Raw genomic sequence first — 55,270 nt, forward strand, 5'->3', positions numbered from 1 at the left:
TACTTAGTGATTGATGCCTAAACCAACTGTTTAGTTCACTATGCTCCTTCATGCTGCAGTGAAAAGTGCTGGTGACTGGAAAAGTAAAGTGGGGGAGCTGTGGGAGGAAGTGGGAGAAAAAAGTTGTGGTCTCGGTTCCCCCTCTAACTGCTCTGGGGAAGTCTTTCTAGCTTCTCTTTCCTCATCTGCAAAAACAAGGGAGCTAGATTAAGCGATCTTCATGGTTTCTGCTACTCAACATCACTGTCAGTTGGAAGTCAAAGGAGCTGGGGTGCTAATGGGAGAGAAGCCATAATTATGGTGTTTGACAGAGGAGAACCACCAACAGGTAACTCAGGGAATGAAGCAGTGAAACAGGTAAAGAGGGTGAGGTAAGCCTGGGGAGACCATGCAGGCACGAACAAGTCAGAGGGGGATCACTTGTTCAGCAATAAGAGAAGAGTGTTTGGAATGAAAGAAATTCTTGAAAACACATATTGATTGATTTCATATGTTCTGAAAGAACACTTTAATATCTAACATGAGAATCCTGAATGTTCTTAAAGGCAGAGTTACAGACAGAGAGAGGGGGAGACAGACGGAAGGAGGTCTTGCATCTACTGGTTCACTCCCCTAATGGCTGCAATGGCCAGCAAAGCAAAGAGCCAGGAGCTTTACTCAGGTCTCCCACATGGGGGCAGAACCCCAAGCACTTGAGTCATCTGCTGATTTCCCAGGGCATAAGCAGGCAACTGAATCAGAAGTGGAGCAGCCAGGACTTGAACTGGCACCCATATTGGGTACTGGCACTGTAGGTGGCAGCTTAACCCACTATGCCACAATGTCGACCTCATCAATAAATCTTTTTTTTTTTCCTAAAGATTTTATCTATCTATTTGAGGGTAGTGTTACAGAGAGGGAGAGACAAAGAGAAAGGTCTTCCATCCACAGGTTCACTGCCCAAATGGCTGCAATGGCTGGAGCTAGGCCAATCTGAAGCCAGGAGCCAGGAGCTTCCTCCAGGTCTCCCAAGAGGATGCAGGGGCCCAAGCACCTGGGCCATCTTCCACTGCTTTTCCAGGCCATAAGCAGAGAGCTGAATTGGAAGAGGAGCTAATTGGACATGAACTGGAATAGCTTTGCCCACTCCACCACAATGTTGGCCCCATAAATAAATCTTTTAAGGAAAAGATTGCCCACAGTCACACATGCTTGAGGACAAAATGGTGAATTCAGGATTGGAAATCACGTAGTTCCACTTCCAAGCCTGTGCTCTGAAACGCAGCCCTGAATTCATTAGCACATCTTCTACAAAGAGGCACAATGACTCCTCAGGTCTGCTGAGGCTGCTACACACTTGTGGGGCAAACTCTAGATTAATATCTTTAGGAAACCTGGTGAACATTAAATGATTTAGAGATGCTTTCTTTTTGAGAAATTTTATTTAACAATTTATGGATTTTCCTCTTTGAGAGCGTTCTGACACCACTCCCTATAACCCTACACTCCCAATGAGAAATATAGTGCCTGTACTTACTCTCTTGTTACTTCTAAGGGCAGGCTCTGTCAATACACTAATCTGAGGACTGAAGGTTAAACTTTTGAATTGCCCTGCCACCCTGTGGAGAAATGGTTGAAAGCCTTAGTAGGAGAGCAACAAATTTCTCTTGAGGAAAGGAAAAGGTTCTCTTTGCTGTTTGTTCAATATTATTTTACTAAAACAATTATAAAATATGTTGCTACTATTTCTCATTAGGGTTGGGATGTGGAACAGGTAGAATACAAATCTATTCATTTCCACAGCAAATCAATTTGGTTTCTTTGCCAAATTCCATCAGTACTTTCTATATTATACTATTGCTGCAGCACAACCAACAAAACCAACCTGCCAACTATTTTTCTGTGTCTGTCCCTCTCCGATACAATAAATACAAAATAAAAATCTGTTAAAAATAATGTATTAAAGCATAAAGTACCCATATTTGGCTTAAAATCACACAGACACTCATGAAATAAAAAGGATTTAATGGAAAATTGCTAAGGCTCTGAGAACCAGAACAATAATTTATAAGTAGAAAATGAAAATTTTAGTGGAAAAACTGTCAGCATTTGAAAGAATAATGCAACTCAGTGCAAATTGGTAATTAAGACAGCTTTCACCATATAAAATAGTGACAAGCAATGATTTAAAATAATCTGAATTTATATATCTCTTGTTTGATTTCCATTATTTCAAGATCAAGTATAAAACAATGCTTTTGAGTCCAGGGACAATTCTCAATGATCTATAACTAATCATGTAGTTTCTGATTTATCAAGGTTCTTGGTTTTGCTGATCATCTTTTTATTAACACCCTCCCAGAAGGTTCAAAACAGAGCAGAGGGGATGCAAAATTCCCATCTCTCAAATGTTGCCATCAGTGAAAGAGGATTTTCTAAGTATTAGTTGGTGCTGGGAGAGAAAAGGAGGAAAGGAAGATATTGAAATAAACACCTTGCTCTTCCTGGTGTTCTTTTCTTCTGCTTCCTCTTGTCCCATCACCTCTGCCTCCCCTACTTCTTTCCTATCTTTCACCCTGTACTGCCTTTCAACCCTACACAGAACAAACTTGGTACAGGTTTGAAGAGGGAAAAAAAAAAGGCTGAAGGGTTCCCTGCCTAGGAGGAGGCTGGAATCCCAGGGTTCCACAGTGGATGGGCCACCAGCCTGGGTTCTCTGCTGGTTACAGATGCTGCTGCTTGGTTTGGGGAACAACAGGGTCACAAACCAGTAATGTGGAGCTACCAGGAAAAAAAGAATGATTACATAGGGGAACGTAAATATTAAAAAGAACCCATCATTCTGCTATACTAAGAAGACTTCACTTGAGATTTTCTCCACACAGAGGAAAGCACAGACTGCATTCTAGAGGGATCAGGGGCCAGGAGTAACGCACCCCTACCTGACCCTCCAGCCATGCTGCCTGTACCATGCATCTCACCCGTGTAGGAAATCCTCCTGTCAGTCAGCAGGTAGTGGGAGAAGATGAAGTATCAAAGCCCCAAATCTTGACCCTAACCCGGAAGTAGAGAGCACTTTTCCTTGGGGCTCTTGTTTTCATGTGTTCCCAGCAATAGGTTCATTTCAGTTATTCTGTTCTTTTCCTTCCTCTTTCTTTCTACTGCTCTTTCCTCCTTAGAACATAATAATGCCTTTTGTTAAAGTCTATCTTCTGCTTTCTCCACTTTCCCCTCTTGGTTGTCATCCTTTCATTCACTTAGCTCAGTGAATGTCAAGTGCAGTCTTGGAGAAGAAATAGATGATCATTAACAAACACTTATTAAGTGCCTAACACATGGGCATCTCAACAATTTTCATGGAAAATTAAATTAAAAGGTAAGTTTATTTTGGTGCTAAAAAGTTTAAATCCATGCATACAATGGGTCTTCAAAAAATTCATGGAAAATGCATATTATGAAAAACCTATGCGTGGTCTTAAACTTTTTTGCACAAAAATATATTTAATTTTCATGCCACTTTCTGCCAAGTTTTTGAAATCTCCTCATGTTTCAGGCACTATTTCAGGGATTGGAAATATAGTGGTGGACAGCTCAGAGTTGAATTAGTTCACCTTTTATTATTTTCCTTTGGGGGGGGGCGGCGAGGGAAAGAGAGGGAGAGAAAGAATGAATCTCCCAACTGCTGGTTCACTCCTCAGATGCTTGCAACAGCTAGGGTTGGACCAGGCAGAAGCCAGGAGCTGAGAATTAAATCCAGGTCTCCCAGGTGTGTGGCAAGGACTCAACTACTTGGGCCATCACCTGCTGCCTCCCAGAGAGCATGCCAGCAGGAAGCTGGAGTCAGAGCGTGGCTGGAACTGAACCCCAGGAACTCTGATGTGGGATGTAGGTGTCCTCATTTTGCACAGGGGACTCTAAAAACAAACAATCAAATATGTACTACATCAAATAAAATGCTAAGAAGAAAAAGGAAAACAAAATAAGAGCTGCGGGGCATGCCTGGGGAGTAGGAAATTGGTCATTTATAAGAGTGTTCGGGAAGGGCTCTAGTTGAAATCTGAGAGATGAAAAGCGAGCCACATGGATATCTGAGAAAAAGACTGTTGTAGGCTGAGGAAACAGCAAGTTTCCTTCTCAGCGAAGGCAGTTGCTTGATATGTTTGAGAAACATTCAGGAGGCCACTGTGACAGGACCAGAGTGGATGGGGGGAAAATGGAGGACATGAGGTCAGAGGGGCAGAGGCAGCTAAGTCAAGGCCAGGTTTACGATGCATCTTAAGGATTTTGAGTTTAACTCTGGCTTCTGCTCTAACTGGAATACTCTGGCTACAGTGTTGAGAGTAAACTCTGGGGGACCTAGGGGGGACTTGTGGAAGCAAGGAGACCACCTAGGAGGCTGGAAATGAGGGAGGTTTAGAACAAGGTGGCAGCTGGGAGGTGCTAAAAAAAAAGCCTTTGAGGTCTGAGGATGAGAGTCCAGGATGGCTTCAGGAAGTTTGGATTAAGCATCTGCAAAGACGAAGGTTACATTAACTGAGCTGGGGAAGGCTGCGGAAAAGCAAGTTGGGGAGAAAGATCAGAGTGTGTTTTTATGTATATTAAGTTAGAGATACCAATAACATGCCAGTTTGGTATTTCCCAGTCAAAATGTCCAGAACAAATAGTTCCTGGGACCAGCTGACAAGAACATGTTGAGACATATTCCCCCGCACGGCTCCCCCAACAGTGTATCAAGTGCACAATGGCCTGATTTAACATTGTCTAAGAGCTTATCCTAAATCAACCTTCAGCCTAGGTAAGTGTTGTTCAATGTGAATTCTGCGCACCCATAGACTTTTCTCTGAAGTTTCCTTCCTTTCAGCTCCCACTTCTCCTTCCCCTCCTCCAACGATGCTCTCATGACACCTTTGTAGGAAAGCTTGGCATCATCTAGAACTTTCCAGTTCCTAAGATCACAGCCTCACAGCATCCTCTCATAACTCCCCAGTCTCAAAAGATGAGATTCCTCCATTTCTCTAAGCAATAGCCTTCATCTGTGTTTTTTTCTTTAATCTTGAGTATCTTCCCCTCCAGACTGAGTTTTTTGCCTGGAAAATTCTAGTAATTCCTTATAAATATTTAATAAAATGATGAATAAATGAGTGAACAAATGAAGTTACTGATATACTGATATTTTCCACTCGTCTGGAATTTGGGCCATACGGTTCTCTCTCTTGGATCTTCAGTTTCTCTGGGCTAAGGACACGCAGACCAGGCTGATATATTTTTTTTTTTCCTACAGGCAGAGTGGATAGTGAGAGAAAGACAGAGAGAAAGGTCTTCCTTTTTGCCATTGGTTCACCCTCCAATGGCCGCTGCTGCTGGCGCATCGTGCTGATCCGAAGCTAGGAGCCAGGTGCTTCCTCCTGGTCTCCCATGCGGGTGCAGGGCCCAAGCACTTGGGCCATCCTCCACTGCCTTCCCGGGCCATAGCAGAGAGGTGGCCTGGAAGAGGGGCAACCGGGATAGAATCCGGTGCCCCACCGGGACTAGAACCCAGTGTGCCGGCGCCGCAAGGCAGCGGATTAGCCTGTTAAGCCACGGCGCCGGCCAGGCTGATTTTTATAAGTGGCTTGTGGAGTAAGTTTTTCTACTATATATGTCCACCTACAATATTAGGCACCTACTTTTCAGACAAAAGCTAGATAGAGACATATATGATCTGCTGTTGGTAACTTCTCCAGTTCAACCACCTTCACTTCTACAGAAAAACAATAATAATTCCTTATTATTGAATACACTTTCAAACTATTTTATTACATATTACCTTATTTTGTCCTGCCAGAAATGAAAATAATAAAAACCATAATTAACCATAGGCATATCCAAATTGCTTTCTATCTCTTTAATTAATTTTTTGGGCTTTTCATCCCAAAGTAGCTTGAAGAAAAGAGCTTGCCCGTTAAGTTTTTCTGTGCTTCTTTGGGGAAGATAACTGAGAGGGGTAATATAGGTAATATAAATCAAAGTTTGCTCATGGTGTAACAGATCACAATAAGTGCTCCATGATCTTAGATTCTGCTTGCCCCACAGCAAAGTCGGCTTTTGATCACAGATTAGCCCTGTCCTCCCCAAGTCACTCTATTCCTCCCTGGGCTCTGTTGCTCTAGCTCCTGCTTCAGTAGATCTACATTGTTCTCTGGTGCACACAGGGGGAGGACAGAGTCCTAGGACCAGATTCAGTAGATGAGACAAGTGTCCCTCTTGGCCATCCCCTTTTCTGCCTGGAAAAAAAGCTTCCCTATCCTTGTTTTACTCTGGATTTGAGAAAATATTCCTGCAATGCTTTGGAACTTGGCTCTGGGCCCTCTAAGACTGTACTTCTCCAGTGCAATAAGAGAGGGAACCAAAGCACTGAACTCTAAAGTCCTCCCAGAGCTCTTGAGGCACCGTCGTCGTCTCCAGTCCATTGTGATTTCGAATTCAAACATCTGGAGATGATGGAATTCCCTGTTATGGCTGGCCCATGCTATCATTTCCAAAAGGGCCTGCAGGAAGAATCTCCTACACAGCATGCTGTCTTCCCCTATATGAAGAGCAGTAAACCCAGACAGAAAAAAAGAAAGTGATCCAGGCCCCTCAGATACCACCAGGTGATGGAACAGCTGGAAGGAATAGTTGGAGGTTGTGGCAAGGAACGTGATCATTTGTGGCATCTTCTTAGTTCACTAGGAAGGAGTAATGATAAGAAAATTCTATTTCATTTTAATGGGTTCTTTCATGGGCTCCTCTAATTCTATGTCCAAACATAGGATTAAAAAAATAAGCAGATTTTGCCAAGAACTCACAGTAAGCTAGGCACTTCATGTGCCTACACTTTTGGTATTTTATCTAATTATACCTAATATTTAACCCCATCTTAAAATTAGCCAAGGAAACTAGGGCCATCAGAGTTTCATTAATTGACTTAAGGTCACATCGACAGTAAGTGGTAGAGCTGGGAACTGAAGTCAAGTCTGACTAACTGAACTCAAGGCTTGGTCCTTAGACTTAAAGGGGAAAGTGCTACTCAAAGTTGTTGCTGATACTGAAGGCGATGTTGAACTGAAAAGACGGGGACATGTTTTGATAGTGTACTGCCTGCTTGAAGGTGTAGGAGAAGGGGGACAGAACAGACTCTTGAAAAAGATATTTACCTTAGGCCAGCACCATGGCTCACTAGGCTAATCCTCCGCTTGTGGCGCCGGCACCCTGGGTTCTAGGCCCGGTTGGGGCGCCGGATTCTGTCCCAGTTGATCCTCTTCCAGTCCAGCTCTCTGCTGTGGCCCGGGAAAGCAGCAGAGGATGGCCCAAGTGCATGGGAGACCAGGAGGAAGCACCTGGCTCCTGGCTTCAGATAGGCACAGCGCACTGGCCGCAGCAGCCATTTGGGGGGTGAACCAATGGAAAAAGGAAGACCTTTCTCTCTGTCTCTCTCTCTCACTGTCTAACTCTGCCTGTGAAAAAAAAAAAAAAGAAGAAGAAAAAGATATTTACCATGTCAGGAAAAATGGGTTCTGGTATAAGAATCCTCAAGCAGCCTAGATGGCCAAAGTTTACCATGACTACTGCAAGGAGAACTGCTCAGTACAGGAAAAAGAATGGGTTAGGGAGGGGCAGAAGATTCCTTCCATTCAGAGACTGCCAGTTCAAATGAATCTCTAATATTTTTTAGCCTGTTGCAGCCAGGTGAAAAAGAGAAGATCAAAAAAGAAAAACACTCCGGTCCCGGGGGGTGGGGAGTGGGGGGAGGGCGGGGGGGCGGCGAGAACTTGCTCCCCACTCTGTGAATGAAATAGAGGAAAAAAAAAAAAAAAAGAAAAGAAAAACAATAGGGGCGAGGGAATCTAAAGGAAAGCAGGAAACTACCAGATGAACTCCCAAGAAAATTTATAAAAGGCAAAATAGTAGCACCCATCTAAAATATAAAAAGTGTACTGTACATAGTAAAACAAAAAATAAAAACCATCTCAAAATATAATTTATACTTATGAAATAAAAAAGAAACATTTTAAATAATAATGCTTTATATGGGAATGTGAAAGAAAAGGCCACCACACAACACACAAAACATCAGAGCAAGGGAAAAGGATTATTGTTGGGTGGAGAAACCCGACAGTTTACCTCCCCATGCAAAGAGAGAATAACCTGTACTGAGAAAACAGTTCTAAATAGTTCTTATATAGTTTTGCAGAGGTAAGCAAGTGGGAACAGTAAATCCCATTAGGTTGGGGTTGGAGCTGACGCTTCTGATTGGGCCATTTGGTCACCTGACTTCTAGTAAGCCAGGCTGGACTTAGAATGAAGCTTATTGTACAAAATGGCGACAGGGCCAGAGCCTAAGATGGTGTTTTACTAACAGAATGGATATAATAAATCATGTACTTTTTAGTGCTAATTGTTACCAGAAAAGCAAAAGGGTCCTTGTCTTTATGCAAGAAAGAACTCAGGTGTGAGACAGAGAGCAGGGGCAAGCAACATAGCAAGGTTTATCGGGGTAGGGACATGCTTAAGAATGGATGGGCACCTCTCCAGCCAGAACCTGAGAGAGAGTGCCTAGTTCACATTTAGGCTGGGGCTTTTAAGGGGATGGGTCTTGCCTTTCTACCTTTTCCCTCCCCCTCTCCTTTTTCTCCTCCCAAATAAAAGACTTATTGGGTGTAAATACGAAAAATTCCTTTCTGAGTTTTCCCCCTTAAGTTATCAGACAGGGGAAGCCTGGCTGGTGTCATCTGCCTTAGAGGAAGGATGTTTATCAGGCTAGGTAGAAGGGACAGGACCCTGTGGAAGGTCATCAGGATCTGGGCAGGGCTTTGAAGTGCAGATACTGGGCTTCTGGAGCTTCTGCAGTGGGTGCTGGTCTTCAGGCCTTTCTTGTACACACATAGGCTCAATTTCTGACTTTCTACCTAACACTAATTAGAATATATATGTACACCACTGGTCTGCAGAGCAATTGTGTGATAATATTAACTTTTTCAACTTATTCCTGATTCCTTTCTAATGTATTGTTATTTATTGCTATTTAACAAATGGTTCTAGGGGCTGGCACTGTGGCACAGCGGGTTAATGCCCTGGCTTGAAGTGCCGGCATCCCATATGGGTGCTGGTTCTAGTCCTGGATGCTCCTCTTCCCATCCAGCTCTCTGCTGTGGCCTGGGATAGCAATAGAAGATGGCTCAAGTTCTTGGGCCCTGCACCAGCATGGGAGACCCAAGCTTCTGGCTCCAGGCTTCACATTGGCACAGCTCCAGCCGTTGCAGCCATCTGAGGAGTGAACTAACGGATGGAAGAACTCTCTGTCTCTACCTCTCTCTGTAACTCTGTCTTTCAAATAAATAAAATATTTTTAAAAAATGGTTCTAAAACTTAAAACAATGTTAATCATTTATTATCACAAAATTTCTGTGTGACTGAATTCAGAAGTGGCTTAACTGCCCTTTTTTTTTTTTTTCTCTTTTGCTTAGAGTTCTCATGAGTTTTCAGTCAAGCTTTTAGCCAGAGCTACAGTTATGAGAAGGGTTGGCTGGGTCCAGAAGACCCACTTCCAAGGTGGTTCATTGACATGACTGGTGGCAGGAACCCCTAGCTTTTAATCGTGTAGATACGCCTCTCTACTGGCATGCTTGCGGGTCTTTTGATATGACAACTAGTCAGCAAAATGGGAGCTGCAATGTCTTTTATGTTAGGAAGTCACATATTGTCATTTTCCGATTATCTTCTTGGTTACACGGGTCATCCTTTTTCAATGTGGATGGTGTAAATCCTAGGGGACAAGGATCTTTTCTAGACTGTTAGGAAAAGAGGTACAGAATAGAGAGGAGGCAGTGTATGAATTTACAGCCAGACTGAATTTATTCAGAGAAAAATTTGCTGAGGTGGGTGACCAACTGCCAGTGTGCACATCGATGGAACATATGGCGGAAGGTCACAACCCCCAGGGGCTGGGCCTTTTTATATTTTAGAGGGGCTTGGGATGGGGGTAGGGGTAGGGAGTTGCAGGCAGAGGTGAATTCTTGGAAATGGATGGAGCCTTGGGAACCTGGAAGAGAATACAGGGTAGGGAATGAAGGCAATAGGGTGTGAAATCCAATTGAGATTCAAGGGCAAGGAATACATTCCAATGTTTATCAGTGTTTTGGGCAGTAAGCAAGAATGGCTGAGGCTTATGTCTTTGTTCCATCAAAGACCATTCTGAATTGGCTGCCTCAGAGAAAAATAACTTTCATTCTGGAAGACTCTGAATCTTCAAAGCTTAACAATCAAAATACTGGCTAGCCCTGTTGTAAAAGGTATTCTAAGGCACATTTGCTTTGGATTATTCTTGGTATCACTTCTGTGTATGGCTCAATTCTATTATTTACTTCATTTATCTTGTTTGTTAACAAGTGATACAATGAAAAGACATACTATAAGAGAAGTTATAAATGCAGAAAGGGTGTGGGCACTGTGGCATAGTGAGTTAAGTGGCTAATTGCAAAGCCTGTATCTTATATGGGGGTGCTTGTTTGAGTCTTAGCTGTTCCGTTTCTGATCTAGCTTCCTACTAATGTCCCTACAAGACAGCAGAGGGTGGCCCAAATTTTTGAATTCCTGACACCCACGTGGGAGACCTGAATGGAGTGTCCTGTTGTGAGGAGTCAGATGGGTTAATAGGTAGTCAGGGTGGTCCCAAAGGAATTTGGGGTGTAAAATATTTGCTTCCTTCCCCATAAAGGTTATCTTTAGCAAGAACAAAACGTCTGCCCTCCTTTCTTAGGAATCTCCAATTTACCACGAGACTAGCAAGGGAGTGGTGATTTCATCTTCCTGAGCTCACAGTTTATTGTGAAAACAAGTTAGGTCTTTTGATGGGTTTTCTCCCCGTCTGGTAACTGAATGACAATCTGATTGTCAAGTTTTTTTTTCTTTGAAATTGTACTTAAAAACCCCAGTGCCGAGGGAGGGGGTCGTTAGCATTCTTTCCTCTCTAGGAATCTTCCCTCCATACCACTCTGGCTGGAGGTCTTTGACCCTAATAAATCTTTTTAAATCTCTCTGCTGTCAGCTTGGAAATTCTTTTTCTATGTGAGACAAAGAATCGAGGTAACAATAATTTCTCTGCTGTTTTCTCATAACACCATCTTTTGGTTTTGGCTTGGCCCAACCCAGGCTGCTGTGAGAATCTGGGGAGAGAACCAGCAGATGGAAGATCTCTGCCTCTCTCTTTCCCTCTCTCTGCCTTTCAAATAAACAAAGAAATAAAGCTTTATGGAGGAAATATTTTCAGAATAACTCCTCTTTCTAATATTCCAGAAAAAGGCTTACACTTAACCAAGATATAGATTACAACAGTTTTTTAAAAAAAAATGATTTAGAGAGATGTCTTCCATTTGTTGGTTCACTCCCCAATTCGCCATAATGGCCAGAGCTATGCTGATCTAAAGCCAGGAGCCATGAGCTTCCTCTGGGTCTCCCACGTGGGCGCAGGGGCCCAAGAACTTGGGCCATCTTCAACTGCCTTCCCAGACCATAGCAGAGAGCTGGATTGGAAGTGGAGCAGCCGGGACTCAAACCAGTGCCCACATGGGCTGCCGGTACTGCAGGTGGTGGCTTTATCTGCTACACCACAGCGCTGGCCTCCAGATATTTTTCACAAGGAAGACCTGGTTAATTAAAAAAAAATTTTTTTTATTTTTATTTCTTTGAAAGACAGTTACAGAGAGAGGTAGAGACGAAGAGAGGGAGGTCTTGTATCAACTGGTTCACTCCCCAAATGGCCACAACGGCTGAGGCTGAGCCGATCTCAAGCCAGGAGCCAGAGTCTTCTCGGTCTCCCATGCAGGTGCAGGGGCCCAAGGACTTGAGTCATCTTCCACAGCATTCCCAGGCCACAGCAGAGCTGGATCAGTAGAGGAGCAGCCAGGACTAGTACCGGTGCCCATAGGGGATTCCAGCCCTTCAGCCCGAGGCTTTAACCCACTGCGCCACAGCACCTGGTCGACTTCTAAAAGTTCAATATTTGCTCTCCTTGATTACAATGCACTGTATTTCTACAAGACAGACTGGAATGAAATGCTTTTTACTCACACCTTTTAAATGTGTGAGTTCCTTGGAGTTACCTGGGGATCCCTAACACCTACACTTCCTTTCGACTATTTTTACCTTTACAATTTGTATCATGTTTAATTCATTCTCCCACCTCCAATTTCCTCGAAATCAGAGCTCATTTCCATTGTCTCTCTTCCCTCTAGCCAGGTTCTAAGGCGGTAGGGTTCTGCCTCCCCTTCCCATCCTCTAGGCTCCCCGCTTTGCGCTTCTTTGATACCAGCAGTTAGATGTCTTTGCTACCTTAGAAGAGCCACAGGACCACAACAGTCGCAAGAGCCGGGGAGGCTTCACTGGATCGTGCACTCCCAAGGCCCAAGCCCTCAAGACATTTGGTGTGGACTCTGGGGTTAGTTTTACAGAGTTCCCAGGGGTGAGCGGAGTCGCTTCAACAAAGAAAAGGACGAGCTTTAGTTTCACGCACCTGTGCGAAAGCGGCTCAACATCGGGACTGGCACAGTCCGTGCTAAGGCTAACACCTCTCAGTCCTTCTCGCCCGGCCTGATTCAGCCAATCAACTCCAGACCTCCAAGCTTCTGGGCCCGCCCCCTCCCGCCCGTGGGATTGGCTCTTTCCTCCACTTCCGGCTCCCGGGAGCCCGGTGCACTAGGGTTTCCGGTGTCATGGCGGCTTGAGGTCCCGGGAGTCGGTGAGGCGGCTGCAGGCCCCTCCCTGCGGAGCCGCTGGTCCGGCGGGCGGGGATGTGACCGCGGGCCCAGCCAGCCTGCCTCGGGCGTCGCCACAGCTCCGGTGTCAGTGCCCTCAGCCCACACCGATGGCAGGGTCCGGCTGTGCGTGGGGCGCGGAGCCGCCGCGGTTTCTGGAGGCCTTCGGGCGGCTGTGGCAGGTCCAGAGCCGCCTGGGTAGCGGCTCCTCGGCCTCGGTGTATCGGGTGCGCTGCTGCGGCACCCCAGGCTCGCCGCCCGGAGCCCTCAAGCAGTTCTTGCCGCCTGGAACCACCGGGGCTGCGGCCTCGGCCGCCGAGTATGGGTTCCGCAAAGAGAGAGCAGCGCTGGAGCAGTTGCAGGGTCACAGGAACATCGGTAATTGCAGCTTTCTCCCTCCTCTTTGCCCTAGTCTCGGTCCAGGCGTACACCTCGTCTCCTCAGCCTGGTGTCCGGTCTGGCCGTGTCTTTGCGGTGGGGGAAGCGGGTCTGGCCCTGTCTTTCTCACCGGCTCCTGGCCCCTTTCACTTTATTACTGTCTGCGGCGCGGTGGAGTTGGTGGTCTGCTTTGCGAGGTGACAGTAGATGCTCAGGAAGTGTTTTGCCTCGAGTCGCATTGGCGAATGTCGCACTTACTGGGCTGGAAAAATTCCTCTCTAGTGGAAGGAGGCATGTGTTGTATGGAAATTTTTAAATCTCTGCATACCAGTGGAAAATAGGAAATATTGCTAGGGCTTGTAATTTAAATGCTAATAATACACAACTGCCACGTGACATGTTTAGTGTGATATATATGTGTTTAGTATCATTTGGAAGAAATTATTCAGTGCATACATAGGAGTCCATAACTTAAGGAATCCTGCGGGTGAAAGATTTAGGAACAGGGTAACTTTCCTCTAATACTATGCTTCATGACTCAGATATTCAGAATGTACCATAAGATACGTGATGATCACTGATGATAGCTTTATGAAAACAATCTCTCTATACACCAGCAGAGAATTTATAATTAGTTACAGCTTTTGCTAATAAAGAGCTATCTTACTTCTTGGCAAGTATAATCCGTATTTAATTTGAAGAATGACCTTTTCTATAATGCCATTTTGCAGAAATATTTCTTAACACTTGTGCCGCCCTTTTTTTTTTTTTTCCCCGTTTAGTAAAATGGCATGTCATTATAACCTTGGTATTGAAGAGGGAAGATTTTTGCAGGCTTAAGAACTTGTTGAATAATCTCTTGATATTTATGTTAAAGAATTTTTTTTTTTGCATCAAGAAGCAGTCATCATTTTGTTTTCTGCACATTGTAACATTTTCCTTTTAAAGTCCTAAATATTTGAATTTTTACTTTTAATAATTTTTGCTTGTCACCCAAAGTGTGTATTTATCCATTGCTGAATGCCTGGTGAAATGCAATCTGAATAATTGTGCCATATTTAATATCTTTGAATGGTAGTCAGCCATGGTAGGGTGTTCTATTTTGTTTTGTAAAATGATCTGCTTGCCCAGAGATCTTATTCATGGGAAATATAAATTACAGTGGAAACTTACTTGCTCATGAAAGTTACTATCCCATATTTGTGTTTCAGAGTTACCTACATTAGTAGGAACTTACTGTGAGTCTGATTTTTAAAGTATTATAATTCATTTCTTTTTCTAGTGACTTTATATGGAGTCTTTACAATCCACTTCTCTCCAAATGTGCCATCACGCTGTCTGTTGCTTGAACTCCTGGATGTCAGTGTTTCGGAATTGCTTTTATATTCCAGTCACCAGGGTTGTTCCATGTGGATGATACAGCATTGTGCCAGAGATGTTCTGGAAGCCCTTGCTTTCCTTCATCACGAGGGTTATGTCCACGCAGACCTCAAACCGCGGAACATACTGTGGAGTGCAGAGAACGAATGTTTTAAACTCATTGACTTTGGACTCAGCTTCAAAGAAGGCAATCAGGTAGGAACCTTTTAACAGTTTAGAATCTAAGGGGTCTAAGCCAAATGTTTTTAAATAAGAGTAGTTTAGTAGGGACTTCAGAGGCATTTCTGTCTAAAATATTGAGATTGCTTGGTGAGGAAGCAAATCAGAAGAATTTCAGTGTCATCAAAGGACATATGTCTAGGTCAGGTAAGAGGATCTAATGAAGCCCAAGAGATTTCTGGAATTATTAAAAGTACTTAACCTACATAGAAAGCTTTTTTTAGTTTGTGAGCATTTGGTTAATTGCTGAGTTACTGTTTTTGGTGTCTTCGGTATTGGGGCTCTGTTACATGGCGGAATGGATGTGACAATTCTGTCAAGTTCTCTGTTCTGCATGGTTTATCAGCTCTTTGCAGAGTGTTCTTATTTATCAGCCGTGCCTAATAGATGAGAGGCTATCTAAAGATGACTTACCTGTGAGCAGCTATATGGAAAGTGAACAGCTTGCTTGTAAGAACTGCCCAGTTAATGAACCACAGAGTTATGGTAGCTAAGAACTAAAAGTTTTTGGCATTCAATCTGGCACTTTCAGTGAAGTAAATACTTGGTGAAGAAAGTCAGCAGCTTTTTATTGGTTGTAAGATTAATTTATCTTCTTTAGGATGTAAAGTACATTCAGACAGACGGGTATCGTGCTCCAGAAGCAGAACTGCAAAATTGTTTGGCCCAGGCTGGCCTGCAGAGTGATACAGAATGTACCTCAGCTGTTGATCTGTGGAGCCTAGGAATCATTTTACTGGAAATGTTCTCAGGAATGAAACTGAAACATACAGTCCGATCTCAGGAATGGAAGGTAAGATGCACCAGTGCCTGGCTTTGGAGTTTTTAATCCCAATTTAGATACTCAGTCTGTGATGATTCTCATTGAGAACTCCAGTTGCTTCCTTTCCTCCACACTCTTTTTTTTTTTCTGTATTTGTGGTACCTTAAGTGGCACTACTTGTACACATGGCTACAGATGTGCTAGTAAGTGTTGCATTCCCCCTGTTCCTAGGTTTGGGCTTGATGAGTATTAATTGCTTGCTAAAATGAATGAATGCATTTTCCTAAAGAAACAAATGTGATTTCTTTTGTTTAATAATTTAGATATATTTGATTCTAAAATGTTATTAACACAAGTATAGGTAGTGAGTTAGATGGTGATCTTTATGTAATGCTGTACAGTTAAAAGCATTTTAATACACATTCTCACTGAATTCTTCTAACAGTTCTGTAAGAATAGAGTAGATATTTGTTATTTTTGTTTTATAAATGAAAATCTGAAGGCACTGATAAGAAAAGCAGCTTGATACAGAGCTGGTGTTCCAGACTTGGCCCCAAATTCTGTTCCTCCTACTCAAAATTTAGCATTCTTTCGACAGTTTCACTGTTGCAATTTATTTATGTTCCATATGTGAATATGGCATAGTGACCACTGCTTATTGTTTCTGTGGGATTGTAGACTCTAAGTCCTGGATCTCTGATATCCAAATGAACTATTTGTATGTTTATGAGATAGGAATTAACTACAATGTGTGGGGCTTTAGTCTTGTCATATCAGTATCCTTTAGGCCTTGAGATTTGATAGATAATATAATGCTTTGGAATTATTTCTGGTTTGGTATTAAATATTTATTATTAAATATTTTTCTATTAAGCAACAATTCTGAGCATAATACTGAGGAGAAATATTAGTCTGACATAATTTAGAGTATGAAGAATAATATGACAGATGCAGAGTTTTAAACCTCTCCCATTTTCTCTTTGATAGTTTTTTTCTTTTTAATATTTTATTTATTTGAGAGGCATAGAGAGAGAGGGAGAGACAGAAAGGTCTTCTGTCCACTGATTCCCTCCCCAAATGGCTGCAACGGCTGGATCTACGCCAATCTAAACCCAGAAGCTAGGAGCTGCTTCTGGGTCTTCCACGTGAGTGCAGGGGCCCAAGCACTTAGGCCATCTTCATTGCTTTCCCAGACCATAGCAGAGAGCTGAACCGGAAGAGGAGCAGCCGGGACATGAACCGGTGCTGCATGCAGGCAGATGCTTAGCCCACTATGTCACAGCCCGATAGTTATTTTTGTCTGAAAACCAACCGAAGATTCCTCACTGAGATACCCTGACTCACCTATCACACACTCATTGTCTCACTTTGAATTAAACTGTATTTTATGTGGTTGCTTTAGCTTTATGGATTCATCTCATAGATGTTCATAGAGTGCCATGTCTGTGTAAGGTGCTGAGAATGGAGAAAAAGGCTCATGAAATTAAAATTTTATTACGTTTATAGTCTACTCCGTTAAGATTACAAACTCTCAGAAAAGTATTTTCTGTTATTCACCAAACTGCTGTAGGCATTTTAATAAATACAGAGTGAATTAAGTAATCAAAGACTTTTCTTCCTCTTTTAGGCAAATAGTTCTGCTATTATTGATCACATATTTGCCAGTAAAGCAGTGGTGAATGCCGCAATTCCAGCCTATCACCTAAGAGACCTTATCAAAAGGTATGTGAAAGGTTCTTTGATATTATTATTTGTGGCTTGCTTGATTATGTAGTTTTACTTTGGCTTAACAGGCTAATCCTCCACCTTGCGGCGCCGGCACACCGGGTTCTAGGCCCGGTTGGGGTGCCGGATTCTAACCCGGTTGCCCCTCTTCCAGGCCAGCTCTCTACTATGGCCCGGGAAGGCAGTGGAGGATGGCCCAAATCCTTGGGCCCTGCACCTGCATGGGAGACCAGGAGAAGCACCTGGTTCCTGGCTTCGGATCAGCGAGATGCGCTGGCCGCAGCGGCCATTGGAGGGTGAACCAACGGCAAGAAGGAAGACCTTTCTCTCTGCCTCTCTCACTATCCACTCTGCCTGTCAAAAAAAAAAAAAAAAGAAATACGAGTTTTCAAAGTAGTTTTTCAGAATTTATTTATTTTTTAATGATTGATTTATTTATTTGAGAGAGTTACATAGAGAAAGAAGGAGAGGCAGAGAGAGAGGTTTTCCATCCTCTGGTTCACTTCCCAATTGACCGCAATGGCCAGAGCTATGTCTATCCGAAGCCAGGAGCCAGGAGGTTCTTCCCAGTCTTCCATGTGGGTGTAGGTGCCCAAGGACTTGGGCCATCTTCTACTGCTTTCCCTGGCCATAGCAGAGAGCTGGACTAGAAGTGAAGCAGCCCATATGAGATGCTGGCACTTCAGGCCAGGGTGTTAACTTGCTTCAAGAGAGTCTATATTAACTAAAGACTAAGTTTGCTTTTGGATTATCAAAAACCATTTGAATAAGGTAGTTTGTTTGTTGTTTTCTTTTTTTGATTCATTTATTTGAAAGGCAGAGTTATCATTCAGGTTAAGAAATGTAAATTTGCCAGCCTTCCCAGAAATTCTAAATGTGTCTCATGGCAATCTCAGGCCCCTTCACTTCCTTGTTTTCATTATAATTTTATTACCTAAATGTGCAACCTTAACACTGTGGTTTAGTTTTGCTCTCCTAGGAATCTTTTAGATCTCTGTTAAAGAATCCTTTTCCATCTCTTTTACCCTTTTTTCCCTGTGGTTGATCTGTTGAACAACCTGGGTTGTTGACTCAGTATAGGCTTCCGTAGTCTCAGTTTTACTGATTGTATCATCATGGTGTATTTTGCCTTTTTGTTTTGTGTGTTTTAACTTATTTTGTTCAGATGAAAGAGAGAGGCATCTCCCATCTGTTGTTTCATTCCCCAGTGTTTGCCACTGCTGGGGCTGGGCCAGACCAAAGCCAGGAGCTCTCTTATGGGTGATAGGGGACCCAAGTACTTGAGCCCTCACTTGCTAGCTCCCAGAGTATAAACTAGCATGAAGCTGGAATTGAGAGTGGAGCCAGGATTTGAACTAGGCACCCCAATGTGGAATAAGCGTCCCAAGTGGCATCTTAACTGCTGTGCTGAATTACTACCCCAGTATAACATTTTTTGTAAGTTAGCAGTAGTGTCTAGAGAATTCTTTTGAGTAAGGGCAAGACCATAGCTGGTATGGTATTCTTTTTGGGAAGGAAGATGTTAGTGTTTCATAAGAAGGACATGTATATAGTTATCTGTTTTTTCTGTGTTAGCAGTTGATACTCTGGGGGTTCTAGAGTGATGGTCTTAATGTTATTTGTTCTTCATTGGTCAAACAAAAACAAAATAACTGCTTGATTCTTTATTTACTGCTTTTTCAAGATAATGAGTTGGTTCATTGTCATCCTCCAAAATAATCCTTCCCTTTTTAAAAATTGCAAGTATTAGAGCAGGCATTTCTTTTTTAAAGGTTCATTTATTTGAAAGGCAGTGACAGAGAGAGAGAGAGAGAGAGAGAGAGAGAGAGAGAGAGAGAGATAATCTATATGCTGGTTCACCTTCTTCCAAATGGCTACAATGGCCTTGGGCCAGGCTGAAGCAAGAACCCCAGAATTCCATCCTGGTCTGTGGCTTGTGTGTTAGGGGCCCAGCTTCTTGGATCACGCTTTGTTGCTTTCGCAGGTGCATTAGTTTCTTGCTAATGCACACTATGGGGAGCAGCATGTGATGGCTCAAACACGGGTTCCTGACTTCAGCTTGGGCCTGACTCAGCCTAGGCTGTTGGTGGCATTTGGAAAATGAACAAGTGGAGAGGAGATATCTGAGTGTGTGTGTCTGTCTCTGTCTTTGCCTTTCAAATAAATTTTAAAAATTCAAGATATTATTATAAACCAACAGTTTTAAATATATTTGTATTTCAGTTCATTCAGTATTTAGCCTTGTTGAAGCTAAAATGGACCTATTTATGATGAATGAGAATCTCTGCATATTGGATTTGGCACATCTTGTTACCTTTGATAGCTTTCTTCCTGTGTGTTGTGAGAAGTTGTATCCAAATCATCTTATATATTTTCTGCCCTAGATGTAGAATTAGTCATTTCTCCAAGAATCCTGGTTTCTTTGGTAGGAAAACCACAGTCTGGGTTTTAGGAATACTCATTGTTATTGGGTTGATCATTGTTTCCAAGACTTTTAAGTGTACTGAGTTCATACTAATGTTTTTGGTTCAAATTCAGGACTGCTGAAGTTTACTCTTCTCCTTCCTTTTTTTTTAAAGAGTTATTTTATTTATTTGTAAGGCAGAGTGGCAGAGAGAAAGAGAGCCGTTGGTTTACTCCCCAGTAACATAAAAGAGCTGACCCCTACCTACTTTTCTTCTGTTTACCTCTGTATCTGCTTTCTTCCACGTCAGTAATTCTGGTTCTTAAACAGAAAGAAAATGCCAGATGAGTTTATTTCATAACTACTTATTTACTTGATTTTATTTATTTATATTTTACACATAAAATAGTCTCAGCCTGATAGTACTCTAAGACTACTTAAATTATTTCTGCATATACTCTTCCCGTTTTTCCATTTTAAAAGTAGTTGTGTCTGCATTGTCAGATTTTTTTTTTTTTTTTTTTTTTTTTTTGACAGAGTGGATAATGAGAGAGAGAGAGACAGAGAGAAAGGTCTTCCTTTTTGCCGTTGGTTCACCCTCCGGTGGCCACTGCAGCCGGCGCGTCATGCTGATCTGAAGCCAGGAGCCAGGTGCTTCTCCTGGTCTCCCATGTGGGTGCAGGGCGCAAGGACTTGGGCCATCCTCCACTGCACTCCCTGGCCACAGCAGAGAGCTGGCCTGGAAGAGGGGCAACCGGGATAGAATCCGGCGCCCCAACTGGGACTAGAACCCGGTGTGCCGGCGCCGCAAGGCGGAGGCCAATTGTCAGATTTTTTTAGCCATTTTATACTGTGTTTTAATACTCATCTAACCACCTAAATGTAACTGTAGTTACTGATGCTGTGGTGCAGTAAGTTAAACCGCTGCTTGTGACACCAGCATCCATACCAGAGTCTGGACTGCACCACTTCCAATCTAGCTTCTTTCTAATGCACCTGGGAAGGCAGCAGAAGATGACCCCAGTGCTTTGGGCCCCTGCCACACACTTGGGAGATCAGGGTGGAGTTTCTACCTCCTAGCTTTGACCTGGCCCAGGCCTGGCTAATGTGGTCGTTTGAGGAGTGAACCAGTGGATAGAAGATTGTTCTCTGTCACTCTGCCTTTCAAATAGATCAAAAGATATAAACATTAAAAATTTTTTTAAAGTTATTGCATTTTCTTCTGACATATAGTGTTCCTTTTGAAAAGTTTGATGCCTGTCTATTTTTTTTTGACAGGCAGAGTTAGACAGTGAGATAGAGAGACAGAGAAAGGTCTTCCTTTTTCCGTTGATTCACCCCCAAAGTGGCTGCTATGGCCAGCACATTGCGGCCAGCGAGCTGCGCCGATCCGAAGCCAGGAGCCAGGTGCTTCCTCCTGGTCCTCCCATGCAGGTGCAGGGCCCAAGGACCTGGGCCATCCTCCACTGCCCTCCTGGGCCACAGCAGAGAGCTGGACTGGAAGAGGAGCAACTGGGACAGAATCCAGTGCCCCAACCAGGGACTAGAACCCTGGGGTGCTGGCGCCGCAGGTGGAGGATTAGCCTAGTGAGCCACGGCACCAGCAGATGATTGTTAAAATTCATTTGGTCTTTTCCTCCAAATGCTCAAAAGATTTCATTATTTTTTTTTAAAAGATTTATTTATATATTTGAAAGAGTTACACTGAGAGAGAAGGAGAGGCAAGGAGAAAGAGAGAGAGGTCTTCCATCCATTGGTTCACTCTCCAGATGGCCACAATGGCTAGAGCTGCACCAATCTGAAGCCAGGAGCCAGAATCTTCTTCTGGGTCTCCCATGAGGGTGCAGGGGTCCAAGGACTTGGGCCATCCTTTCCTGCTTTCCCAGGCTGTAGCGGAGAGCTGGATCAGAAGTGGAGCAGCTGGGACTCGAACCTGCACCCATATGGGATGCTGGCACTGCAGGCGGCTTTACCCACTATGCCACAGCGTTGGCCCCTAATTTTTTTCTTTAAAATGTGGTAATTTTACCAGAATGTATCTTGATTTTGATTGATTTTCAGGAACATGGTTGGCTTTTCAGTATATAGTATTTTTAATTTGTTTTAAGAATGAAGTGTTATTGCTGGCGCCCCAGCTCAATAGGCTAATCCTTCACCTGCAGCGCCAGCACCCCAGGTTCTAGTCCCGGTCAGGGCGCCAGATTCTGTCCTGGTTGCTCCTCTTCCAGTCCAGCTCTCTGCTGTGGCCCGGGAGTGCAGTGGAGGATGGCCCAAGTCCTTGGGCCCTGCACCCGCATGGGAGACCAGGAGAAGCACCTGGCTCCTGGCTTCGGATTGGCTCAGTGCACTGGCTGCAGTGGCCATTGGAGGGTGAACCAACGGCAAGAAGGAAGACCTTTCTCTCTGTCTCTCTCTCTCTCTCACTGTCCACTCTGTCAAAAAAAAAGATTTTTTTTTTTTTGAAAGGCAGAGATAACAGAGAAAGAGACACACAGAGAGAATATCTCCCATCTACTCCTTTACTCCCCAGATGGCCACAATAGCCAGGGCCAGGCCAGGCCTAAGCCAGGAGGCTGGAACGCCATCTGGGTCTCCTCTGAGGGAGGCAGGGACCTAAACACTTGGGCCATCTTCTGATGCCTTCTCAGGCATATTAGCAGGGAGCTGGCTTGGAAGTAGAGGAACCAGAACTTGAACTGGCATTCATATAAGATGCCGTCATTGCAGACAGTGTGGCTTAACACACTGACTTTCATCGTCAGCCCCAGATTAATGCACTTAAGTTAGATTTTTTGGTGTTCTGTTCTATTGCTTTAGCTTTTTTTTTTTTAGGCACTCATAATATACGTGTGTGTGTGTGTGTGTATATATGGTTTTTTTGTGATCTGTGTTCATTATTATCACATTCTCTAGAATCCTTTTTATCTCTTATTATTTCTTTCTGCTTTCTGTTTCTAAGACATCTGTTATATTTATTCATTCTTGTATCTCTTCCAAAATAATCTTATTATATGAGATTATTTTAATTTTATGCTCTCTTGGGTACTATTTTATTTTTGAGATTTTCTCATTTTGATTATGTTGCTTTTTCATGTCTTACATCTTTTGTAGAAGTGTCTGGCTCATTTTGAAATGGTAGGTTAATGGTGCTCATCTGTGTTGTGGTCATGCCTTTCTGTCATGCATTCACTGTCTGAAAGGGTTTATTTTTCTCTTTTGTATAAATTTATAACCTTTTTGCTTTTGTTCATTTTTATGTGAAATTAATTTCTCAAAATTTATTTAATAAATCTCATACCTCTGCCAAAGATTGTTTTATATGGATGCCTAAGGGTCCTATGTAAGTGTAGGCATGGTCCAGATATTTTTCTTTCTCATAAATTATTTACTTATTTTATTTGAAAGGCAGAGAGAATCAGAGATCCACTGATTCAGTTCCCAGATGTTTACAGCAGCTGGGGCTGGGCCAGGCTAATGCTAGGAACTGGGAATTCAATCCAGAGATCCCACATGTGTGTCAGGGACCTAAGTATTTGAGCTATCAATTTTGGTGTCATTTTTGGCTCCAGAGTAAAGTCATCTTTTATTTCCATTTTTCTAACTTTTTTCAAACTTTTTGAAGTACTCACAGTCAGTGCTTCTTTTTCTGTTGTTTTGTGTAATGTTTTAAAGAAGGTCTTTTGGGGCTGGTGCCTTGGCACAGTGGGTTAATTCTTCGTTTAGGGTGCTAGCATCCCATATGGGCGCCGGTTTTAGTCCCAGCTGCTTCTCCTCCAATCCAGCTCTCTGCTAAGGCCTGGGAAGGCAGTAGAAGATGGCCCAAATGCTTGGGCTCCTGCACCCACATGCGAGACTGGGAGGAGGCTCCTGGCTCTTGACTTTGGATCGGCGCAGCTCCAGCCGTTGCGGCCGTTTGGGGAGTGAACCAACGGAAGGAAGACCTTTCTCTCTGTCTCTCCCTCTCACGGTCTATAACGCTACCTCTCAAATAAAAAAAATAATTATCATAAAGATGGTTCTTTTTTTTTTTTTTCTGAGATCTCTGGCTCTTGTCCCCCTGTCCCCATGTTCTTTTTCTGTTTACCCATCCACTCAATTTGGATTTTGTATCCAAGACTTCTCTTTGTGGGAGTCCTGCTGGAAGACAGATGACTGATTAGTTTTAAGAGGTCTCTGTGTCTAGATTACTTCAACCCTTTCAGATTTTACAGACTCCCATGTATTCATCTGGTATTAGAATATATAACTCCTTGCATAATTTCAGCTGTTTTCCTCAAATTGGCTTGCTGTGCTCTCCCAATGAGTACTTTTGGCCATTTTGGGTGATAGTCTCTGGTTCATCATATCTACTATTGCTTATCTCTGGAATTTTACACAAAGATCAGGTGCAGACCTTACTGCTACTCACGGTTTCTCCATATAGTTTGTAGCTGTCCATAGATTTTTGGCTTCGCTACCAAGTTGTTTTATTATTAGAGGAATTTGACAATTCAACAATAATCTTACCACTATCTTATCTTTTCTGTTTTTTTTTTTTTTTAGAGTTATCCTAAAATCTGCATCTAACTTTTTCTCTTTTTTTCATTCAGTGTTACAGAATATAGATCACTTTCCCATGTCATTTATTAATCAAAAGCATTATTTTAAATCACAATATTCTATTTGGTCATAGGTATATATCATGATTTATTGAACCATTTACTCTTAACTAACACTTATTTTCTCTATACATGAATGATCTAATAAATCATGCTAATATAATTAATTGTTTTTGTGTTTTAGCATGCTTCATGATGATCCAAGCAGAAGAATTCCTGCTGAAATGGCATTGTGCAGTCCATTCTTTAGCATTCCTTTTGGTAGGTTGTATATGTCTTTTTTTTTTTTTTTTTTCTGTTGGTCATTTGAAAACCAAATAAGACATCAGAAATAATTTATGTCCTCGGGCTCTTTTGTCTGTTATTGATCAATGTATTTAGGGGATTTAAAACCTTATGATTGCCTTAACAGCCCCTCATATTGAAGACCTGGTGATGCTTCCTACTCCAGTGCTAAGACTGCTGAATGTGCTAGATGATGATTATCTTGAGAATGAAGAGGAATATGAAGGTCGGTACTTCTAAATTGTATGTTAATGTGTCTTCCTTGGCTAAGCCTAGAATAGACGTATCTCTTCATAAGATTCCTCAGTTTTCCTAATTATATCATTAGGATATTGAACTAAATGATCTCTTATGACACCCACTGTCTTTGATTCATAAGAACCTTTGAACTCTTACATCTTATTTTTACCAAATTAATAGAGGTTAAAATTTTTCTAGCAACTCATGCCTAGTTTATTCCTTCTGTACTTTCATTTCTCCTTGTTAGCTCTTATTTATTTTTGATTAAAAGAATATTTACTGAGTACGTAGTATGTGACATTATAGAGTTGTTCCCTGTCTTTAATAGAGTAGGGCAGACCTATATAAACAATTATAGTTATGGATCATCTGAAGATGGATTGATATACAAGGATAGAGAAGAGGGGTATGTGTTTAAGAATTTGGATTTTGGGGGCTGATGCCGTGGCCCACTTGGTTAATCTTCCACCTGTGGCACCGACATCCCATGTGGGTGCTGGGTTCTAGTCCCGGCTGCTCATCTTCCGATCCAGCTCTCTGCTGTGGTCCGAGAGGGCAGTGGAGGATGGCCAGGTCCTTGGGCCCTGCACCCGCATGGGAGACCAGGAGGAAGCACCTGTCTCCTGGCTTTGGATCGGTGCAGCACCGGCCTTGGTGGCCATTTGGGGGGTGAACCAACGGAAGGAAGACCTTTCTCACTGTCTAACTCTACCTGTCAAAAAAAATAAAATAAAATAATAAAAAGAATTTGGATTTTGGGGTGTGTATCTGGTTGCAGCAGTTAAGATGCCACTTGAGACGCTTGCATCCTATATCAGAGTGCCTGGATTGGAGGCCCACCTTTACTTCTGATTCCAGCTTCCTGCTAATATGTACTCTTTGAGGCCCCAGATGAAGGCTTATGTAGTTGGGTTCCTGTCACCCTATGTGAGAGACCTGGATTGAGTCCTATTTGGATTTTTATCTCAAGAGATAATAACATTGGACTGTAACCAACATAGAAGACCTTTGCCTCAGACATAGGATAGTCACTAACTTATGGTAAATACTTAATAAATACTAGTTTTTATTGATTGTAATAAAGAGTCATTAAAATTTTAAATAGGACGGTGTAATAGCCAAGATTGTGTATTAGAATCATTCTGGAAGCACAGTGGTAGTGAATGGACTAATGCAAGACCAAACTTGGACCCTGGGTACCAGTTGTGAAACATTTGCATCAACCTGGTACTGATATGAAAGACTACTAAAGAGGCAATTTTTTGTGAAACTATTTGGAGTGTAGACACAGAGTGAGGTTACATTCTGCCTCCTACTATCTTCTTTGGCCTCTAGTTTCCTTATCTATAAAATGGGAAGAATAAATAGTACCTATTTCATAGGGTTGTGAAAATTAAGTAAGTTAATTCATAAAAATTTCTTAGAACAATGCCTGGCAAATGACAAGCAATAAGCAATTATTAACTATTGTTAGCAGCTAGAATGTTTATACATTCAGGACTAATATTTTATATTGCTGTTGTTTTGTTTGCTGCTGTATTCACATAGTAGGCACTCAATAAATATTAATTGACGGAAAAATGAAAGAAAAAAGGCACTATGAATCACTCCACCTAGTATAATGACTGGGTATAAGAACAAAGGGTGAGGCAGTTTGGGGTTTTGAGCAACTTGGTGCTTGTTAAAGAGATCAGGAATAGAGGAGAAAAATTAGGTCTTGGGGATTAGTTTTGGACAAGAGGAGGTGTATCTCATGTATTCACTTCACTGAGTAAACCCTGACTTAGTCATAAAGCTATTAAAAATTAAGAGTTGGATATTTATGTGTCTCTGAAGCACTTTAATATATATGTTTAAAAATATCAATTGCTTAGTATTAAATATGCTTAGAGAAATTAAGACATTTTACAGAAAAGAGAATTTTACCCTGTTAACCTGTTGTACCTATATCATTTCATGTTCATGAGCTTTAATTATCTACCAAATGAAACCAAGGTAGTTTTTTGTATCTGTGACAGTGTAAGAATCTCCAGCCTCTCTCATTTTCAAGGTATTTACTTATCTGAAAGAATAGTCTTGCCCCAGCATTGTTTTAAGCAGATCGTGAAGATTCCGTGTTTCTAGGCCGGCGCTGTGGCTTAATAGGCTAATCCTCCGCCTTGCGGTGTCGGCATGCTGGGTTCTAGTCCCAGTCGGGGCGCCAGATTCTATCCCGGTTGCCCCTCTTCCAGGCCAGCTCTCTGCTATGGCCCGGGAAGGCGGTGGAGGATGGCCCAAGTCCTTGGGCCCTGCACCCGCATGGGAGACCAGGAGAAGCACCTGGCTCCTGGCTTCGGATCAGCGAGATGCGCCGGCTGCGGCGGCCACTGGAGGGTGAACCAATGGCAAAAGGAAGACCTTTCTCTCTGTCTTTCGCTCTCTCTCACTATCCACTCTGCCTGTCAAAAAAAACAAAAAACAAAAAACAAAGATTCCGTGTTTCTAAATAATCTGGGTCAGCTGAAGATACTATTATGTCTCTTCAGCCTGTCTGTCTGCTGTCTTCATCACCTCATTCTGTCTACTCCTATTAAGTTTTTTGCTATAAAACTTAAGTTTGGGCTTTTCTAATAAACTTTACAAAGATAAAGTCTACTTTGCTATGTAATACTTGTTTTCTGCTTCTGATTCACTGAATAATAGATTTTAACTAATTTGTGCTCTATTTTTCTTAAAAATTGATTTAATTTATTTGAAAGACAGTGAACAGGCCGGCGCCGTGGCTTAACAGGCTAATCCTCCACCTTGCGGCGCCGACACACCGGGTTCTAGTCCCAGTTGGGGCGCCGGATTCTATCCCGGCTGCCCCACTTCCAGGCCAGCTCTCTGCTATGGCCCGGGAAGGCAGTGGAGGATGGCCCAAGTCCTTGGGCCCTGCACCCGTATGGGAGACCAGGAGAAGCACCTGGCTCCTGGCTTTGGATCAGCGAGATGCGCCGTCCGCAGCGGCCATTGGAGGGTGAACCAACGGCAAAAAGGAAGACCTTTCTCTCTGTCTCTCTCTCACTATCCACTCTGCCTGTCAAAAAAAAAAAAAAAAAAAAGACAGTGAACAGAGAGAGGGAGAGACAGAGAGAGAGGTCTTCCATCTGCTGGTTCTCTCCCAAATGGCTGCAACAGCCAGAGCTAGGCCAGTCTGAAGCCAGAAGCCAGGAGCTTCTTCCAAGTCCTCCCACATGGGTGCGGGGGGCCCAAGGACTTGGGCCATCTTCTACTGCTTTCCCAGGCTATAGCAGAGAGCTAGATTGCAAGTGGAGCAGCCAGGACTAGAACCGGCACCCATATGGAATGCTGGCACTGCAGGCAGTGGCTTTATTCACTATTGCACAGCATTGGCCCCTAACTTGTGCTCTTTAATCTTAATGTTTAAGAATTTTATATGAACTAAAGTATAACAAATAATCTAATATCATTAAATATCCTTATTAGTTCTGATTAGCAGGATCATTATCAAATAATACTTAGTAGTTTTCAGTAAGTTTTCTTAGCTAGAATTATTATATATATGTTTGGCTGCCTTACAATCTTCACGGGAGCAAAGAAGGATGTTAAGTTCAAATATTAAGCTGCACAACAAAGTAAATTCCAATAAGTAAAAATTAAAATAATTTTTAAAAAAGGGAATGATTGAAATAGAGGAAAGGAAGAAAAGAAAGGAATGGGAAAAGGAAGAAAAAAGGCAGGAAGGAAAGAATGAAATAATTTTAATGTAAAAAAATGGGAAAATTAAATAATAATCTTGGAGTGGGGAAGACCTTTCTGAGTAATACAAAATTCAGAAGCAGTGAAATGATTCAACAAATTCTACCTTGACAAAAACCACCCTAAGAAAAATTGAAAGTCAAAAGACAGTTTAAGAAAAAATAATTATAGCATTTATCACAAAGAGAAGGAAAGTACAAATTCATTTGACACTTTCAGTCTTATTGAAATGCTAATTAAAATCAAACTGTAATATCTTGATGGTGATAAAAACATTTGATAACCCACTTGTGGGTGAAGGTACTTGAAAGCAGACTCTTTGATACATCATAGAAGAGAATTTATGTTGGTGAGCCTTTATAAAAGGCAGATGGTAATTCTAACAAAATTACAAAAGGCACAGTCATTTTTGCTTATATTTATGGGAGGATATAGAGGAAACTGATAATATTTATTGCCCTTCAGAAGAGCAATGAAATGATAGATGAGAAAAAGAGGAAGACTTTTCTAAAATTTTGAATCATTGGAATATATCAGCATTTAAAATATTAAGTTTAAAATTTAATTGAATGTTAGATGTATTTATATTATTCTTAAGTGTAATTTTAGAAGAGACAGAAAATAACCTCATTGTTTAGATATATCTGGGGGAATTTGAAATCATGGAAAAATGGAATTAAAAGATAGGTCTATTATGGTACAAAAGAATTTTGAAGTCTGCATATGATGGATCTTTGGAGAGTTTGTGGAAAATGTGTGTTATGAAAAAAACCTTAAGTGGATTTCAAAATTGTTTGCATTAAATAAACTTACTTTTTACTTTAATTTTTCTGTGAATGTTTTGACTTAATCTCATATTCCTGATTTCTTTGATTGAAAATCTTAAAAGTAATATTTGTTGATTATATGAAAGTGGTTACTGTTTTGCTTTTAATAACCAGATATTGTGGAAGATGTAAAAGAGGAATGTCAGAAATATGGACCAGTGGTATCTCTGCTTGTTCCAAAGGAAAATCCTGGCAGAGGGCAAGTAAGTAAATGTTTCCATAATGTAGAATTACTAAAGTTATTAAAATACCACATTAAATATTTTGGTTCTATAGAAATATATACATAAAAATTTTACAAAGGATTGTGAGTTTTACATTATAGATGATTTTTATTTTCTTGTGCCTTTACTTTTTAAAAGAGTTCTTAGATATGCTTGCATTTTTTATCATTAAATTTTTTTTCTTAGTATTATGCTAATTCTGAGCCATTGTAAAATTCATTTGCAAATTTAGGTTAAGTTCAGCTGGAGAAATATTTTGGTCCAATTTTGTTCTAATTAAGTGCAGATAGAAAGCCAGTTAGGTGAGGTTTTTACTGTTATAGAAACTGTTAATGATAATTTAAAGAAGGAAGGGATGCTAGATTGAGAATCCTAGAATCCGAGTTCTAATGTCAGTGTCACTATGGAATGGATGGGCTAAGATAATGATCATAGCATTTTCTTTGGCTACTCAACAGTTTTAAATTAAATTAAATGACAAAAAAAAAAAAAAAGGGAAGCTCTATTTGTAATATTTTTCCCTCTCAGAAAAAGAATATTATTTTCATCTCAGAGTTTCTCAGTCTCAACACTGTTGACTTTTGAGCCTGAAAATTCTTTGTTGTAGGAGCTGTCCTGTGTGTTTTTGGGATGGTTGGTAGCATCTCTAGCCTCTACTCACTAGATGGCTCACCATACACCCAGTTGTGACAACCAAATGTGTCTTTACACACTGCCAAATATTCCCTGGGGAGTGAAATTCCCTCTGGCTATAGATTATTATTTTATTTTAATAGTTAAGAACTGTGAAAATTCTTGGCAGCTGAAAAAAACATGAGAAATTTAATTCTTGTCTTAGTGAAAAGTTATTGCCAATCTTGTACTGAAGCATTTCCTTCATCTGATACCAGAAGCATAGTAAATGTTTCTTTGCTATTTAGTCATTTAACTAATATTTATGAGCATCTATTATATTATAAGTAATATTCACATAACAGCAATCAAAATGGATAAATAATATATGATGATAAGTGCTAGAAATAGATTGAGGAAGAGGCTTACGGAATGCTGAGGTAGGGTGGGTTGTGCTTTTAAATAGGATGGTAAGGAAGGGCATACTTAGAAGGTTACTTTGGGGTCAAGATTTTTAGGAAGTAAGAATGAAAATTCTAAACAAAAGGAACAGTAGATTTCAAGGCCCTGAGTATGCCTGGCAGATTTGAGGTGGCAAGTGTGGCTGTAGCAGAGTGAGAAGGGGGAAGAAGGGTAGGAGATGAGCTCAAAGAGAGGTTAGGAGGTGGCAGGGAAGTCAAGTAGAGTGAGGGCCTTGTAGGGCATTGAGATAACGTTGACTTTGAATTTCAAGAGAAGTATATTAGAAGATTTTGAATCAAGGACTTGCCTGATCTGACTCATTGTTAACCTCAGTGGTCAAAATGAAATAGAGGGTAAAACACAGGAGAAACAATACTTTTGGAGAGAGAATTATCCAGCTATTAGTTGATGTGAAAAAAAGTCTATCAATGAGCAGAAATGTGCTGTTGAGAAACTTTCACCGACGTTTAAAGGAGACTGAAAGCAGCTTTTGACAAACTCTTAGAATTACAGATTTATTCAGCCCACTGAAAATGTACATTACTTAGTTGGCACACCGAGGCTTTAAATTTTTCAGTTCAAATAAACATGACTTTTTAGAGGAATATTTAAAACACCACAAAAAATAGTGAATGCATCTTATACAATTATAAAAAGTAATTAAACTTGAAGTGGAATAAATCCTTCTAGTCTAATTATTTACTTTCAGAATAAATGATAAAAATAAGATGTTCTCTTATGTAGTATGAAATGTGGTAATGTGTAAATTGCAGGTTATCTGTGAAGCATGGCATGTGATAGCATGGTATTCCTTCCATTAACTCATATCTGATTATTTATTGAGCTTTTGTGCATAGGTTTGGGAGTAGGTAAGCATGAGGTAAAAAAAATCAGAAATAGATACATTATTCTTATTGCACATCATATTCTTTTAAAAAGTTTTTTTTTTTTTTTTAAATTTATTTGAGAGGTAAAGTTACAGACAATGAGAGGGAGAGACAGAGAAAGGTCTTCCTTCCGCTGGTTCACCCTCCAAATGGCGTCAGTGGCCGGAGCTGCGCCAATTCGAAGCCAGGACCAGGAGCTTCCTCTGGGTCTCCCACATGGGTGCAGGGGCCCAATTACTTGGGCCATCTTTTACTGCTTTCCCAAGCCATAGCAGAGAGCTGGATTAGAAGAGGAGCAGCCAGGACCTGAACCGGCGTCCATATGGGATGTCAGCACTGCAGGTGGCGGCTTTACCCACTATGCCACAGCACCAGCCCCTGAACATCATATTCTAACTTCCTTTTGTATTTAATGAAAAAGTGTATATTACTGAGACAAATCCTGCAGCTGACGTACATTGTTATTTTTTATAAAAGGGGGGTATAAAATATTAATATTTCTACGATCAAATAAAATGAGCATTAACTGATTAGACTATGTATTTTATGATATCTATTTTGATAAAATAGATTTTAAATTCTTTTATGAGATCTCTCTATTCTGCAAGAAATCATATAATGGAACCAGTGTGTGGTGCATTGGATTAGGCCATCACTTGAAATTCTGGCATCCCATATCAAAGTGCTGGTTTGAGTCCTGGCTGCTCTGTTTCTGACCCAGCTTTCCACTGATTCACCTGGGAAGACAGCGAAAAAAAAGCCCAAGATTGGGAATAGCACTGTGGCTTAGCAGATAAAGCTGCTACCTGTAGTGCTGGCATCCCTTATGAGCACCAGTTTGAGTCCCAGCTGTTCCACTTCCAATCCAGCTCTCTGCTATGGCCTGGGAAAGCATCAGAAGATGGCTCAAGTGTCTGGACCTCTGCCCCCACGTGGAGACCTGAAAGAAGCTCCAGGCTCCTAGTTTCAGATCAGCACAGCTCCTGCCATTGGTGGCCATTTGGGGAGTGAACCAGCAGATGGAAGACCTCTCCCTCTCCCCCTCTCTCTCTCTCCCTCTTACTCTGTAACTCTGCTTTTCAAATAAATAAGTAAATCTTTAAATAAAAAAAAAGCCCAAGAACTTGGACACCTGCCAGTCATGTGGGACATCAGAGTAGAGTTCCTGGCTCCTGGCTTCAGCCTGGCCCAGATCTGGATGCTGTGTGGAGTGAACCAGTGGATGGAAGATCTCTGTCTTTCAAATAAATAAACATAAATATTTTTTAAGAAGAAAGAAATCAGATAAAATTTTATTGATAGCGTTTTCCCCATGCTATTATACTTAAACAGCCTGACTGATAATACTGCTTTAGGATTTAGAATGGCTTTTATTTCCAGCTAATGAAATATTTTAGAGATAGATTTTGAAAATAGCCAACAGATACCACTTACCTTTATAGAAAAAAGTAATTTTTTAGTATTGGATGATTTCAACTCTATCTTCAAGTGTAATGTGTGGTTTGAAAATAGTCTTCGGATGGAATGGGCAAAATCATTCCCATAGCTCCATTTTTCAGTATACAAAAAGTTCATGCAAACTGAGATTCAAAGGTAAGGTTATTTTGGTGCAAAACAGAAGTTTGAAATTCATGCATTAAAATGAATAAATGTATAAAATCTGAACAGATCTGAAAATTTCTGGAATCAAAATAAACATTTTTCTTTTAAATTAATTTTAGTTTTACCAGTCAGTATAATTCACAGATGCACTTTTTGTTCCAGTTTTAGTATATGTGTTGCTGAAGTGAGCATATAGATAGACTTTTAAGAATGATATTCCCTCCCTTTCCCTTTCTTTTTCAGTTCATGAGGTAATGAATTTAAATTTCAGTAAAAAGGCTTAATGTTTCACTAAATGTGAAATTTAACAAGTAAAAGGCAAAAAGACCCTATATAAGTGGGCTTATAAACAGTGCTTATAAACAAAAATTGAATGAAAAAATGACCACTTTTCACAAAGTTTTTGATATATCCTTATATGTTAATATAAAAAATCCCATCACAGGCCAGAATATCCTAGGTTAATATCTGTCATGTTTAACAGAAATATTTGCATAAGTCTAGACAGTGACCAGTCACAGGCAAGGCATGGAGCCTTGTTTATCAGTAAACGATTCCATAAAAAATAGTCTACTGTGTGAGGAACTGCCTGTTTTTGTGTCCTGAAAGTTTTTAGATCCTATAGAAATTACTTCATTTTGTCCACTGAGAGAAAGGCTACTCTGAGCAGGGAAATTGTAAAAGAGTAACCTTCCTGAACGTAGGGAGATCAGTTTTAGGAATAGGACCAAATGAGAGTTGGAAGATCTGGAAACTGATTTCCATAGAGTAATCTATTCCCTTTGAAGGCCTCTCAGTGTCCTAGGGTGCTCAAACACCTTTTTGATATAATGAATAAGACATACATCTGGGAATGCAGAGGCAGTTCTTGGTCTCATTCTCCAATCTTGAGCATAATTGAGGATAAGTCCTTTCAAATCATCTCACCTCCCTGTAACTTTGGTTAGCAAAAAGAACTTAGAAATTGTCATGTTATATCCTTTCTCTGCCTCAGGAATTCAGATGCTCTGGAAAAGGATAGTACCCAGTTTTAAACTTCTTCTTACTACAGTTAGGGTTCATATGTTCTATAAATCTTTTAATATAATGGTGGCTTTTTTAAAAAGATTTATGGATTTATTTGAAAGACAGAGTTACAGAGAGGCAGAGGTAGAGAGAGAGAGTTTGCATCTGCTGGTTCACTCTCCAGGTAGCCACAACAGCCAGACCTGGGCTGATCTGAAGCCTGGAGCAGCTTCTTCCCCAGGAGCTTCTTTCAAGTCTCCCACATGGGTGCAGGGACCGAAGAACTTGGCTCATCTTCTACTGCTTTCCCAGGCCATAGCCGAGAGCAGGATTGGAAGTGGAGCAGCTGGGACTTGAACTGGTGCCCATATGGGATGTGGGTATTGCAGGAGGTGGCTTTACACTCAACCTCTCCCTCCCTCCCATTACTCTTGACCAGTATTTTTTCCTTCTTCTGCTTTTAAAAGTGCATTTTATTTCTGAGACACTTTTGAAATACAGTTGTCCTCTGAACTCTTCAGCCCTACCAGTACTGTTGATCACTCCTATTTGAACAAAAGGTTATGTGTTTTCTACCCAACCTGCCTTTAAAAAATTTTTAATTTTATTTATCTTCCATCTGCTGGTTCACTTGCCAGATGCTGTAGCAGCTGGGCCAGGCCAGGCTGAAGTGAGTGGCAGGGACTCAAGCATCATCTGCTGCCTTGCAGGGTGTGCATTAGCAGGAAGCTAGAATCAGAAGTGGAGTTAGTATTCAAACCCAAGCACTCTGATATGGGACATGGGTGTCCCAAGTGACGTCATAAGCACTGAAGCACTGGGCTTAATGTTTGCCCCCCAACTTGTCTTGATGGGTTTTTCAGAATTGGACTGAGTTTTCAGTAAGTGTTCTAAACCATCCTGCTCTAAAGTCTGATGGTCTAGCAGCACTGACTGTTTGTTAGGGGCATACTTTAAAACATCTGCATTTAGGCCGGCGCCGTGGCTCAACAGGCTAATCCTCCGCCTTGCGGTGCCGGCACACCGGGTTCTAGTCCCGGTCGGGGCACCGATCCTGTCCCGGTTGCCCCTCTTCCAGGCCAGCTCTCTGCTGTGGCTAGGGAGTGCAGTGGAGGATGGCCCAAGTCCTTGGGTCCTGCACCCCATGGGAGACCAGGAGAAGCACCTGGCTCCTGCCATCGGAACAGCGCGGTGCGCCGGCCGCAGCGCGCTACCGCGGCGGCCATTGGAGGGTGAACCAACGGCAAAAAAGGAAGACCTTTCTCTCTGTCTCTCTCTCTCACTGTCCACTCTGCCTGTCAAAAAAAAAAAAAAAAAAAATCTGCATTTTAAGAAGATCCCCAAGTGGTCATATGTACACACAAGTTTGTGAATCATTGAACTAGCACAGTCTTGGTGGAAATGAAATTACTTTGTTTTCTCTTCCCCTTTCAGGTTTTTGTCGAGTATGCCAATGCTGGTGATTCCAAAGCTGCTCAGAAATTATTGACTGGAAGGATGTTTGATGGGAAGTTTGTCGTGGCTACATTCTACCCACTGAGTGCCTACAAGAGGGGATATCTGTATCAAACTTTGCTTTAATCCTAACCTGAGGACTATTTCCTGTTTCTCCTCTTCCATTTCCTGGGTTATTCTACTCCACAGCTGAATGCAGTAGTACCTCTTTACTGTTTTAAGGAGGAACTTTGTACATTTATTTAATCCTATGAATGTGCAGCCATTGTCCAAGCAGTGGCTGCATTGCAAACATTTGGCACTGAGTAGGACAAGACCTCTCAGCTATACATTGAGGGGTTTAGAGCATCCATGTGGGCAACTTTTCTTTTTCTTTTTTTTTTTTTTTTTTTTTTTGTGCAGTAGGGCAAGGTGCTGCTCTTCAGTATGTAACCTTAAAATTAATTATTTTTGTGATCATGAAACAAGGATGAATAATATGTTGTAGTGAATATTAACAAATTTGTTAGGGCTGGTGACATCATTTACAGACTATTACTTTTGTCGCCAGGTGGTTCTTATAGTTGATATCTGTAGCTGGCACTGGATGCTCTCAGTAACGTTAAGTAATTGTCAAGCAACAGTTACCTACTGTGTTCTTAACACTGAGTTGTGAATTTTTTTAAAGGAGTACTGTAGTACTGAATATTCCTTTAAAGAAACTGCAGTGAGCCTATCTACTTTTTTTTTTATTATTATTAAGGCTTTTAAAATAGAAAGCTGATGCTTGATCTTGCACAATTTTTATGTCCAGTATGTATGCTTGAGTGAGTGTGCAGGTGTGAAAGTTGGAGAAAATTTGAGTCAGTGTACTTTATAGTGTGAATCTGGTGTTAGTGTAGTCCATACCCATCTTTTCCCTACCTGTTTCACATCTGTAAAATTTAGGGTGTATGTTTTTTGAGAATTGGTCTGATAGAATATGTAGATGACAAAACAGTTCATTCCTGAGAGGCACAGAACAAGTTGGAGTCTATACTGGGGTTATATTGAAACTCTTAAAGGTGATTGGAGCAAAATTTTTGCTACATGTGAATCACCCCATTCTTCAACCTACTTTAGATTTTAGACTCTGGATTGGCTCATCTTTGTTGTCCTGAATCTCCTGTGACAATTAAAAGATTTCCCAAAATGTGTTTCAACTTACTATGATAGTTACTTAAGGTGGATTCAAAAGAAAAAAAAATTAGATGCACCGTGAAGAGAAAAAGAAAAAAATAAGGGGGATAATCAGGATTCTTTTTTTTTTTTTTTTTTTCTGTCTCTGGCTCTCATCCATTTCCACGCCTTTTCTTTCCCCTTTCTCATCCCCTTTCTCATTTTCTGCCTCTATCCTAAGCTGAAGAGAAGCTAAGGGAACTATATCCCAGGTGGTCTGGCTTTTGACTACAAAGAAATTAAGACAAGTATTGATAGAATAAAGTGGAAGTAGAAAGGAAGAAAAACTAAAAGAATTTTTAAAAGGATTCATAGCTATCTAATGAGTCATGAGTTCATGGACACAGATTGATTACATGATTTTAAGAATTATAATTATGGATCCCTGTTACTTTATGATAGATTGTCTTTAAAGATATAAAAATTAGGAAAACTTTATAAAGCACTGATTATACAAGAAAAAGACAAGTTGTATACAGGTTATGAATTTTTTCCTGTTTCATTGCCTGAATGATATTTCTATTTATTATTAATTTTTTTTCCTAAGGAAAAAGTCCTTTATATCTTTCTCTGCTGAAAGCCTCCTCATATAATCTTGTATGTGTCATGCAAGTTACCAAGAGCTCAATCAGAATTTACATCTTAGAGAAGGAAGATTTTACTCTAATCAAACAGTCACTATTTATCCTTTTAGTTATTTATAGTTATCCAATTATTCAGGACTCTCCCTTAATATTTATTATAAAGCCGAATTTGGAATAATGAGGCTGATTTATGAATTACCAAAGGGTCTTGTAGCATGGTCTTCAATATGTGCCCTTAGAAGGAAGAACTGTTATTCTTTATTTTGGAGCTTTCTGAGTTCGATTTCAAACTTCCTGATTCGTTTTCAAGTCAAAATTCAAGAATGTAGAACCAGTAATGTGAAGACCTAGGCTTTCCTAAAAGATAAATGTTCATATGGGTAACAGCTTCTGTGGTGATTAAAAACACCAGGTCCTTACTTGCATACTGATGAACACAGAATACAAATGAATTCTTTTTAAGGGCAAGTATTCTAAGTTAGCGTATTTACCTTTCCCCCCATTTCTTATTCCCTCTCCTCCCAAAAGAGAAATCATTGCAGAAAAACTGCAGTCAGGCCAGGCTTCAGAGCTCAGTTGTGTAGTATGCTGCTAGCATTGATGCTGAACTCAGCAGCATTCTTTTATCATCTTATTGCTGATGTATTTATATGTATGTGTAGTGTTTATCAAATTTTATTACAGAAGATGCTAACTAGAGTTTTAGGGAACTAAGGGAATAGCTGATGTGCCCAAGTAATCATGCATTGAATTCAATATTTTATATTAAACCCTCAGTGTTGAAAAAAGATGCCTCCTGTCACTTAAATTGTCCTTTTATAGCTCTTATCCCACTTTACCAAAGATGACACTTATAGGTTTTCTTTCCTTCTCTGATATTTTCAGAAGTTTAATCTTAATGTCTTTCTTAAACTTGAACTAAATGTTACCAGAAGATTCAGTGATTCTTTGGGGATGAAATATATTTGTGGGGATTTTGATTCCCTTAAGTTACTGAAAATTTAGAAATTTTGTAATTGAGAAACGTGATAAAGATGTGAGAATTCATATCACTTAAGCCCTTCTCTTTTAGGAACATTTTATCTCAGGTAGTTTTTCTTTCCTCAAATTGATACATGTACTTCCTTCTCTCTCCTTCCCACTTTATTCTTCATTGTTTCATGGTGTTGCTGCAGCATATTTTGCCCCCAGAAAAATCAGGTAAATTGATTATTCTACAGAAAATCTTTGATCCTTTAAAAACACATTTGGGAAAGGTGGCTAGCTAGCCATTATCAAAACTAGAGGAGAGCAGCAAGTAGAGTTAGATGCCTCAGTTAGAGATAGCACTAGCTAAGAGTAAGTCCTGGCTGGATTTTAGAGGAATTAAAAATAATTTATCCTCTTGCAATAAGAGATCTGCCTTTAATACCACTGGATGTCTTCCTTATTTTGTGACCATCATTATAGCAACTCTCTTTAGAGAAATTCCTTCTCTGCTATACCTTGAGCCAAAATTGTGGTTGCTTTTAGAACAAAAACAGTTTTTCTGATCTTTCTCTTTGCTATGATCCAGAGAAGTGTTGCCTTCATTTTGGTAATCTAGCTGCTAGAGAGTGCTGAGATATGTTAAATTAACCCGCCAGAAATATGGCTGCCATGTAGGTAGGGAAAGTTGTAGGAACTATGGGTGTAAGGCTTGTGTTTTATTTTATTATACTGGACTTTCAGTCTGGTAATGGCATCAGTTACTTTTCTGGAATAAATTGAAGGCTGAGCTAGAATACTCATCAGATGCTGTTTTATGGCTCTTTTAAGTTCATTTATCAAAAGCAAGTGACTATCATTTTGGCATCACTTTCTTAGGTTTTATTTTCCAACTTTATTACATTAGGCCTATCTTACATAATTATCAGTTATACTTGGCAGCATGGCATTTTATTTTTTTATAATTTAGTGAAAATCAGCACCATAGAAATTGATAGTGAATAGAATAGTTAATGGGTGAGAAAGTGAGAGAGACACCCAGTAACCACATGTTTTACCTGGACTCTTATGCAAGGGTATATGCTAGATGGCTTCATTCAGATTATGATACAGATGGAATCACATCTTGACTTTTGGTCTGGATTAAAGTGGATAATGGAGGTAGTTAGAGATTTAAGCAAGTGCCTTGTGTTTCCTGGAAACTATTGAAACTCGTTTGGATGAAAGATTCTCAAATGGTGATAATTAATTACACCCTCTACCTTTTTCTTGGGATAATTTGGAGTCATATAGTAAAGTCCCAAATGTCCTTGATTTGCTATTTTTGTTTGCATGAAACTATTCACATTTGATTTTGTTCCCACATTATATATGATGGAGAAGCCAGAATTACCTGGCAGAATTTAATTCTTCCTTGGATCTAGTTCCCATTTTTAATGTTGGGTTCCTTTTTCAAATCTGATTACTCTAGCTGTAGCTCTCTAGAATAACTTAAAACATTCTTACCAAGTCCTTGGTCACAAAAGATCAAAAGAATTCTCATTTCTTAAGGTGCTCAACAAATCACCTTTGTTTTGAGATGGTAGTCTTTCAAGTTACTGCTACTTACAACCCTTCTCAGTGATGGGGCACTCATCTGAACCTCTTGTGGTATATTTCAATAAGTTACATTCTTAGTCTTAGAGAACATGGACATTTTAGTGTTTGGAATACCCCAAATTTTAAAAGGTTTTGCTTTGTTTTAGGTTAGCTTCTTCTCTTCCTGATGCTATAAAATATAACATGTTAGATATCCTAGCCACCTCCCCCAAATGGTTTTCACTGTTTTTTAAATTGTATAATGACCAGTAGATTCATCCAGTGGCATGCAATTGATAAGTACTATGGATATTTAAGATGATGGTAAATAATTTTAACTATTTTTGCTATAATTTTATAGGAGAAATGGGCTGTAAAAGAAATCTATAAACCACAGAGAGCATTTAGGAAACTTTATATTTTATAGAGGGTCATTAATGTGTCCTTAATTCAAGATATAAGGTATATAGTTTACACAATCTTTGTTCTCCTCATACAAAGTTTTTATTCATTTTCCTATAGGTCAGCACTTTTCATTGTTCCTTGTACTGCTTATGCAGACTTCTTTTCAGTTTGCTTTATTTGTGCTTTTCAGAGAGTTGTCATACTCATGGTAATTGTGTTTGTGGCACCATAAATGCCAAAATTCATGGGAAACTTAATGAGTGATTGCCTAAGTATTATTTCCCTTCAAATTGGGATGGTGCCACAATAATCAGAGAAAATGGATGGCTTTTTTGAAGGCCATGTAGGTTCCATGACATCTGGTCATAGTGTATTGCTTTAAGGGCACAGAAAAACATTCTATCTTAACTTGCCTTATATGACCATAAGTCCTTGTTGTGCAAAGTGAAGCTTATTTTATTATACTACTTTGTATAATGAAAATAAGTCACATTCTAGAGGGGGAGACCTGGAATTTTTCTTTTCTTTTGTTTCTTTTTAAGAAACTCCTATATAGAAATCAGAGCTACTCACTACCTTGTGCTCTTGATTGTCCACGAGGATTACTTGTAGTCCCTTTTTTATCCCACGTTGGAATTGCCCTCCTCTTCTAGATTGCCTCCCCTTCGTGATAATCATGATATCAGGACAGCGAATGTATAGTGTGTAACATCAAATGTGGTGAGGTATTCTGAAATCCTGCAGCATGGACACAGAATCTCTGTAGTTAATGAATTAGCTATGGCTGAATTGTTAGCATGGATTGTCAGAAGACTGCCAGGTCTTAGTAAGGAGGAGAAAGATAGAGATGAGGGGAAGGAAACCGCTCCCTTACTGATATTAGTAATCTTCCATGTAGTTAATGGTCTAAAAATTGTATTTACTTCTTAAAATCCAGGATTGGAACTGGTAACATAAAAATATTGACTTTTCTGTACATTCCTCATCATTGGTTCCCCAGAAAATAGTTATTAAGAGTTTATGAAACCAGATTAAATATCCATATTCACTTCAGCCTTATTTTTTCAAATAAAAATTTGAAATTTCAGCTTTTGTGTATTTGGTGTTCATCACTGTTCATGAAATCAAGGATCAGAAAGGAAGTGGAGATGAGACATCTCTGTATTTCCCTTTGCACTTTGGGTACAGTGAGTGGCATTAGTGTGCACTAGCTGCGAATTTACAGCACCTTATGGAACTAAGTAGTGTTTATTTATTATAATAGAAAAGTTAAGCTGCACTTCTGTAGATAATTGACTTTGCAGAGTGTAAAGCTATCATATCTTCCAACAGGATTTACTCTTTCATTCTTAATTGTTTTTGAAAAATCTTAAATAGTGTAACATTCCTTTATATCCTTTTTAATAGTTTTGAATCTGGAGTAGAAGGGATTGTTTTTTCCCAAAAGGGCTTCATCATTGCTATCTTTTAATCATGCTTAGGGATCCAGTTATAATCAATAAACTTTAACAGTTTGTGGCCTCCTATGTCAGCAGTGCAGTAATTGGTTGTGAATATTAAATTGATTACTATTTTCCCTCTGTAGCATGTAATTGCTATGTTTTTGCAAAGAAGGTGTGACTAGAAACAAATGTGAAAGATCACTTAAACCAAAGCCAGTTTAAAGGAGTATTCTCTCCTGTTGGTTTACCTTCACCTCAGAATTACAATAATATTACAATGCATAGTGAATAATTGTTTATAACATTTCTACCAGTTTCAATTGCATATTGGTCTTGGCATTTCTTGGCACTATGGTTCTCTGTGATGTCTTACTGTTTGTGAGGGTTTTTTTTTTTTATTTTTAATAACTAAGTGGGACTATAAATGTAGATATGTGTCAGTACTGAGTACTTTTCTCAAATCCCCAAATTTCTGGTTTTCATTCAAGTCTTTTATTCTATTTTTTTTTCTTGCTGAGTAGCAAAAGACTTTTATTTTCCACTTTTCCTATATACCTACAAAGTATGAACACTGCGTTTCAATTGATTGTATTGCATACTTTTTTGCTGAAAACCTTTTCTGTAAACACAATTGCCTTGTTCAGTTTTGTTGTAAACTGACTTATCATAAGATGCACTGTTGATATGCTTTCTGATGTGTTTGATAAGAGTGATAAAATAAAGCTTAAAAAATAAAGCAATTTCTTTTTTCCCTGTTTATACTTAGTCTAGGCAAGTTCAGATAACAAATACATTTATTTTGTTATTTAATTCCATTAAAAGCTTCCTTTTAAAAAAATTTTCATGTAGCTTCAAGTATCCATTTCTAAAGACTGTTTTTTTTGTTTTCAGAAGTAGTACATTAAATTAATAACACTGGAATGTGTTTTTTCTTTCTTCCTTCCTTTCTTTTTTTTTTTTAGATCTTGATATAGCAGTATCTTGGAACAATGAAAATAACCAGGGTTCAGAGTGGGGAGATCTGTGTTCTAATCTTGGCTCCTATATCAAGTTGGATAGCTTTAATCAAATGACTTAATTTGGTAGTAGTTGTATTTTTACATTATGCTAACCAAATGGGATAGTAGATATAATAACCATCAAGTATGAGTCATCAGCTAGATGATGGATATTCTTGTCGACAGTTTTTGTCATGTTTAATGTTCCCTTTTTACATTTGGGAACTGAGGTCTGACATTTCACAAAACTTAGAATGTTATTCATATACTGGTCTGTCTGTGACTGGCATTGGCGTGTTATTTAAGAAAGTCAGTGATAAATTCAAGGGAGGAAACCATTAGGAAGGACATCCTAAGAGGATTTTAAGAGTTCAGACTAGAGATTATAAGTGTGTAACTATTCTCACACTATAGAACATGACAGAATTATAGGAGCACTTGTTAAAAATAAAGATTGTTGGGCCTACCCCAGAGTTTCTGACTGTAGCCCTTTGAGGGGACTGAAAATTTGTATTTCTTTTCTTTCTTTTTTTTTTTTTCTTTTTTTGACAGGCAGAGTGGACAGTGAGAGAGACAGAGAGAAAGGTCTTCCTTTTGCCATTTGTATTTCTAAGTTCCTAGATGCTGCTGCCACTAGTTTGAGGACCATACTCTGAGAACTTCTTGCCTAAACTAAGGGCAGCCAGTCTCTCCTTAATTAGTTAACTATGATTTCACACGAGGCATTGTGCTAAATGTTTCTTGAGCATTATCAGTTAGCTCCCTCAAAGTAAACCTATGAGGAATGCTACAGTTCACTGCATTTTATGGTTACTGTTTAGATTATCTTACTTCCTAGGTTTGAACAGTGGGAGAATGTCTAGCTCCAAGTTGTGTACTTAACACTACTATACTAGACTGCTTTCTAGGCCACCCATTCCTCTCAAATGTGTGTTTCCTTTATCATTTTCTCTGAAACTATGTTAAGTCCTTCTGTATCTCTTCAAGAGCTGCTTATAAGGGCCCCATCTGTAGTCTTTGTACCCTCTATTCGCCCATTCACACTTCTGACAGTTGTCATTCATTAAAAACTAAGGCTGATAATGCCACTCTGCTTTTATTTTTTAAAAACTTTTTAATTGACACATAGTATTTCTACATATCTATGTTGTACAGCGAGACTTTTCAATACCTATATACAGTGTATATTGATCAACTCAGGGTATTGGCCTGTCACCTCAGACATCTGTCATTTCTTTGTATACTCAATTTCTTTTTTTTTTTTTTTGTATACTCAATTTTTATTTCCTGCGCCTTATGCCTATTTGCCTTTTAAATAGTACTAATCTCCTTAAAAGACTTAACAGTCTGGCTCCACTTATTGATCATGCCTTGTCTCCTGTTTCCCGATTTCTGCATAGCACTTCAATTGTACTAAACTACACACATTTACTACAAATCCCATGCTTTTCCTGTATTTAAACACTCAGTAGTCAACATTTCCAGTTACTTTCCTTATTCAACTCCCCTAGATTGGGTTAAAAAAATTACTAGTACCTCTGCACCAACTCTATGCATTTCCTTTATGGTTAGATTTCTCATTTTGTTTTATCCACGTAAGATCTGTATTCACCATGCCTGAGCTATATTAATTGTTAATGTTTGTAAATGTGAAAATTAACATAGAATCTGGCATATTTCAAAGAATAGCTTAGTTTCTGCTTCAATAACTAAAGCAAGAAACAGAAAAATGTAACCTATTAGTGCATGAAAAATAATATTAGCAATTAATTGAGTAACTTACTGTTAAGATTTGAATGGGATTTGGCTTCCCAAACCTATGCAGACTTCTTAGTTAATTAATTAGAAAGAGTGATGGAGGGGGAGATACAGAGAGATCTTCCATCTGTTGGTTTTACTACCCAAATGTCTACAACATCCAGGTCTGGTCCAGGCTGAAGCCAGGAAGGGGGAACTCCATTCTGGTCTCCCATGCGAGTAGCAGGGGCCCAAGTCCTTGAACCTTCTTCCACTGCTTTCCCTGGCCTGTTAGCATGGAGCTGGATTGGAAGCAGAGCAGCTCCGAATTGAACCAGCCCTCCCATATGGGATGCTGGTGCTGCCATTGGTGGCTTAACCTTCTGTGTACATGCTGGCCCTCTTCATACAAATGATTAAGCCTCAAAGCCTTCATGTTAATGATTAATGGATTAAGACTGGTGACTTGATCTAATTATGGTATCGGGGAAGTGTGTTGTTCCTCCACATGTGTTTTGCCATTGTCCGCCTCCACCAGATGGAACACTAATGAGGCCGCCCCATCTTGGCCTCTGTACCCCAAAACTATAAGCTGAATTAAATAAATATAAAACTATAAGGCTAAACTATAAGCTAAATTGCTCCTCTCAAGCATTTTTTTTTTTTTTTAAATTTTTGACAGGCAGAGTGGACAGTGAGAGAGAGACAGAGAGAAAGGTCTTCCTTTTTGCCGTTGGTTCACCCTCCAATGGCCGCCGCGGTAGGTGCGCTGCAGCCGGCGCACCGCGCTGATCCGATGGCAGGAGCCAGGTGCTTCTCCTGGTCTCCCATGGGGTGCAGGGCCCAAGGACTTGGGCCATCCTCCACTGCACTCCCTGGCCACAGCAGAGAGCTGGCCTGGAAGAGGGGCAACCGGGATAGAATCCGGCGCCTCGACCGGGACTAGAACCCGGTGTGCCGGCGCCGCAAGGCGGAGGATTAGCCTAGTGAGCCGCGGCGCCGGCCTATTTTTTTTTTTTTTTTTTTTTATTGAGACAGAGAAAGGTCTTCCTTCCACTGGTTCCCCAAATGGCCACCACAGCCGGTGCTGTGCCGATCCAAAGCCGGGAACCCGATGCTTCCTCCTGGTCTCCCATACAGATGCAGGGGCCCAAAGACTTGGGCCATCTCCAGTGCCTTCGCGGGCCACAGCAGAGAGCTGGACTGGAAGAAAAGCAACCGGGACTAGAACCCGGTGCCCATATGGGATGCCGGCGCTACAGGTGGAGGATTAGCCAAGTGAGCCACAGCGCCTGCCCTTCTCTCAGGCATTTTAAAAAACTGACTTAACACATATACAAAGGAATTTGGAAAGGTAGACTTTCTGCAGATTTTTAAAATATGGCAAATTTTATGAAAGTTTTTGTAGTTTTAAAATTAAGGAATTGGAGGAACCAGCGTCTTGGCGTAGTGGGTTAAACCACCTTCTGCGATGTTGGCGGCTGCGATTCCCATCCAGCTCCCTGCTATTGTGCCTGGGAAAGCGGTAGATGATGCTCCAAGTGCTTGGGCCCCTGCTAGCCATGTGAGAAACTCAGATGAAGCTCCTGGCTTTGACTTGGCCCAGCTCTGGCCATTGTGGCCGTTTGGGGAGTGAACCAGTAGATGGAAGATCTCTCCCTCTGCCTCTCTCTAACTCTGACTTGCAAATAAATAAATAACATTTCTTAAAACATAAAATTAAGGAATTGAGATTTTTTAATTTTCTTTGTAAAATTATGTAGCTGTACAACCAAAATCCTTAGTCCTCTCTTAGAATGAATATATTGAACTTGCTAAGCATATTTAAAGTTTATTTTTTAAATTTTTTAAGATTTATTTATTTGAAAGTCAGAGTTACACAGAGAGAGGAGAGGCAGAGAGATAAAGAGAGAGGTCTTCCATCCGATGGTTCACTCCCCAGATGGCTGAAACGCCTGGAGCTGCGCCGATCCGAAGCCAGGAGCCAGGAGCTTCTTCTGGGTCTGCCAGGTGGGTGCAGAGGCCCAAGGACTTGGGCCATCTTCTACTGCTTTCCCAGGCCATAGCAGAAAGCTGGATCAGAAGTGGAGCAGCCAGGACTGGAACTGGCGCCCACATGGGATGCCGGTGCTTCAGGCTAGGGCGTTAACCAGCTGTGCCACAGTGCCAGCCCCCTAAAGTTTTAAAGTTTAAAAGCTTTAGGTTTTTATTATTATTATTATTATTGTGGTTTGTTCTCTCTACTGTTCTGTGACTTTTTACAGCAATTCTTGACTTAGAGATAGGCATTTAGTCTGGCAGTTAAGACATCCACAACCCACATCAGAGTAATTTTCTGCCTGAATAGTAGTTCTTGGCTTCCAACTTCCACTAGGCCCAGTCCCAGCCACAGCCCCGGCTATAGCAGGCATTTGAGGAGTGAGCAAGTAAATGCTCTCTTGCTCTCCTTTCTGTCTCTAAAATAGATAAGTCAAAATTTTTTAATAAAGTATTAAATTACAGGTTGGAAATCAGAGTTGCAGCACAATTACATTTGCAAAAAGACATTTTTAATGCAATGTACCATATCATCTGTATTTGTTCTATATATTATCTATACATATATTTCAACATTTTCATTTACTTAGGAAATAAAAATGCTCAGGTAAATTCAAGGGAAAATAATTGAAAAGTGATTGGCAGCTGCATATTTTAAAATTGTTTTTTAAATGTATTTGAGAGGCAGAGAGAGATAAGAGAGAGCTCCCATCTACTGGTTTGCTCCCGAAATTCCTGGAAGGGATGAGACTAGGCTGGATGGAACCCAGGAGCACCTGAACCATCACTGCTGCCTCCCAAGGTGCACCTTAGCAGGAAGTTGGAGTCAGGAGCCAGAGCCAGGTATAGCACCCAGGTACTGGTGGGCTCCTCTCAGGCGGGAGAGGCTGCAAACCTGGAACCTCACTGGGCCTGGCTCCTTTGAGGCTTGTGTGAGTCCCTGTGTGACTGGAAGGAAACCCTGATCCTATGGCCAAGGTCCTGCCGCTTTTGTCGCCCGGAGCCTCCCTCCTTCGGGATTCCATGCTTTGGAAATGGTCGCTGAGGCCCAGGGCGTCAGGCACCCACGTGCCCTTTACAGGTGTGCAAGCCCCAGCACAGCAGATGGGCAGTACCAACATGTCTGTCTGCTGATGGTGCTGACGCATCTCAGATCCCAGTGTCGGAACAAGAGAGCCTGGTTAGACCAAAACCGTTGCTTTTGAAGTTGTTGAAGCCTGTTGGTGCACAAAAAGACACACCACAAAAGAGGTCATATTATGTTGGCCAGTGCATTATGACGAAACGATTGTGTGATAAGAAGCAACAACATACTGTATATTATTCAAATGATTTTGGAGGTTTGTTTGGAGTGCCAAACTTCTCTGTGAAAGAGCATAGGAAAATGTATACAGTGAGCTACAGAAACTTGGTAGTAGTCAATCAGCAGGAACCATCAGATTCAGGGCCATCTGTGAGTGAGAACAGGTGTCACCTGGAAGGTGGCAGTGATCAGAAAGACCCTGTTCAGGAGCTGCAGGAAGAAGCATCTCTTCTTCAAGTTTGGTTTCTAGACCGTCTACCTCATCTGGAAGGAGCACAGTTAGTGAGACAGGAGAAAATTCAGGTGAACTATCTGGTGAGCGACAAAGAAAGCATCACAAATCTGATAGTGTTTCCCCTTCGTTGGATGAAAGCCTGGCTCCGTGGGTAATAAGGGAGATAGGTTGTGAAAGAAGCAGTGGAGTGAATCGACAGACACCAAGCAATCTGGGTCATGATGATGGTGTAGGTGAACATGCAGGTGAGTGGCTCAGGATTCACTCTCAGGTCAGTCTTGTGTAGCATTTGAAGTTGAATCTCTAGATTCAGAACATTATATTCGGGGCCAGCGCTGTGGCACAGCAGGTTAAAACCCCAGCCTGCAGCACGGGCATCCCATATGGGCGCCGGTTTGAGTCCCGTCTGCTCCTCTTCCAATCCAGCTCTCTGCTATGGCCTGGGAGAGCAGTGGAAGATGGCCCAAGTCCTTGGGCCCCTGCACCTGTGTGGGAGACCTGGAAGAAGCTCCTTGCTTCTGGCTTTGGATCAGTTCAGCTCTGGCTGTCGCAATCATTTGGGGAGTGAACTAGTGGAATGGAAGACTTCTCTGGCTCTACCTCTATCTGTAACTCTTTCAAATAAATAAAATAAATCTTATAAAAAAATAACATTATAGGCTTAGTGAAGAAGAACAAGAACTCTCAGAAGCAGATGATGAGCTATATTGAGTTACTGCGTATCAGGCAGGGGAGAGATACACATTCATTCGAAGAAGATCCTGACATTTCCTTAGCTGACTATTGGAAGTGTACTGTATGCAATGAAATGAATCCTCCCCTGCCACCACATTGCCACAGATGTTGGCCTTTCGTGAGACTTGACTTCCTGAAGATGAGGGGAAAGGTAAAGTGGGAATCCCTGAGAAAAGCAAACTAGAGAACTCAACACACGTAGAAGGTGGCTTTGACGTGCTTGGTTGTAAAAAACTGCAGCAGATGAATCCAGAGAGGCGTGTGTTGAGGAAAATGATAAAAGCATACAAGCCTCTCAATCACAAAACAGTGAGGGACTTTTCTTAGCCATTCAGCTTCCTTTTTTTTTAATTCAGCCATCAGCTTCTAATAGCATTATTTATAGCAGCCAAGAAGATGGCAAAGAGTTTGAGAGGGAAGAAACACAAGACAAAGAAGAAAGTGTGGAATCTAATTTTCCCCTGAATGTCATCGAGCCATGTGCGATTTGCCAAGGTCGACCTAAAAGTGTTCATTGGTCTTGGCAAAACAGGACACCTGGTGCCATGCTTCACATGTGCCAAAAAACTAAAGAAAAGGAATAGCACTGCCCAGTATGTAGACAACCAATTCAAATGATTGTGCTAATTTATCTCAACTGGTTCACCTGTCCATAGAAGTGAATTATTTCAAACTATAAAGCCCTAAAAATTTAAACAACATGGGATCTATTTTTATTTACATATATCAAAGTGAGGCATTTTCTCAGTCCACATAGATTTCCCCTTAACAGTGTTTTTTTTTTTTTTTTTTTTTTTTTTTTTTTGACAGGCAGAGTTAGACAGAGAGAAAGGTCTTCCTTCCATTGGTTCACCCCACAAATGGCCACTATGGCTGGCTTGCTGGGCCAATCCGAAGCCAGGAGCCAGGTGCTTCCTCCTGGTCTCCTATGCAGGTGCAGGGCCCAAGCACTTGGGCCATCCTCCACTGCCTTCCCAGGCCACAGCAGAGAGCTGGACTGGAAGAGGAGCAACTGGGACTAGAACCCGGGGTGCCAGCACCGCAGGTGCAGGATTAGCCTAGTGAGCCGCAGCACCGGCCCTATTTGTGTTTCTTATGCACATAGCCTGAAGGTAACTTTATTTAACGTTTTAAATAATTCTACGGTGAAACAAATTGGAAACTTCTCCAATTGTGTTATATCCGTGCTCAAAACATTTTAGATTTCAGAACATTTCAGGGGTACTGGCACCGCAGGCGTAGGATTAGCCTAGTGAGCCGCGTCGCCGGCCAGATTTCCCCTTTACAGTGTAATTTAAATTTGGGAGGGGGGAAAGTGAATATTTACTTTACTTTCCAAGGAAAATTTCGCTTTGTTCTATTTTATTTTTGAGTTTTAATGTGATTTATGTTGGATAAGTAACTATAACTCATCCTTTACCTTTACTCTTGACTTTAAATAGTTGACACTTTCTCCTAAATGTAAATGAGCAGTATCTGATTTTAAAAATACATATATAAGGGGCCAGTGCTGTGGCGTAGTGGGTAAAGTCACCGCCTACAGTGCCGGCATCCCGTATGGGTGCTGGTTCGAGTCCGGGCTGCTCTACTTATGATCCAGTTCTCTGCTATGGCCTGGGAAAGCAGTATAAGATGGCCCCTGCGACCACGTGGGAGACTCAGAAGAAGCTCCTGGCTCCTGGCTTCGGATCGGCACAGCTCCGGCTGTGGTGGAGTGAACCAGTGGGTGGAAGACCTCTCTCTCTCTCTCTCTCTCTCTCTCTCTCTCCTTCTCTCCCTTTGTAACTCTATCAAATAAATAAATAAATCTTTTTAAAAAGTATATATATAAGTAGGATATTGAAATGTAAAGGTAGTACCATTTGTGTAAGGAGAGAAAATATTTGTGAAAAATTTTAATATTTACATTTTTGGGTACTCTTGAACTGTCCAAGCCTTAGTTTTTTTACTCCCAGAACTCAAAATACTTTTTCCAGGTAAAGAAGTCAGTAGCTTTGGGCCATCCTCCACTGCTTTCCTGGGCACATTAGCAGGGAACTGGATTGGAAGTGGAGCACCAGGGACATGAACTGGCACACATATGGGATACCTGCATCCCAGGTGGCAGCTTAACCATATGTGCTAAACAGTGGCCCCTTAAAGATTTAATTTAAAAATATTTAGGAAGTATAAAGTTTACTGGCATGTTGAAAGAATTTTTAAAATTAACACATTTTGTGCAGAGTTAAGTTGCTGCTTGGGACACCCACAATCTAGATCTGAGTGCCTGGTTTGAGTCATGGCTGTCCCACTTACAATCCAGTTTCTGTTAGTATCGTGGGAGGAGCAAATGATGACTTAAGTGGTTGGATTACTGCCAACCATGTGGGGGACCTAGACTGGGTTCCAGGTTCCTGGCTTTGGCCTGGCCCAGCCCTGGCTGTAGCAGACATTTTGGGAATGAACTAGTGGATGGGAGATCTCTTTCTCTCTCCTGCCTTTCAAATAAAAGAAAAAATTTAAAAATTATCAGTGATACATAAACAGTTATGTAATTATTATGTAGTTTTGTATGTATGTATGGTAGGAGGGAAATGGTAGACAGGTAGTGCCTATAGTTAGCTACAAATTCAGATACACAAAGTTGGTGAGGTAAGTATACAAAGAGATTGGTTTGTTTGCAATATAAAAATCACAGTTGAAAACAAATAATAAAAACATTCCTGGAGCAAATGTATATTAGCATAAAACCAAGGAACTAACTGAAGCTGCAAATAGGGCTGTAAAGGTAAAGTTTCTTTAGCTTAACTGTGAAAAGATCCAGTTGTTGATCATTCAATAAATGTTTCTCTGTATAGAAAAGCTGAAAAAAAAAAAAGTCAGTAGCTATATTTGGTGCTCTGTAAGTTGAAAATGTACTTATTCTTTAGTGTTTTCAGTGTAACTAACTATGTGGTTAGGATTGGTGATGATGTTAGCTGAGAAAATAGCCATCATTACCCACACACAGAACCTTTCTAAGCCCCCCTAGTAAATTGTGGGGTTATTCTGGGTAAGCAGATGCACTAGGTCTTTTCCACACTCACGTTCAGAATTTAGTGGAATCTCGTTTCCCCTAAGTTGGAAAGCATTCTGAGACACTTTGAATGATCTTGGACTGGGTTACGCTGTTCCTAGTAGTTGCCTAGGTTTCAGACCTTTGCTCAACATCAGTTTTAGAAACTAGCGAATTCAGAAACTTGGTAAACAGAGCTATTCATTTTAAACTAGCTGGAAAGGTTGCAACTTCTAAGTTATATAGAAGTTATTCATTACGTTCCTTCTAAGAATGATGGTGTCAGAACACGGGATTCTAAAATCTCAACCTGGGTTGATTAACTTCTTGGTTTATGGGTAAGTGTGAGTCTCCACCAATATTGAAAATAACTCCTGACTTAAGATCCCAGTGTTTTTCTCCCATATAGGTGACAGTTGGGCAGATTCAGACGAGGGCAGTGAAGCCAACTGAACTGTACGTTTTAGAACTGAGGGATAATTTGTACAGCTGATTGCTAACAGCACATTGTTGGTATACGCTTTATAAACAGAGGCCGCGTACATCATGGCTTACATGTGTGTATCTATGTAGGAAGCAAATGACTGGCAGGACTTTTTCTTTGGTCCTCAAATACCACAAAGCTTTATTAATTTGTGATTTGTGACTCTTCAACCTAGCTGTATAGTCATTCCGAGAGTTGGTAGTACAAATGAGATGATAGATGGTGTGTGTGTGTGTGTGTGTATAGATAGATAGAGATATGCAACAGTTACTGTTCATATAACATTCAACTCTGCACATGGAGTCATTTTGTATGTTTCTAGATTACCAATGTAAACTTGATTGTCTACATTTTTAGGTTTAGTGTGCATATATTATTTATTGATTTACAAATAAATGACTTATTAAAAGTTTAAAAAAAAACCAGGTACTTCTGGTATGTACCAAATGCCCACCCCTGGAAGCTGCATATTTAACTTTGAGCTAAATTAAATGTCTCCCAGAGTTGTGAAGATCTGGCAAAAAGGTTCTATGACAAACACCTCTGAATAAGCCTGTTCAACTGAGACTAACTTGTAAAGCAGTAAGATATATTATTGATGTTTCTGTTGGCAAAAGATTACTGGTGTGTATTAGGACATTGACATTTTGAATATCACTGTCTTTTAAAGAAAAAAGGGATTGGTGGTGGATTAAGAAAAATAAAGTTGAGATGTTGTAATAACCCTTTGAAGATGAAGCTCATGAAAGAGAGGACTGCACTTTAAGAAATGATGAACAAGTTTATAAAAGTAGCAAGCATTTGACCTGAGTGACCTGGGTGACCTGGCCCCTCGTGCAGTTTGTATAGGTGAAAGTAGCCTCCTAGGAAGCCAATATGTAAGTGGACTTGTTCTTGTTTAAAACGGCAAACCATAGTGGTTGTGGCTATATGTTAACATTTCTTGAAATAAAATGTTCTAAGGGAAAAGACCAAGTATGTAAAAGCTTATCTTTAAGAATGAAAGCCAGAGTTTAGTTAAGCAGTAATTAAACAAATTAAAATCAGAGAAGTGCTTATTAGCATTTCATTTAACATTTCCTAACCTATCTCCTTGGAACATGAATATGCTGTGTGATATTAAGAGAAAGCTTGAGAAATGGGTAGATTTAATATATCCCAAGGTTAAATAAATTTCAGTTATGATGCATCTCCTTCCTCCCCATGTTGTTAGAGGAGTCAGTATTAGAAGGTTAATACAAGTTGATGACAATAAACCCCTCACCTTTGTCACATTTGTTTTATCTCTTGTCCTCTCCTCCTTTATATACTGAATAAATGTAACTTTTTTTTTTTATTTGACAGGTAGAGTTATAGACAGTGAGAGAGAGACAAAGAGAAAGGTCTTCCTTCCATTGGTTCACCCCCTAAATGGCCGCTATGGCTGGAACTGTGCCAATCTGAAGCCAGGAGCCAGGTACTTCCTCCTGGTCTCCCATGCAGGTGCAGGAGCCCAAACACTTGGGCCATCCTCCACTGCCCTCCCAGGCCACAGCAGAGAGCTGGACTGGAAGAGGAGCAACCGGGACTAGAACCTGGCACCCATATAGGATGCCAGCACCGCAGGCGGAGGATTAACCAAGTGAGCCACAGCGCCGGTCCAAATGTAACTTTCTTATGAGCTATTTAAAAGCTGCAGCTATCATGACACTTGATCTCTCAGTACTTCAGTATGACTTTTCTAAGAGTAAAATCTTTCTCTATAACCACACCTTTATCACATCTCCAGAACTTAACATTTAAACAGAAATATCTAACACACAGCCCAAAATCAGTGTTCTTTTATTGTCTCAAATAATGTATTTTATAACTTCTTTTTCCCCAGCCCCATTTCCCAATTAAGGCTCTTTTGTATTCAAAGTGTCTGGTGAACATTTGTGGGATCCTAGTATTCTGCAGAACATAGTTTGGGAGAAACTAGCTTAGTTGATATATTTAAATCCATCCCTTTCCTTATAATTTAATAGTTATTAACACTCATTGCAATTATGTTTTAAGGGAAGCAGTATTGACTGTAAGCTTTATCCCATGCATTTTTTAGTTAATACTTGCAGAGGAAAACAGACCATAGTAACTGAATACCTGAATATGCCTGATGAAAGAGCAAATAATACTTAAATTTTACTTATTATTCATTTGAAAGGCAGAGAGACAAACTGACAGGGAGCAGACAGAGACCTTCTACCCACTGGTTCACGCCCCAAATGGTCTCAGCATCAGATGCTGCACCAGGCTGAAGCCAAGAACTCAGTGTGGGTTTCCCACGTAGGTGGCAGGGACCCGAGCACTTGGCACTTACCATTTGGGTACTGCTGCCTCCCAGAGTACACAGAGCAGGAAACAGGAATCAGAAGTAGAGCTGGGACTCCTCTGGTGTCGTTAAGATGGAAGCATTCCAAATGGTGTCTTAATCATCGTGCCAAACCCATGCCCCTAATTATGTCTTTTCTCATAAATTCCATGTTCAAAAAAAAAAAATTTGGAAATGAGTATGTTTCCTTTCTGTCTTTCTCCAATGTTGTTAAATACGAATTTTTCAGCAAGGGAATGCCATGTTGAAGACAGCACACAGTTTAGGCCATAAACGTTTCAAAAATATCTTAAAGGACTATGTGACTGTAGGAGGAACAGGAAGAAACACGCGTGTTGGAAAGAACCATCGTAACTGACAAATGTCCTAGTGATCATTTACGTAAAAAATAAACTTTTCATGACACAAAACCCGTGACCAGTAATGCTTAACACATGTCTGGAAATCATCCCAGACAAAATCCCAAGGCCATTGCCCATTTGGGAGGTGTGGTCAAATTTCTGAGTTGTTGACGACGTGTTCTGGTCCTTACTTGTTGCTAAACCAAGAAGTCACTCCCAATTCCTTTAGCAGAGTCAGTTGTATTTCATCCCGAATTGCTACATTCTGGGAAGTAGGTGATAATAGTC

General features: G+C 40.7%; 1 protein-coding gene and 1 pseudogene across 1 annotated transcript; both read left to right on the forward strand.

Moving 5' to 3' along the window:
- The first annotated feature begins 12,721 nt into the window (after nt 1–12,721).
- On the forward strand, nt 12,722–42,493 carry UHMK1 (U2AF homology motif kinase 1). The gene is made up of 8 exons (XM_062192635.1): nt 12,722–13,127; nt 14,410–14,702; nt 15,328–15,519; nt 17,117–17,211; nt 24,401–24,477; nt 24,629–24,727; nt 29,424–29,512; nt 35,536–42,493. The coding sequence occupies exons 1-8, from the start codon at nt 12,860–12,862 to the stop codon at nt 35,680–35,682; spliced, it is 1,260 nt and encodes a 419-aa protein (XP_062048619.1). The 5' UTR covers nt 12,722–12,859; the 3' UTR covers nt 35,683–42,493.
- On the forward strand, nt 38,498–49,429 carry LOC133759255 (E3 ubiquitin-protein ligase Mdm2-like; annotated as a pseudogene).
- Nucleotides 49,430–55,270: the final 5,841 nt, after the last annotated feature.

This window comes from Lepus europaeus, chromosome 5 (genome assembly GCF_033115175.1).
Source record: "Lepus europaeus isolate LE1 chromosome 5, mLepTim1.pri, whole genome shotgun sequence".
NCBI classification, from domain to species: domain Eukaryota; kingdom Metazoa; phylum Chordata; class Mammalia; order Lagomorpha; family Leporidae; genus Lepus; species Lepus europaeus.

Excerpts from the sequence above, each read along its gene's own strand:
- UHMK1 (XM_062192635.1), top strand. The coding sequence starts at position 12,860 with ATGGCAGGGTCCGGCTGTGCGTGGGGCGCGGAGCCGCCGCGGTTTCTG. Across the intron at positions 17,212-24,400 it reads CTAAGAGACCTTATCAAAAG|CATGCTTCATGATGATCCAA; the intron begins GTATGTGAAAGG and ends TTTGTGTTTTAG. Across the intron at positions 24,478-24,628 it reads ATTCTTTAGCATTCCTTTTG|CCCCTCATATTGAAGACCTG; the intron begins GTAGGTTGTATA and ends TTGCCTTAACAG.